The 63,206-nt window shown below is 43.7% G+C and overlaps 1 protein-coding gene and 1 long non-coding RNA gene across 2 annotated transcripts; one reads left to right on the plus strand and one right to left on the minus strand.

Annotated features, from left to right (window-relative positions):
• The first annotated feature begins 1,083 nt into the window (after nucleotides 1-1,083).
• On the plus strand, nucleotides 1,084-34,946 carry LOC138917990 (uncharacterized). Its single transcript, XR_011426708.1, has 8 exons — nucleotides 1,084-1,233; nucleotides 2,321-2,492; nucleotides 2,640-2,844; nucleotides 3,398-3,453; nucleotides 24,500-24,594; nucleotides 24,761-24,943; nucleotides 33,822-34,091; nucleotides 34,798-34,946. It is a non-coding gene; the product is annotated as an uncharacterized lncRNA (long non-coding RNA).
• A 16,903-nt stretch (nucleotides 34,947-51,849) lies between these two features.
• LOC138917978 (spermatogenesis-associated protein 31D4-like) lies at nucleotides 51,850-58,503 on the minus strand. The gene is made up of 4 exons (XM_070237035.1): nucleotides 57,912-58,503; nucleotides 57,120-57,165; nucleotides 56,474-56,534; nucleotides 51,850-56,195 (listed from the first exon to the last, which is right to left on the minus strand). The coding sequence occupies exons 1-4, from the start codon at nucleotides 58,107-58,109 to the stop codon at nucleotides 51,989-51,991; spliced, it is 4,512 nt and encodes a 1,503-aa protein (XP_070093136.1). The 5' UTR covers nucleotides 58,110-58,503; the 3' UTR covers nucleotides 51,850-51,988.
• Between the last annotated feature and the right edge of the window lie 4,703 nt (nucleotides 58,504-63,206).

Genomic DNA, 63,206 nt, shown 5'->3' on the forward strand with positions numbered 1-63,206 from the left:
TACCTACTCTCACTACAGCCCTGGGGGTGATAATAACTCTCTACCAACACTAGTTACAGGATGCTTCACTAACCCTACCCACATTTTTAGAGCCCTATTTATTAGACTCTCCTCAAGTGTCCCATGGTTTCTTGACAACTGACACCTGTTTCTTGAGGGGACCCTGACTAATAGGCCCCACAACAACCCTGATCATAAACTCCATGGGGGTAGGGAATTTACTCTCTTTTATTTGATGTTGCTATCCCAGCACCTAGAATGATGTCGATTGTACAGTCAGTTTTCAATAAATGTTTGTTAAATGACATATGTTGTGACCACTTTCTCTCCTTCGTGATCTTTATGTTAAAGTCTATTATGATTGATTTAATATAGTTTAACCAGCATTCTTGTGCTTTTATCTGGAATTTGCTAAAGAATGACAAAGAATTATAAACGTCAGCAAAAAGCAAGCAAACTTGTCATTATGTGCATGGAAATCCAAGATATTTAACACAAAAATTTATGAAACAATAAGAGAATTCAGCAAGAAGCAATGTTAATGTATAAAACCCAACAGATTTCCTATAAACATCCACCCCTGGAGCACCTGTGCAGACCCTCAGTAGAATCTGCACACTGGGCCCCAGGCGTGCCAGGATGGGGCTCAGGGGTTGGTGGGTCCCGCGGCTGTAAAGGAACAGGGTGGAGGTCCCAGGTTGAAAAATTGTAAAATTATAATTTTACAGCTATATAATTTAACTACTTCAGTCATCATGTCTTTTTCTTTTTACAAAGTCAATTTTCCTACATAACTCCAAATTTTTTTCACACCATCTAAGCAATATTTTAATATTTTCCATATCCAATCCGTATTCAAATTTCCCCAATTACCTCCAAATGACTTATGAAAAAAAAGGCTATTTTAATCGGGAGCCAATAGCGGATTACCCTTTGCATTTGACAGCAGAGTTCAGGCTTAACCCTTAACCTCTTCGGGCTCGGAAGACCCTGGGCAGGAGAGATTTAAGAACACCGTCCTCCCGCTTTCGCGGAAAGGCCAAGAGTGACTTGAAATGTAGACGCGGAGGCCTATGGGAAATGTAGTTTTAAATAGGTGAGGTTCACCGCCTGGACTCTGGGAAGGGGACGCCACGCTCCTTCTGCGCATGTGCAGCCGTAGCCTCCTCGTTTGTCTTCTCAGGACTCCAGAGAACCGTTGGGGAACTTTGGGGTGTGCTCGGAAAATGCAGGGTGCGCACCTAGGGCGAGGGACTAGCTGGGAAGGGTGTGCGTGTGCTTGGGGATGGGAGCAGGAAGTGTCTGGGACCCCGTCGCCCCCCGCGGCGGTGTATAAACCCGGGCGGGCCGTCAGAGTGGGTAAGGCCAATGGGGGAGACCCCGGCCCTCGGGCTCCTGGGGCGCAGGTGTTCGGGGCGGTCCAGGGTGCCCGAGGATCGTGTGACCAGCCCGCCTGCAGGCCGACCGGAGAGAAGCCCGTGTCGGCGGCGGTGGGTGCGGGAGGGAGGAGTGCGTTTATCAGGCGGACGGTGACCGTGGGTCTGCGGTGGAGCCCGAGCTCTGGAGCACTACAGGCCCGGTCAGTGCCAGCTCTGTCACCTGTAAGCAGGGGCGACAGAAGGAACCGGGGCGAGAGTCAGGGTTCTCATCTATAAATATTAATAATGATTGTTTCACGGCGGCGTTTGGAAACATAGATCACTATTTTAGACAAGTGCCAGGTAGGAAGCCTTAAGTAAGTGACATCTGCTGTTATAGTTAGAGGACGCTTTGTTTTTTTTACTGGATAGTTTAATGTACCCTGACAACCACTTCACCAGAAACCGAAGCTCGGGTCGGTGGCCCGATGTGCTCGAGTCAGGAGCTCCCAGCCAGGGAATTTGGATTCTAGGGCAGGTGTGCTTCGCTTCAGTCTCAGGCTTTGTCTGGTGTCACACCTGCCCAAGACTGGCATTACAGCCTTCACAGCACTTAGGAACATGGCCTGTCCCTGCGTCCCCAGGGATGTAAAGGAAAGGATGTGGATGGAATCCCACCGTGTGTCACATGTATCCTGGGATTTCTAGTGTCTCTTCAGGTCCCTTGGGTCAGACAGCGGTGCCTGGCCCCCTCTGCATTGTCAGGCTTTCTGTCCTTGAAGTCTAACGTTATAATGAATTCCAAGAGTCAGGCTTTTTGCCCCTAAAATGAATTTATTTCTCAGATCCATGTCCCAGTTGCCTTGAAACAAACCAGCCCTTGTGGGGCATGAAGCAGGGGGCCTCTGTGAGGGAGTCTTACCTGGAAGAGAGTGCCCCTCTGACCTTAGACCTCTCTCCAGAGCTTCAGAGCAGAGACAAGAGCCCAGAAAGGAGCAGATGCTAGATTTGCAAGATCAGAAGCAGGTCTTGATCCCCCTGCCCAGAATGAACCAGACTTGATGATGATGCCACCTTCAGGAGCCACCACATTGTGTGACAGTGGGGCATTTGGGCCGTCCCTGGGAAGTACAGGTGAGCTGGGGTGGCCCAGGGGCAGGCTGCTCAGGAAAGGCTGCTTTGTTGGAGAGCCGTGAGGGCAAGGTCTGGGGGTAAGGGACAACCAGGCAGAGGAAGGAAGTTCTGTCTCCAGTCCCCTTAAATGGCCCCCGCTATTTACAGATGTGCTGCTGTCACACATGTCCACCACCACATGTGACATTAGTGACGTTATCCTGATGGCACAGGATCCAAGAATGATGATCTGTGAAGAGTTTTCCGAGGTCACCTACTTCTAACTCTTTTGAAAGATTTAAAGACTTTGGGCCTGAAAATTTCAGTGACTTGTCCAGGGAAACGCAGTTTGTGACAGTTCACTCTCTCACAGGTAAGTTACCAAAAGCATCTATCAAAAGGGCCTTTTGAGAAATACTTCCCAGCTGAAATGAACAATTAAAAATTCCTGCCTTAAATCCTCCCATCTCTTTTACTAGGCTTTCCGTGGATTGTGTATACCAGGGGTTAAATAATATTACTGAGAAAAATAGGTAAATGATGCATACTGAGTATTTTTCTGCTAAGTTAACTTTAATGAAGGAATAGTGTCTTGTCATTTGGCGTACTTTAATTCAACTAATCGGTTGTTTTTATTTCTTTCTGTTATTCAGAAGGACGCATGCGTTATTGTTAAATCAATCAAGTAAAGCTTATGTTCACTCAGTAAAAAACTGCAGATTTCAGCTCCGTGGTCATTTCAGAATCACTCAAAGACAGGTGTTGCTGCCTGTCCATGATCCTTCTTGTGCCTTTTCAAGGCCCAGAGGGCCCTGTGCCTATGGGGAGGATGATTCCCAACTGGGGTGCTGAGATTTGAGGAGGTGAATCTAAGAGCTGTAAGACAGCTAAATCTCAGGACCCCTGTCTTCTTTCTGTCCCCTCAGCTGAACCACAGTCCTCTGTACTCGCCCAGGAGCCACAGAAAGTGCACATCCCTCAGGTGAGCTCTTTATTCATTCCCCACTTTATATTGTAATGGATTTATAAGGTTTAGCAGGATCCATGCATTAAAGGAAAAGGAGAAGTAGAAATAGTAGAAATCAAGTCAGTCTTGAGGAAAAATATACCGTGTTTTACTATTAATTGTGATGTTGGCTGTTAGCTTTGAGTGGGTAACCTTGTCAGGGTAAGTAGTTTCCCACTAAGCTACCTGTTTCAATCTCTTTACTTGTGATTGGCCTATTCAGATTCTCTCTTTCTTCTTGATTCAGTTTTGGGAAATTGTATGAGTCTTAGAATTTATCTGTTTCTTCTAGATTGTCCAGTTTGTTGCTATATAGTTTTTGATAGTATTCTCTTATAATCCTTTATATTTCTGTGGTATCTGTTGTAATTTCTCCTCTTTCATTTCTAATTTCATTTATTTGAGCCTTCTCTCTCTTTTTCTTAGAGAGTCAGGCTAAGGGTTTGTCAATTTTGCATATCTTCTCAAAGAACCAGTTCTTTGTTTCACTGATCTTTTCTACTATTCTTTTTTCTTTTTTGGTTTCAATTTCATTTATTTCTGCTCTGATTTTTATTATTTCCCTCCTTCGGCTGACTTTGGGCTTTGTTGGTTCTTCATTTTCTAACTGTATTTTAAGATTGCTTATGTGAGATCTTTCTTGTTTTTTAAGCTGGGCCTGTATTGCTATGAATTTCCCTCATAGGACCACTTTTTCTGCATCCCATATGAGTTGGTGTGGTGTATTTTCATTTTCATTTGTCTCCAGATATTTTTTGATTTCTCTTTTAATTTCTTCAGTGATCCATTGGTTGTTCAGTAGCATGTTGTGTAGTCTCCACATATTTGTCACTTTCCCAGCTTTTTTCCTGTAGCTGATTTCTAGTCTCATAGCATTTTGGTCAGAAAAGATGCTTGATGTGATTTCAATCTTCTTAAATTTATTGAGGCCTGTCTTGTTTCAAAACATATGGTCTGTCCTTAGAATGCTCCATGTGCACTTGAGAAGAATGTGTATTCTGCTATTTTTGGATAGAATGTTCCATATATATCTATTAAGTCCATCTCGTCTAGTTTTTCATTTAATTCCACTATTTCCTTGTTAACTTTCTGTTTGGATGATCTATCCATCGATGTAAGTAGAGTGTTGGGGCCCCCTACTATTACTATGTCGTTGTTAATATCTCTTTTTAGGTCTGTTAATAGTTGCTTTATGTACTTTGGTGCTCCTTTGTTGGGTACACGTATATTTATAAGTGTTATGTCTTCTTGTTGGAGTGTCCCTTTTATCATTATACACTGCCCCTCTTTGTCTCTCATTGCCTTTTTTATCTTGAGGTCTACTGTGTCTGACGTAAGTATTGCAATAACTGCTTTCTTTTGTTTGCCATTGGCTTAGAGTATCATCTTCTGTCCCTTCACTCTGAGCCTGTGTTTGTCTTTAGAGCTAAGAGTGTTTCCTGGAGGCAGCATATTGATGAGTCTTGTTTTTCAATCCATCCCACCACTCTGTCTTTTGATTGGAGAATTCAATCCGTTTACATTTAGAGTGATTATTTATATATAAGGGCTTAATGCTGCCATTTTATCACTTGTTTTCCAGTTCTGTATTTCCCTTGTTTCTCGTCTTGTGTATTTTGGACTGCCAGTTCAGTTTGGTAGTTCTCTATGATGGTTTTCTCAGTTTTCTCTTTTTTGTGTGTGAGGAAGACTGGCCCTGAGCTAACATCTGTAAGCAATCTTCCTCTCTTTTAGCTTGAGGAAGATTGTTGCTGAGCTAACATCTGTGGCAATCTTCCTCTGTTTTTTGTATGTGGGATGCCAGCACAGCAGGGCTTGATGAGAGATGCATAGGTCTGTGCCTGGGACCTGAAGCTGCAAACCCTGGGTGGCTGAAGCAGAGCATGCGAACTTAACCATTATGCCACTGGGACAGCCCCTCAGTTTTCTTTTTTTTGTATCATTTGTGTCTCTGTTCTGATTATTTGTTTAGTGGTTACCATCAGGTTTGTATAAAAAATCTCATAGATGAGATATACCATTTTCTGATAGCCTCTTATTTCCTTGGTCTAAGCCAGTTCCATCCCTTTCCTCTTCCTCTGATTTGTTGGTCATAACATATTCTGTTTTGTGTTGTGATTTTGTGGTTAAAATCACAAGATTATAGTTATTTTTGATGTTTTCCTTCCCTTTATCTTTAATGTCATAATTAAGTTTTTGCTAACCTGTTCTGGTAGAGAGCTGCAATTTTCTGACTTTGGCTGCCTATTTATCTCCTTGCTCAAGGCTTTGTGAACTCTTTTTGTTCTTTTTCAGGTATGAAGGTCTTCTTGAGCATTTCCTGTTTGGGGTGTCTTGTGGCGATGAACTACCTCAGCTTTTGTTTATGTGGGAAAGTTTTTATTTCTCCACCATATAGGTAGGATCTTTTTCCCTGGATAGAGTATTCTCGGCTGAAGGTTTTTGTCTTTCAGAATTTTGAATATCTCATTCTACCTTCTCATATCCTGTAAAGATTCTGCTGAGAAATCTCCTGAAAGTCTGATATGGTCTTTGTAAGTTATTTTCTTCTGCCTTGCTGCCTTTAAAAATATTTCTTCTTTGTCACTGACTTTTGCCAGTTTTACTACTCTATGCCTTGGAGTAGGTCTTTTTACATTGATGTAATCAGAAGTTCTGTTAGCGTCTTTTACTTGTAATTCCAGCTCCTTTCCCAGGTTTGAACAGACTTTCTGCTCCTTTCTCCCTCCCTTCTCCCTCTATAATACCCATAGTTTTTATGTTGCATTTCCTAATTGAATCAGATATTTCTCAGAGAATTTCTTCGTTTCTTTTTAGTCTTAATTCTCTCTCCTCCTCCATCTGAAGCCTTTCTATATTTCGGTCCTCCAGATTGCTAATTCCGTCTTCCATAATGTCAGCTCTGTAATTCAGGGTATCCAGATTTTTCTTTATCTCATTGTGTTTTTCATCTCCAACATTCCTGATTGGTTTCTCTTTATAGGGTCAATCTCTTTTGTGAAGTATTCCCTCTGTTTATTAATTTTATTCCTGATTTAATTGAACTATCTGAATTTTCTTGTAAGTCGTTGAGTTTTTTAATGTTAGCTATTTTGAATTCTCTGTCGTTTACATTGTAAATTTGTGTGCCTTCAGGATTGATTTCTAGGTGCTTTTCATTTTCCTTCTGGTCTGGACTATTAATATATTTCTTCATACTATTTGATGGGGTTGGTTTGTGCCTTCACATAGATGGTATCTGGTTGCAGATTCCACTTGCCACCACTGGAGGAGGTTCAGGAGCTGTGTATTCTGAGCCTGCTGTGATCCCTGGTGTCTGTGCTTGTCCTTTGGAATCTATGCTGACAGGACCCATCTGCAATTGCCTGCTTGTAGCTGCTGCTTTGCTAATGTACGCACGGGCACTCTAGACGGGGTCCCTTGCTCTGGCTGACTGGCTGAGCTTGTGAGCCCAGCAGGGGGAGGGGCACTTCTTTTGCATCTGCCATCCTGTGAGTGTTCTCTCTTTGCCCTCACTGTCTGTCCTCCTGGCGTGCTGGCTTCATGAAGACAACCCCACAATAGCTTAGCCTCCTTTGTGGAGCTTTCCTATGGGATGTGAGGGAACTTGGAGAGTGAAGGCATTCCCACAGAGTCTCCCCCCAGGCCCCTGTTTTCTCAGAGCTGTGCATGGTTCTGTGCCCTAGGTCATTGCTGGGGAGGGAGAGGAAATCCCCTTACTTCCTCCTTCTTCCTCCTGGGGGGTCCAGCACCTCCACCCTCAGACATAAGGCTGCATGGGTCTCTCAGATGTCTTTTGTGTTGTGTGCCTGTCCTCTGTTGGTTTATGAATGTCCTTTTCATTGTTTCTTAGGGAGGAGAGTCTAAGGGAAGGGTCACTCCGCCGTGATGCTGATGTCATGCCTGGTCATTCTATTTTTAAGTTTTTGAGGAATGTCTGTACTGTTTTCCACAGTGGCTGCACCAATTTACATTCCCACCAGCAGTGTATGAGGGCTCCCTTTTCTGCACATCCTCTCCAACACTTCTGTTTTCTTTGTAAAGACTGGCACCTGAGCTAACATCTGTTGTCTATCTTTTTTTCCTTCTTGTTCTCCCAAAACCCTCCCAGTACATAGTTGTATATTCTAGTTGTATGTCCTTCTGTCTGTGCTGTGTGGGATGCCACCTCAGCATGGCTTGATGAGTGGTGCCGTGTCCAGGCCCAGGATCCAAACTGGCAAAACCCTGGGCTGCTGAAGTAGCGCACACGAACTTAACCACTCGGCCATGGCACTGGCCCCTCTCCAACACTTCTTATTTCTTGTCTTTTTAATAATAGCCATTCTGATGGTCATGAGGTGATATCTCATTGTGGTTTTGATTTGTATTTCTCTAATAATTAGTGATGTTGAACATCTTTTCATGTGCCTATTGGCCATCTGTATATCTTTGGGAAAATGTCTGTTGAAATCCTCTGCCCATTTCTTGACTAAGTTTGTTCTTTTGTTGTTTAGTTCTTCATATATTTTGGATAGCAACCGCTTATTGGATAAATGATTTGCAGATATCTTCTTCCTATTGCTAGGTTGTCTTTTCATTTTATTGATGTTTCCTTTGCCATACAGATGCTTTTTAGTTTGATGTAGTCCCATTAGCTTATTTTTTCTTTTGTTTGCCTTTCCTGAGGAGACATATTCAAAAAGATACTGCTAAGAATGATAGCAAAGAGCCTACTGCCTACGTTTTCTTCTTTGGAGTTTTATGGTTTCAGGTCTTACATTCAAGTCTTTAATCCATTTTGAGTTAATTTTTGTGCATGGTGTAAGATAATGGTCTACTTTCATTCTTTTGTGTGCGGCTGTCCTTTTTCCCAAAAGTGTTTATTGAAGAGACTTTCCCTTCTCCATTGTATGTTCTTAGCTCCTTTGTTGAAAATTGGCTGTTCCTAAATGTATGGGTTTATTTCTTGGCTATCAATTCTGTTCCATTGATCTGTGTCTGCTTTTCTGCCAGTATCGTGCTGTTTTGATTAATACAGCTTTGTAGTATACTTTGAAATTAGGGAATGTGATGCCTCCAGCTTTGCTCTTTTTTCTCTGGAGTGCTGTGGCTCTTTGGGGACTTTTGTTGTTTCCAATAAATTTTAGAATTCTTCTTTCTATTTCTGTGAAAAATGTCATTGGGGTTTTGATAGGGATTGCATTGAATCTGTCGATGGCTTTAGGTAATATGGACTTTTTCACTATGTTAATTCTTCTAATCCATGAGCACAGAATATCCTTCTATTTCTTTATGTCTTCTTTAATTTCTTTCAACAATGTCTTATAGTCTTCAGTGTATAGGTCTTTCACCTCATTGGTTAAATTTATTCCTACCCACTTAATTCTTTTTGTTGTGATTGTAAATAGGATTATATTCTTGATTTTTTATTTCTGCTAGTTTGTTTTTAGTGTTTTGATGGGTTCTTTAGCGTTTTCTATATGTAAAATCTCATCATCCACAAGTAGTGACAGTTTTACTTCTTCCTTTCCAGTTTGAATATGTTTTATTTATTTTTCTTACTTGATTGCTCTGGCTAGGACTAAGAAGGGTGAGCGTGGGCATCCTTGTCTTGTTCCTGCTCTTAGAGGGATAGCTATCAGTTTACACCATTGAGTATAATGTTAGCTGTTGGTTTGTCATATATGGCCTTTATTATGTTGAGGTACTTTCCTTCTATAATTATTTTATTGAGAGTTATTATCATAAATATGTGGTGAATCTTGTCAAATGCTTTCTCTGCATCTGTTGAGATGATCATGTGATTTTTATTCTTCATTTTGTTAATGTAGTTTATAACATTGATAAAGAATACTGTTGTAATCCTTTGTATTTCTGTTATATTGTTTGTGATTTCTTCTCTTTCTGATTTTATTTATTTGAGGCTTCTCTCTTTTTGTCTTATTCTACCTAAAGGTTTGTCAATTTTGTTTATATTTTCAAAGAACTAGCTCTTAGTTTCACTGCTCTTTTCTATTTTCTTTTTACTCTCCATGTCATTTATTTCTGCTCTGATTTCTAGTAGTTCCTTTGTTCTCCTGACTTTGGGCACTTCGTTTTTCTTCTTTTCTGATTCTTTTGGATGTATTGTTAGATTGCTTATTTGAGATTTTTCCTGTTTCTCAAGGTAGGCCTGTGTTGCTAGGAACTTCCCTCTTAGTACTGCTTTTGCTGTATCCAATAGATTTTGGTACACTGTATTTTCCTTTTCATTTGTCTCCAGATATTTTTCCATTTCTCCTTTAATTTTGTTGTTGTTCCAATAGTTAATGAATAGCACGTTGTTTAGGCTCCACATATTTGTGACTTTTCCAGCTTTCTCCTTGTGGTTGATTTCTAGTTTCATACCATTGTGGTTGGAAAAGATGCTTGATATCTTTCCAGTCTCAAGTTTATTGGGAGTTGTTTTGTTTCCCAACAAACAGTGTATCTTTGAGAATGTTTCATGTGTACTTGAGAGAAAATGTATATCCTGCTGCTTTTGGATTGAATATTATATATGTATCTATTCAATTCATCCGGTCTAGTGTTTCATTTAAGGTCAACGTTTCTCTGTTGATTTTTCTCTCTAGAAGACCTATCCATTGATGTAAGTGGGGTAGTAAGTTCCCTACTCTTATGGTGTTGCTGTCAGTTTCTCCCTTTAGATCTGTTAATAGTTGTTTTATAGACTTTGGTGCTTCTACGTTAGGTGCATATATATTAATAAATGTTATGTCTTCTTGATGGATCATCCCCTTTATCATTATATAATGCCCATCTCTGTCTCTTGTCTTTTTTGGCTTGAAGTCTATTTTGTCTGATAGAATTATGGCTACATTCACTTTCTTTTGGTTGTCGTTTGGTTGGAGTATCATCTTCCACCCCTTCACTCTGAGCCTATGTTTTTCTTTAGAGCTGAGATGGGTCTCCTGGAGGCAGCACATTTTTGGGTCTTTTTCTTTTTTTGTTTTTGTTTTTGTTTTTTTGTGTGTTTGTCTTCATCTTTATTTTTTATTTTATTTTTTTAAGGTGCCTTCCCCCGTTTTTTTTTTTTTATTGAGTTATTGATTTGTTACTATCTGGTGAAATTTCAATTGTACATTAATGTTTGTCAGTCATGTTGTAGGTGCACCACTTCACCCTTTCTGCCCACCCCCCACCCCACCTTTCCCCTGGCATCCACTAAACTGTTCTTGGTCCATAGTTTTAAATTCCTCATATGAGTGGAGTCATACACAGATTATCTTTCTCTCGCTGGCTTATTTCACTTAACATAATTCTCTCAAGGTCCATCCATGTTATTGCAAATGGAATGATTTTGTTCTGTTTTGCAGCTGAGTAGTCTTCCATTGTAAATATGTACCACATCTTCTTTATCCATTCGTGCGTTGATGGGCACTTAGGTTGCTTCCACGTCTTGACTATTGTAAACAGTGCTGCAATAAACATTGGGGTGCACAGGACTTTTGGGATTGCTGACTTCAGGCTCTTTGGATAAATACCCAGTAGTGGGATGGCTGGATCGTATGGTAGTTCTATTTTTACTTTTTGGGGAATCTCCATACTGTTTTCCATAGTGGCTGCACCAGTTTGCATTCTCACCAGCAGTGTATGAGGGTTCCTTTTTCTCCACAACCTCTCCAACATTTGTTGCTATTAGTTTTAGATATTTTTGTCGTTCTAACGGGTGTAAGGTGATATCTTAGTGTAGTTCTGATTTGCATTTCCCTGATGATCAGCGATGATGAGCATCTTTTCATGTGCCTATTGGCCATCCGTATATCTTCTTTGGAGAAATGTCTGTTCATGTCTCCAGCCCATTTTTTGATTGGGTTGTTTGATGTTTTGTGGTTGAGTTGCGAGAGTTCTTTATATATTAGGGATATTAAGCCTTTGTCAGATATATCACTTGCAGATATTTTTTCCCAGTTAGTGGGTTGTTTTTTTGTTTCAATCCTGTTTTCATTTGCCTTGAAGAAGCTCTTTAATCTGATGAAGTCCCATTTGTTTATTCTTTCTATTGTTTCCCTTCTTTGAGAAGGCATGGTGTCCGAAACTATCCTTTTAATACTGATGTCAAAGAGTGTACTGCCTACGTTTTCTTCCAGAAGCCTTATGGTTTCAGGTCTCACCTTTAGGTCTTTAATCCATTTTGAGTTTATTTTGGTGAATGGTGAAAAAGAGTGGTCAATTTTCATTCTTTTCCATGTGGCTTTCCAGTTTTCCCAGCACCATTTGTTGAAAAGACTTTCTTTTCTCCATTGTATGTCCTCAGCTCCTTTGTCAAAGATAAGCTGTCCATAGATGTGTGGTTTTATTTCTGGGCTTTCAATTCTGTTCCATTGATCTGTGAACCTGTTTTTGTACCAGTACCATGCTGTTTTGATTACTGTAGCTTTGTAGTATGTTTTGAAGTCAGGGATTGTGATGCCTCCCGTTTTGTTCTTTTTTCTCAGGATTGCTTTAGCAATTCGGGGTCTTTTGTTGCCCCCTATGAATTTTAGGATTCTTTGTTCTAATTCTGTAAAGAATGTCATTGGGATTCTGATTGGGATGGCATTGAATCTGTAGATTGCTTTAGGTAGAATGGACATTTTATCTATGTTTATTCTTCCAATCCGTGTACATGGAATGTCTTTCCATCTCCTTATGTCGTCATCCAATTCTCTCAGAAAGGCCTTGTAATTTTCATTATATAGGTCCTTCACTTCCTTAGTTAAATTTACCCCAAGGTATTTTATTCTTTTTGTTGCGATTGTGAATGGTATTGTATTCTTGAGTTCTTTTTCTGTTGGTTCATTACTGGAGTATAGAAATGCTACTGATTTATGCAAATTGATTTTATACCCTGCAACTTTGCTGTAGTTGTTGATTACTTCTAACAGTTTTCCAATGGATTCTTTGGGGTTTTCTATATATAAGATCATGTCGTCTGCAAACAGTGAGAGTTTCACTTCTTCCCTCCCTATTTGGATTCCTTTTATTCCTTTTTCTTGCCTGATTGCTCTGGCCAGGACCTCCAGTACTATGTTAAATAAGAGTGGTGATAGAGGGCATCCTTGTCTCATTCCTGTTTTCAGGGGGATGGGGTTCAGTTTTTGCCCATTGAGTATGATGTTGGCTATGGGTTTGTTGTATATGGCCTTTATTATGTTGAGGTAGTTTCCTTCTATGCCCATTTTGTTCAGAGTTTTTATCATAAATGGCTGTTGGCTCTTGCCAAATGCCTTCTCTGCATCTATTGAGATGATCATGTGGTTTTTATTCCTCAGTTTGTTGATGTGGTGTATCACGTTGATTGATTTGCAGATGTTGAACCATCCCTGTGTCCCTGGTATGAATCCCACCTGATCCTGATGTATGATTCTTTTGATGAATTGCTGAATTCTGGTTGCCAAAATTTTGTTTAGAATTTTTGCATCTATGTTCATCAGTGATATTGGCCTGTAGTTCTCTTTTTTCGTGGTGTCCTTGTCAGGTTTTGGTATCAGCGTGATGTTGGCCTCATAGAATGTGTTAGGAAGTGTTCTATCTTCCCTGATTTTTTGGAATAGCTTGAAAAGGATAGGTATTAAATCCTCTCTGAAAGTTTGGTAGAATTCCCCAGGAAAGCCATCTGGTCCTGGGGTTTTATTCTTTGGGATGTTTTTGATTGCTGTTTCAATCTCTTTCCTTGTGATTGGTCTGTTCAAATTGTCTGCCTCTTCTTGAGTGAGCTTTGGGAGATTGTAGGAGTCCAAGAATTTATCCATTTCCTCTAGGTTATCCATTCTGTTGGCATATAGTTTTTTGTAGTATTCTCTTATAATCTGTTGTATTTCTGCAGAGTCTGTTGTTATTTCTCCTCGCTCATTTCTGATTTTGTTTATTTGAGCTTTCTCCCTTTTTTTCTTTGTAAGTCTGGCTGGTTTTGGGTCTTTTTCTTAACCTGTCCAGCCTCTCTGTCTTTTCATTGGTGCATTCAATCCATTTACATTTAGGATGATTATGGATATATAGGGACTTACTATTGCCATTTTATCTTTTGTTTTATGGTTGCTCTATATTTCCTTTGTTTCTGTTTCCTGGTGTTTCTCACTACAATTTCAGCTTGACGGTTTTTGGTGATGTGTTTTTCAGTTTCCTCTTTTTTTATGTTTCATGACTCTGCCTTAATTTTTGTTTTGTTGTTACCATGAGGTTTGTATAAAAGGTCTCACAGATGAGATAGTTCCTTTTCTGCTGATAGCATTTTTCCTTCATTTGACTAGGCAAGTTCTGTCTTTTTCTTCTTCCCTTGCTATTTTTGTTGTCAAAATTATTTCTTTCTTTATTGTGAATTTGTTACCAAATTGGAATGGTTAATGTTATTTTTAATGCTTTCTTTCCCTTTAACCTTTGCATCACAATTGTTTACTAACATGTTCTGATCAGAGTTGCAGTTTTCTGATTTTATCTATTTATCAACTTGTTTAAAGCTCTGTATCCTTTGCCTTTTCATTTCAGACAGGAGAGCTTTTTGACATTTCTTATAAGGCAGGTCTAGTGGCGATGGACTCCCTCAGTTTTTGTTTCTTCCTCACACTTTATTTCTCAGCTGCAGCAGTGGACCCCCAGCTGTCGCAGCACCCAAGGGCACAGAACTGATTATTACAGTGTTGATCAATACAGTCCCTAAGTAGCTCTCAAATACCTGTACTTTTCTGCATCCTTTCTGAAACCACCCTAGTCGAAGTAAGCAACTAAGTAACTGGATGACTTTAATGACCTCATGTCTGTTCTCCTCAATTTCTTGGTTTGTGAAATGAGGCAGTTAGAAGGAACACCAAGTTTCTTCCTTCTCTATGTTCTGTGATTATCAGAATCTACAACTATGGAGAGACTCAGGGAAAAATCAATTCCAGTGCTTTGGGAAACCATCTCACTTTCTCCATTTAAATTAACTCTTGGGGTGACTGAGATTGTGCCTCATATCCTCTCATAGCACTGCTCTTAAGGACAGTCTCAGAATCTTCAAGACAACTTAAAAGAAGGCCCTTTCTCTTAAATAGGAATCTGCCTTATGCCATGTTTTGAGCTGTAGAAAATATTTTAGAATGAGATTCTAGTGTTGGTAACAAATTTATCTACATTGTTAATTCATCTGAAAGCTCCTATTCTTGAAAATGTCCCATGTGGAGGTAGAGAAGTTCCATGCAAAGGTTTAGTCCATTTTTGTTGACAATCTCTTGAGTGTATGTTAAAAACCTGGATAACAGGATAATGTTAATGGAGATTGGGGGGGAGGGACAGTGATGAATGAGTTTGGTTGATTTTCAGCAGTAATGAGGTCAAAATGAAAGCATTATAAAAGAAGAGTAGAGATTCAGGTCAGGGCTTTCTATGAAAAAAAGTAAAAACCATAAGCAGATGGAAAAAGTTTAAGTGACACAGTATGGCAGATTCCACTGATGAGTTTAATAGGCAGCCATTTTAGTGGCAGAGAGAGTAGACTGAAAAGTGAGGAGAAGTTTGGAAAATTCAAGGGACAAGAACCAGAAAAGCAAGGGGTCCCATCCTGCCCTGAGGATTCTTTTGCTCTGAAGTGTGTTAGCCCAGCTGAGGGAAGACCTGGGGAGGATGTTGTAGATCCTCTAAAAGAGGCATCCATCAGCTGCAGGAAGATGTGCCATCTCTCCCCAAAGCTCATTAGCAGATTGGAAGTGGGATGCTGCATTACTCTGATTAGCATTAATTTTATAATTCTAGGCAGAGAACTTTCCTCCACCTGAGTCAGCCTTCACACAAAAACACAGACTCACATGGTGTGGATAAAACACAAGTAACCTTACTGCTGCTTCCCATCTTCCAAGGACCCAGTGGGAAGGAAAACGTGGTTCCCTAGCAAAGAGGGGAGTTAAAGGCTGGAGTTTTCCAGCTCTCCAAGCTGGGTGCAGGTCCCACAAATCGGGGAGAAGTGCAATGCCATCTTTCTGGCAGACCAAGACTTTGGGAAAACTGGGTCCTTCTGATCTGGTTAGGGAAGACACAGTACTTCCAACAGCCACTGCAGCAGGGCAACAGCAGCATTACAAGTGAGATGAGGAACATTACCTCAGAGCCTCCCAGGGAGAGAGCATTTAGGCCCCTACCATTTATTGGGATAACTGGTTCCTGGCCCTTTGGAAAATACCCAGTCATCCCAGGGCTAGACTTCTCAGGAAAAGTAACTTGCCAGTCCCTTTTAAATTTGCAACTAAAACCTATCTACACTTTTATTTGTTACATATATTGTTGGGGCTTCATTTCAAAACGCTATATTACAAAACTGTTTCAGATAACTTTAAATCCATGGCAGTGACTTTCAAATTCTTTTGATGGCAACTCACAAAATAAATCTATAAATTATTTTTTATCATAAATCAGTATATACGCACACACACCAAAAGAATATAAAAATTTTATGAAACTGTTCTTACCTTTTTACGAGTAATACACTCTAATATCTATTCCATTTTGTTTCATTGTTTTTTAAGTGCTTGTCACACCCTCTAGAATTATTTCATAATCCACTAATGGGTCAGGACCTGCAGTTTGAAAAACACTATTTTAAAATTATTGTTTCCAGGTACTCTAGCCAGTAGTCTGGTATCCAGATTTTTAAAAGGCTTATTAAAATGCATCATCAAAAAGCAATATTTGCTAAAGGACCCTCAGTCTCTATAAAGAGCACTGTCTTGGGGATTCCAACCATAAGTTACCAGATAAATAACCAGCTTTCCTTTGCAGAACTGAGATGTGAGCTCACCAAGTAAAAATGACATAAAATCAGAACAAAGTTGGAAAAGGAGGACCACCTCCAAATGCAATATGTGGTCCTTCTGGGAAACATGCAGCAGCCTAGAGTGAGGTGAGGGGGACAAAACAGAAAAAAAACCATTAATGGAGAAAAAATCAAGCTCGTAACTGCTGTCTCCAGGCTTCACAAGGTGCACTTGTACTTCCAAGCCTAAGAGACAGAGTGATGTTCAGCATGACTCCATAATCCTGTGGCCTTGAGAACTTCAGCAGACATCAGTTAAGTCATTTAAGGATAACTGCAAATTAAATTAGTTCATCCTAATTACGCAAAAGTGATAAATTCAAATAAGCAAGGTAATTCAATTCTGAATTAAAAATTTTTTCAATCACTTGACATCTCAAATCAAAGCAAATGGGTAATGTTACCAATTATATCAATTCGACTCTATATTTCAATACATAAACATATGATGAACAATTAAAATTCTTATGTGATATGCATTTAATTTGTTAACATTTATGCTACAGTAGGGAACCACACTCGAGAAACAGGGTCATGTCCTTGAAAACCAAAGAAGGTTATCACAAAAGAGTCTTTGTAAGAATCCAGCAACAGAATGAGTCCCCAAAATCTATTAAGTAAACTATCCCACAGGAAATGTGAGGCAGATCACACTAGTAAAGGCAACACTATGGAAGCTTATGAAATAGTTATCAAGGGAAATATTTGATACATAATAAAAATATTTAGTTTTAGGAAGCAGTATGATAGGCTCTGATATGGTTGCACTTATGAGTACAGGACTTTCATAGGAAGGAAAGAAATGGAAATTCACTGAATGTCTGTGTTTTGTCATGCATCACTAAATACCTTCGATTACATTATAGCATTGGAAACTAGGAAGCAGAAATGTTAAATAACTTGTTGTAGGCCACACAGTAATAAATGACAGAACTAGGACTTAAACTCCATCTTCTAATTACACATCCATTATTCTTGTCACATCAACACCACTTTATCCTGAGCTAGTACTCAAAATATGATAGTGCTTAAACTATTTGCCTAAGCATTTCTTAGGATTTCTGATCAAGGTCAATTCAAATTCCAATTTCAAGGCTAATGAATAAGAAAGTGACCTTGAAAAGGAAAAAAATACGTAAAAAATATACAAGCATTCCGGGTGGCCTTATGAATCTTCAAACTTTCGATATTCTCTGTGTCTCGTGTAAGGATGAAAAAAGTTATCTATTGCTGTATAACAAACCACAGCAAAGTGGAGTAGCTTGAAACAGTAACTTGTCTCTTATTGTTGTGTGGATTGGCTGGGATTCGCTGGGCAGTTCTTGCTTGGGGTTTCCTAGGAAGTACAGTCAGATGTCATCTTGGGCTGAAATCCTCTTTGCCTCTATTGTGCTGGATGTCAAGATGGTTCATTTCTGTGTTTGCTGAGGATGCTGGCTGTTATCTTATTCGGGGCTGCCAACTGGAGGGCCTGCATGTGGCCTCTTCATGTGACTTGGGCATCTCTCAGAGTGGTGGCTGGGTTCCAAAAGAAAGCATCCCAAGAGGAAATATTCCAAAAGACCAGGCTTCTTACAGCCTAGCCTCAGAAGTCCCAGAAAGTCACCTCCACAGCATCCTATTGGTTGAGCCAGTCACTGAGGCCTAGGCGGAGGGATGTAGACTCCATCTTTTGATATGAGAAGCAGCAGGCAATAAGGGAGGGAGGGAGACTGCCCATGTCACCTTAGTCTTTAGCCTCCCATCTGGCATCTCTACTTTACCCAACTGAGTTAGAAGGGGAAATAGATGATACAACTACAATAACACAAATTATTGTGTGGTGTTTCTCTATCTCTTTGGCACTCTCTCTTTCTCTGGAAACACAGCACTTCTTGAATGAATGGATAAATGAGTCTCTCCCTTTTCCTCTCTACTCTCTTTTTGCCTCCTCACCTTTCTTTTCTTCTTTTTAACTGCAGATGAAAGGTTAAAAAAAATGTTTTAAGCAGCAACATACTCTAATTAGTAAATCTTATAGTTAGTTTCTACTCAGATCTCCCATTTCATGTCTACCTGCCTGATTCAGTCATCGTCCTATCAGGGAAGGTGATAAGAATGCAAGCAAAGGAGAGAAGAGAGGGAAAAATGGGAAAGCAAAAGTAGATTATCAAAGGAAGAAGGAAAATATAAATGGGAATGGAAATAAATCAGGAGCACTGAACACCGTTAAGCCCAAATGGCTGAAAAGACAAAGGGAAAGAAGCAAATTTTTCCCTTATGATGCTGCATCCATCCTTCCTTCCTTTCCAATCCATGGCCGCCATCACCAGCCTTGTCTAACCTTATTTCTTAATGCCTGAATTTTTGCTATATCATCTTACCTAATCTCCCTGCCTAGTTTTTACCCCTTAGAAATCACCAAAAATGGGACCAGCCCGGTGGTGTAGAGGTTAAGTTTGTGTGCTCCTCTTTGGCGGCCTGGGGTGTGTAGGTTCCCATTCTGGCACAGACCTATACACTGCTTATCAGGCCATGCTGTGGCAGGCGAGCCACGGATGAAATGGAGGAAGATGGGCACGGATGTTAGCTCAGGGCCAATCTTCCTCCAAGAAAAGAGAAAGAAATAAAATAAAATAGATCATCAAAAACACTCCTTTCCTCCTGGTGCTCTCAATTACAAAAAAAGAAAAGAGAACACTAAATGACTTCTGAAGGATTAAGTCCAATATAAACATTTTAAGAATTTTCATAATCTGACCTAACTTTCCTTGCCACTCTTGTTTCTCAAGTCTCCCATATGTGAAACTCTTTACTCAGCCAGAGCGCTCTACTCAATGTATCCAAATACACAGAAAAATGAGACTAGATCTCACTATTACATCATGAAAAATACAAAACCTGAATCAAGGAAAATAACAGACAACAAAAATATTACATTACAGAAAGCAGTGTGGTGACATTATAAGCTTATAATTATAGCGGTTATGGTCCAGCTCACTTCTCACGAATACAGCCTTCTCCTTTTGTCTTCTGTCCTTTGCCCTAAGGATCCTATCACCAGGAGCATTCCCTGCCGCTCTCTGCCTTCCTAAATGCTGTCTCGTCAGGACCCACAATATTAACTGACTAATTTGGAAGAAGTGTGATTAACAGAATTATTCTGGACCTGAAGTCCCTTATTAACACTACAGCATCAGATTTGATTCTCGATGGACACCAAGTCACTCAAATTCCATCTCAGTGTTTACTCTGTAGATTTGTTCAGTATACGGTTGATTAAAGGACCATTCACCCCAGTTTGGTAGATAATTCAACCAGCCTCCAATCCAAAGTTTGTATAACTTTGATTTGTAGTAATTACAAACAGTAATTACAGAAACAGTTAAAACATTCATTGCTAATATTGTAACTCTTTGGGAACCTCATATAAATGCAGTTTTAAAAAAACAGGATATTTGAAGATAGTAACATACACCGTGATTAACAAGATTTTGTGGTGAGAGTAGTTTATTGTCAGGTATAATTAAAGCTGTAGATGCTATTCTGAAAGTACAGACTTTAGGGGGCAAGGGAAGAGAGTTTTTGAAGCAAAGTACAAATTAGGAATAATTACAATGATGGTTATGGAATGTCAACATCCATTTCATCATGATGAGCTCAATCTCCTTCAAAATTCACTTGAGTCCGGGAAAGCATTAGTGTAAGACAAAAGGCAGCTTTGGGAAAAATCCCTTTGAAGTATTAAGGAGTAGAGTGATTGGCAGTCAGCAAACATAAAAATGGACGAAAGAGTAAATGTCTTGATCACCTACAGAAAGTGTACACTTCAAGTATCTCATTAAAAAACCAGTTTTCTTTTTCATGTCCAATGTTGAATGCACCTGCAATTGTTGTTTTTTAATCTATTTTGATCCCCAAACTGGATATAACTAAATGTTTTATGGGAGTTTATAAAGGTGATGAAATTATAAAGAAAAGTAAGTGAAAGATTATCAGACAGGAGAGTGGAGGCTTCTGGGGTGATATCAACATTGTATGATTTGACATGAGTGGTGGGTCTGTGGGTGCTCACTTCATTCTCCTTGTTTATGGTTTATGCTTGTTGCTGTTTACAAAGCAGTTATGTAGAAAATCCGCTGACACTAATACCTTCGACAGTTCATTAGCCCGAGGGTGTCTGTTATGCTTTAACCAGGGCTTTGCTCACGTTCCCTTTTGCCCACATGAAGCCAGTTGTGCATTAAGAGATGACACAAACATCTCTTGAAACAAGAGATTTCTTCTTGTTTTCTAGAAGAAATAGCGAAGCTGGTCTAGCGCTTGGTGATATTTCCAAACAGTCCTTTTGTGAATGGCCATGAGATGTCCTTCTTCAGCCAAGGATGAAGTCTTATACTTTGTATTATTTAAAGTACCTGATGCCATGCTACACAACTAGTGTGTGTGCATCCGTTCATCTGACAGATATTTACTGACTCACCTGCCAGCTGACTCCCTGGGAAGCCAGAGCAGTTTGCCAACTAATATGGTTAATTGGGATTTGATAAGTGCTATAAAGACACCAGAGATTCAGCAGTTTCTCCCAGCTATGGAACTTATTTTGGCTAATGGATATCACTCTCACTCCCATTTCAATCTTACAAAGGGATGCTAGAAGAGGATTGACCAGTCAGAAGGTGGAAACTTAATAAAAATTGGAAGTCAGAGACAGGAGGGAATGAAAGCAGCAGAGGAAGAAGGAGGCAGAGACTGGACAGCCAGCAAGGCCTCAGTGCCCTGCACAGTTTAAGCTGAGCCAGATATTCTTCCTGTTTCCTTGCTTGATCTTTGCTTGATCCTCCCTCTTGCCGACGCCCTCACCTGGAGGAGTCAAGCCCAGCACAGATGCCACTTAGGTCAAAGCCAGGGAAAGGTCCTGGGATCAAAACTTGGCTAAGTATGATCCAAACTTCCAAGCAGTCAGAAGTAGAAAGAGCCAGAAGATAAACCTAACCCATTTTTGAAGGGGTGCCAAAGGTGAAAAGCAGGAAAACCAAAATTACTCATCAAGTCTAAAGGGGGAGCACAGAGCCAGAAGCTGAGAGGAGAAGAGGAGTCAAGCAAGTCAGTGCCAGGTAAAAACAGAAATAGAGAGTTGAAAAAAAAAAAACAAAGCAAAGCAAAATGAAGGGTCCAAGACAATAATTGGGAGCATTCCTTGGGGTTTGATAATGGATTTTATGTGTTAGCTTAAGTTAAAAGCAAAAGATGTGAGCGGGTACCTTCCTTCCTTCTGACATTATCTCCCACCTTATCAACAGTCCATTGTTACCAAGGCATTAACAACACTTACCAAACAAAGTCTAGAAGCCCTTTGGGCAGTCTTGCTAAAAACCATCTTAGTCTAGACTGATTTGGCCTTGAGGATGACCACATCTCCTCAGGACAGTTCTCCCTGGATTCCTTCATTGGCTGTTTTGGGAAATGACGCACCTGGACAAATGGTCTACCTAAATGAATGATTCAGGTCTGAGCAGCATGAGACACTGGCAGATAGGAATGCCTCCCTTAGCAGCAGAAAATTCAGCACTTACCACGTCCCATGCGGCATGCTCTCCCAGAATACTTTTAATATGATATCCCAGTGTATTTAACATTTTAAAATTACTCCATTTGGTTAAAATCAATTAGATTTTTTTGAGGATCTTGGTCTTTCTCCAGCCCAGTTTAAACCATAATTTCCTGAAGACTGGGATTATCTCGCCATGTTCTTTTTCACGTCCCCGTCGTTTCTAGTCAAGCCTCAAAACATGAAGTCTGCACTGTGGGTTCATAGCACCTCAGAGATCATCTCGATTCTCCCCATCCCACAGTGGGAAAGTGACCTCAGTCAACGTGGAGTAGAGTGTTTAGTCTCAGCCTTAAAATAAGTGTTTTCTTTTTTATTGTCTTTTCTTCCTGTCTGCTTTTCAGAGTAGAAGCAACAGTAATTTAAACTTTTCTGCTATGTGACCTACACTCCACAGGTACCTTATAATAGCTGAGCCAGGGCTTAACAAAGGAATTGGGTGTGTGTGGTATTTGTGTGAGCATGTGCTTGGGTGTGTGTGGTATTTGTGTGAGCATGTGCTTGTGTGTGTGTGTGTGTGTGTGTGTGTGTCACAATCTGATTGCCGATGTGGGATGGGAGATGGGGAAGAATGTTTAGGCACTTGTGTATTTATATCAAAGAGATGGTAGGACCCACAAAAAAGAATTCATTTTTTGTGATGTTAATGTTATATTTTGGGGGGAGGTTTTGGGGGAGGAAGATTTGCTTCTAAGGGGTGGACTCATATCTCTGTGTGGGGAGGCTCAGTTATAACGACAACTGAAGTCTCTCCTGGCGTTGGGATATTTCATTCTCATAGGGAGAAATGCAATGCTCATCCCTCCTCCCTCACACCCCCCCCACCACTTCCTTGGTGCCCTTCCAAGGTAGGGCCCTTGGTGCTGGCTGCTCAGTCCTCCCCCAGGGGTGGCTTTCCAAGGCCAAGAGGGCCAGAGAGGGCTGCTGCCAGAGATGCTTCTGTTCTGGCTCCTTCTCACTCCCCTTCCTGTCTGCTGGGGCTTTTGGTGGCAGCACCTAGTCCTGATGGGGTTAGAGTACCACCCTGGAGTGGATGGTGTGTGCACCAGCAAGCATCCAGTCAATTAATGAGTTATCCTCTGCGTGAGCTGGGCTGTGATGTGCCGTTATCTTCCTGCTCCCATTGTACACTTCACACACCAGCTTTCTCTCCAGTTGTTTGATCACTAACTACTTCGAATATCATGACCATAGGCTCATTTATTTTTTTCTGTTTTAAAGGATGGTGCTGGTGTGCACAGGGAGCAGCCACGTCAATTCACACATTTGCCAAGGTATCCGATTGTGAGCTGCCTATCAAGGTGCTGACTTTAATAAAAGCTTATTACCATGAGCATTATTTAGCATTTATGTGGCTCCTCACAATTGTTTACCCATTATTTCTCAGCGCTCCCCTGTCCAGGTGATCAGTGTTAGCAACTCACATTGTAGAGGCAATAAATCCGGGGTCCTGGAGAGGTTTTAGTAATATCCCCAAAAGGACACAAAGTGAATAACCACAGAACAGTGACTTTCCTGGAACCCCTTGAAACTGGCCTGGACCCCTCTCCCTCTAGCATACTTGGCGAGTTCACTCATTCCATCATCTGGTTTGCAGACCTGCACAGGGTGGGCTCTTCTCGCAGATTGCAGCTCAGATACCCTGAGGCCTTCCCTGGTGACCTTATCTACAACAGCATCCCCTCCCCAAGGCTCTATCACATTCCTGTGTTTATGGACTCCACAGAGCTTAGTGCCACCTGAAGTTATCTGTTTATGTGAAGTTGTGTGTCTTTGTGTTTGTTGTCTGTCTGCACCATTCAGGAAGGTCATCACTATGAAAATAGCAGTCTTGCCTGGGTTGTTCATTGCTGTGTCCATCCTCTTTGTTGAAAGCACCTGTCATTACAGTAGGCGCTCAATAATGCTTGTTGAGAGAATGACAGAGACAGACCCTGTAAATACTGTTACTCACACGTCATTTTCTTTGCCTTTTCATCTCTTTCTGGATTTTCTGGCCATAGTCACACATACAGTCAGTTATTCTCAATTACGCTGGAGCTAATGATCCAGGCTGTGGATGGCCCAGGTCCTTGGCTTCCTTCCCTCTCTGGCTTCCTCTCCTCTGGAGATTCCTCCAGATCTTTCGGTCTTTTCTGGCCTTAGTTGAGAGGGGTCGAGAGGAGAGTAGGGCAATGAAAGTCCTATTAGACAATTTTGCAAGTTCTAATAGCTTTTGACAGGTACAAAGTTGAAATTATTGATCTTAAGATTTATTTTTTACCTTATTTGTGGATTTAAAAAAATGCCTCTGTTTTATATATGCAGTACAGTGAAAAGTGCTTTGAAGAAGTTAAAAGCACTGTATAAATGTAAGAGAGAATTATGTATGCATGTAGTCCCATTAACCTTGGTAATTGAGACTTGGTTGTAGATTTAAAATATAATTAGTTTTGATAGAACAGTAGCTCACACTTTTCTAATGGGTAGAGCCAGACAAGGCTTAGAAAACGTGCCTTTGGTAGATTTTATTTTTGAGCCATCAAATCAAGACAAAGCTTACAATCCCTTCAGAGGCTAAAAGGGTGGCAGTAGTGGTGATTTCTCATCAACAAGTCAGAATAGGCAAATGGTCTTAAATGATTGCATTTTCTTGCTTCAAATTTCAGGACAATGAGAATACAGTTTCCTCCGAAAAAATCTTAGGCTGATCTTGGAAGAAAGACCCCCTGGATCATCTAAAAATAAAGTTTTCTATTTAAAGGTTGGTTTTAATGCTCGTTATAGCCCTATGTGCTACCAGAAAATGGTTTGCCTTTTTGTTTTAAACATAAGGAATCAATGTAATGCCTTATACCTGATAACCTGTGCTGTTGTATTTGGTCCTCCCTACAACTCTGTCCATAGATATTATTGTTGCCACTTTATAGATGAAAAAACGGAAGCAAAACCATTAAGTGCCTTCCCCAAGGTCTTAAAAGAAGTCACCAAGAAGGTGGTGTGGCTCAAGTCTCCTGACTCCAGTTTACTATTCCCCACAATAATGTTGGAAAACCACATTGGAACGGGAAGACTCATTCCAAGTACTGCTGTCACACCAGCAAGCTTCAAAGGTCAGGCAGATATTTTACTTTATGGTTAAATTGGCCACGTTTGCTCAGTGTGTACTATATCCCAGGCCCTGTGCTTTGCCCTGGGAGGATTCAGAGAAAGTAAAAGACGGATTAGACTTTCCTGGCTCTTACAAGCTGGTGGGAATGGGAGACACATACATACAAACGTGGAAGGGCAAGGGGGACAGTGCACTAAGAGAGATACACAGCTCTATGGGAGCAGGGGAGGAGCAGTCTCTGAACACGTTCCAGGAAAGGGGTCACCTTCCATGCCAAGATGAACTTTGCATGAATAAAGATTTAAGTGAGGACAGATTGAGAAGAGTGAAGAGGGGAATGGGGTGTCGACCAAATTTCATCCACCTGCAATTTTACCTACTCAAATTTTATCTACCACGGCAAGAAGTTAGTGTCTAATATTTTTAAATTACTTTTAAATACAAGTATTTGCGTATTAGTTATATAAATAGAGGTAAACACCAGAACAACTATGATAGAAACGGCTCAAGTGGTTTCCATGAGGAATGGAACTGGGGGGATAGGAAGGATTGGGGTTGTGAGGTGGGGGAGGGCCTGCCATGGTTCTTTATAAAGCCTTCAGTACTATTTGGTTTTAAAGGCACAGGTATGGATTCCTTAGATAAATATTAGTTTTTAAGTGAGCCTTAAAGAATGAGTAAGGTTTCTCCAAGGAGAGGGAGGAGGTGGGTATTTCTAGCAGAGGACCCAACATTAACAGAGAGAGGCGGCAGGAGAGCAGAGGGAAGAGCAGGTAACCCATTAGGATAACTGTGGAACACACCTCCCTGCGTGGGGACACATGAGCTGGTGCTTGATTGCAGAAGGCCTTGGATAGAAGGGCGCGCACAGACACATACACACACTCATGTGGTTGTCGGCAGGAAAGCAATAAAGGGTATTGGGCAAAGGGGTGATATGCTCAGAACTGAGCTTTACGTACAGCAGTGGTTCTCACCTTGGAGATTACCTTGCTTGTTAAAATTGCTGGGCCCCGCATCAAAGTTTCTTCTTGAGTAGGTCCAGAGTGAGGCCCGAGAATCTGCATTTCTAATAAGTTCCCAGGCAATGCTAATGCTGCTGGTCTGGGAACCACAATGTGAGAAGCAATAATAGAGTAATCTAGCAACAAGGAGAAGTCGAGACTAGTGTAGTGGGAGAATGAAGGTCAAGGGACTGTTCCACTAGGACACAGCAGAAGGAATGGGGCCCTGATGGGGAGTGACGGTGAGAAAGTCCAGAACAGCAATCAAGAGAACAGACTGACTGCTTCAAAGGATAGAGGACCACTGGGCCATGTTCTGGGTCACAGCAAATCACAAATCACTGTTAAATCTCCAGTGCTTGGGCCAAGTATGCCAAGAAGCACCTGAAATTCATTTTTAAAGCAGCAATCCTGTCTAGAAATTAAGCTGTGAGTTTTACCTTACTTTCCCTTTCTTCCCCATCTCTAACCTCATTCTAGTGCAATTTAGGTTACAAAAGCATCTTCCAGGGAGAGCATTCATATCTGCACGTGGTCAGAAAGTGTATCTGTCTGTATATATAAAATCGTATTAAAGCTGGTTTCCTTATTGTTTCATTTTAGAACATCCCTGTAGCTAAATGGTGTTCAAAGTAAACATGGAGAACAGAAAGCATCCATCTCTACCTAGTGGGGCAAAAAATGACTGAATTCCCATACCATATAAATACCCCATGAAAACACAGAGGAATCCTTGATCCACCCAGCATTCACTGAGTATCTGCCTCGTGGCAAGCACTGCGGATGTGCTTGGATACAAAGGTAAATAAAACGTGGGCCCACTCCCAGCAGTTCAACATCTAGCAGTCTTTGTCCCATGCTCTTAAATCTTGCTAAGGATTGGGTTTTGTTTGTAATAGAAATTCTAAAGCAGGGACAGAAGAAGTTATCTTTCCTAAATTGCCCACCTCTGTTGTCTAACTATTCCACTGAGGAAAACACTTGGTCCTGGTCTTGGTCCTTCGCTGAGCTCAGATATGTTTTGCTGACACACAGAGTCTGGGCAGCATCCAGCCCCCCGTTTACTCCCTGGTCTTTAAGTCTAGTAAGTATTTTATCATTTACACCTTTCGATGTCCAAAGAGAGTGCCGCTCGGGGTTTAAAACATGCAATTTCCTTTACTACCTCCCCAAATAATGGGGTCATTTCAGGACCAGGACAGTTTGGCACTGGGACGTGTTTCCCAGAAGTACTAATAGTTCGAGAGAGGAGCAAGTGTCTTCACATCTGCAGGTCTGGGTGCCGAACTTTCTACTGTCAGTGAGAATCATGTCCCAGTGAAAATGTAGAAGTGAACCAACCCTCAAAGGGATAAGGTGACAGGGAGTGCTGTTTACTTGAGTCAGAGAGTAACTGAAAATGACTTCTGCAGCTGGAATAAAACAAAGGGTTGAAGGTCAACTTCCTCTTTGATTTTGGCTAGTCAGCAGTTCAAGCAGCCTTTTCAAATGTTTTGTGTCTGCTGACTTGTCCAACTCTATAAAAGACCCCACATCTTGCACCAACCTGTACCTCTTGGGCACTGGAGCGAAACAAAAGGAAAAATGTTCCGACTTATTAGAATTAATGAAGTCATGCCACTCACATCCGTCCACGTTACTCCACTTTGGTCACCACCATTGTGGTCCATGCTGATATCATTTCTCTTGTAGATTACTGCAGTGGCCTTCTCACTGGTCTCTCACATCCTGTTTACCCCATCCAAAGCATTCTTCACATTAAATCACTGTAATTCATTAATTCACAGTATTAATTCACAGTAATCTTTTGGAAACTCAAATAATACAACTAAAATCTGAATACCCTACACATATAAATAAATCCTAACTTAAAAATTTCCCCTGGCTCCCCATTGCTCCAAAGACTTAACTAGTTGATTTGGCCCAGAGAACTCTGCTTAATCTGTGCCTCCCACGCTTTTCCCTCTTCTTGTTGCATCACATTCCTCCCTCCTCACTCTCTCTGCTCTCATCACCCAGATTCCTCTGCCTGGAACACTTCTCCCTCCCTGCTTTGCCAAGTTGTCTCCTACTCACCTGTTACCTCTTAAGCCTTATCAGCTCCTGAGGGGTGGGTGAGGAAGACCCTCTTCTCCTTGGTTAGGCCCAATCCCCATGTTTTAAACTCCCTTGGCACGGACAACCAGCTCATGAACCCTTCATAGAATGTAACATGGGACATTTACACAATCTTGTATGATTAATTTCTTCCTGATCTCCCCTCTAGACTGTAAGATCCATGAAGGCAGAGACTCTACCTTTTTGCTTACCATTGTATTCCAGAGCCTGGCATAGTGTCTGGCACATGTTAGGTACTAAATAAATTCATTCTGAAGGAAGGAAGAATGAATGAGTGGTAAATTGATACTTCTAAAATAATAAAGAGGAGGCCTAGCATTTTAAATGAGTGATAATAATGGGTAGCACATATTAAACTTCTAGTGTTAGGTAAACACTGTTCAAAACTCTTTACTCATTCATTCCAGTTCCGAGGACCAACCCTATCAGTACACATCAGTATCTGCGCATAATAGATGAGATATGAGACTCAGGCTACTTGTGCACGGCCAGGCAGCCAGTGTAAGGTGAAGCCTTAACAGTTGTCAATATTGTTACTCTATTTATTACTATTCTCACCTTGGTGGAGTTCCTAAGAGTGCCATCGTCAAAGGGGGTGGTGTTGGGCAGGCAGAGCCCTGCCCCCAGGCCTCTGAGCGCCTTCTAAGGCTGGGCCTGGAGTGAGAGTTTGGGGGGCCAGGGGCTGTGAGGGCCTGCCCACCGTAATGGAAATGGCACATGGAGGAAAGGATCCTTCAGGCTGGGCAGTGGGGAAGGTCACTCAGGCATCCAGAAACCTTCCTCAGAACCTGTCTTTGAATTAAATCTCAACTCATATCTTCCAGAAGCCTGAGGTGAGATGTCTGGCCATGTTGCTCGTACCGTCGCCCTCAAGAAGCCAAACAGGCTCTCAGAGTCTCTCAGGCCCTGCCCCCAGACGTGGCCCCGCCCCAGAGCATGCTGGGCAGGACCTCCCCATAGATCCCTCCCATTGCCAATGTATTCCTCCAGAGGATTCTGAGCTCTGCTTGGTGTTTCCAGCTGTGATGAGGTAAATGTAGTCTTGGTCCTCTGGAAAAGTAGATAATTGCGGCAGATAGTCCACACATGTGAAAGTGTTATGACTTGGAAAGGGCGGGCAGATCCCAGGTTGGGAGGATTAAGGAAAGCATTGAGGGAAACCTTTCAGTATGGTGGGAAGGAAGGAGGAAAGAAGAGATGGAGGATCTCATTTTGGTTTTGGTTTTGTTTTGTTTTGAAGTTTTTATGAAGAAAAGTTCCCATCTGATGACTTCTCTGTTTCCCTCTGGTGGTCCAGCACATATGATCAATGAGCGGGGAGTGTGGACAAGGTGTAGGAAAGTGGAATTGTTTTGAGAACTTAGGCAAGCGAGTTGACTGAGAAAACAATCACAGAAGCTCCCCCGAGACAGGGCCTCTGTTTGTTGCCTCCACTGGGTGTCCCAAGTGCTTGGAAGAGCGTCTGGCACATGGTAACACAGGAGGAATGACTGGATTCTGAGGCAGTGGTGGAGCTGAGCAACAAATGTAGAACAGAAGTTTATGGGGCACAAACACACTTGTGTGATTTTATCCAAAAGGAAGCAGGCCCTTATTTGAAGGCAGTTCTAAAACAGGCAGAGTTGGATTTTGCTAGACAGGACGAATGAAAGAAGGGGGTAGGCTGTTTAGAGCAGAGCAGTATATTTAGGTTTAGGATTAAGTGATGCCCCATGAAGTTTTGCTTGGAGAGGGAGGAAATGAAGACAAAGGTTGTCAGGTGAGCAGGGGAAAGTATAGAGTGGCTTGTAGTTCCTGAATAGGTTGAGGAATTAGCATGCTGAGGGCATAAGCTGAGTGGATAAAGGGAGGAATGTCAGACTGTATTTTTTCAGAACACACAAGTGTTGCTGGTGATAAGTTCTAGGATATGGCCGTAACTGAACTGGAATGAAGGTAAAGGACTCTAAGATGAGAAGGAGCAGACAGTGAGAGATCAGATCATTGGATGGTCTATCCGGATGGATGTTGGGGCCTCTGATTGATTCCTTCCACTTTGAGTTCCTTTCCTGTCCTCCACAGAATTGGCATTTCCTCTAACTCTAACCTTCAGTCCATGGCATGACTCTGGACAAGAAGGCAGAAATGGGGTGGTGAGAGAGAGGGCTGAAGTAGACATCCGTTTTGTTTTTGTTTTTATTTTGACACTTAGCATTCACTCACCTTCTAAAAATAGTCCTTCTTTTGCCCTCTGGGGATCTAACCCCGTTGTCAGTTTCAGTCCATGTCAAGTGGAGTTGTTTATCACTAACGCTCTTACTTTAAAGGAGGGCATTGAAGTCAGGCTTGGCCAAAAAGATTGGTCCATGCTTTTGGCAACAGCGTTTGGTCAGGGATGTGCATGTGACCCAACTGGAGACAATAAGGCACAGTGGGACTTTTGAAGGGACTAGTGGGAGAAACAACCCATTTTTGGCTGTGCTTTTAGTTTGGAAGATGTAGCTACGAACTTGCCAGACAGACTTACAAGGTAGCCAGTCCAGAATCTAGAGCAGAGAAATGGATAGAAACTGAAACTTGATGACATCAGCTGAGCCCCAATATGAATCCTCCTGCCTGAGGGCAGCCTTACTCCCAGACCTTTTTCAGGTGCCTGAGTCAACAGATCCTGTTTTTAAAGTCAGTTGAATTGTACTTGCCATCATTTACATCCAAAGAATCCCTCACAGCGTAAGGGGGCTCTCCATCCCTGGCTCCCTCTTCTGTGCTAGCACTCTGAATGTATATTACCTTCTCTGTCCTTCAGGTCGTGCCCTTCTATAAAAGAGGGTAAAGAAACCTACTTCAAAGCATTGTAAAGTTTAAATGGGATAATATACATAAAAAGCATAAATTTGTTTCACAACATTGAAGTACAATAAGCAGTACTTAATTTTTCTAAATTAAATTAAATCTGGCTCAAAGACCCCATTTTAAAGGGTAGGAAGATATACAATAGTAGTCATTAATGGGAGCTTTTTGCCTATTTAGTTAAGTATTCACCATCAAATATGTGGGTAAGAGCCTGTGATCTTGAGTCCATCTTGGTTGCCCCTGGGATTTTCATTGCCCAAGCCCTTCAGGCCCATTGAAAGGCCAGTGGCTGCACAGCCTCTGTGCTAAGTGTGAGCAATGCCGTGTCTTGCGACAGCTCTCAAGATGATGGGGCCTGATGATTAGTCATCTCAGCATCATCACTTCATCCCTTAAAACATTGTGCTGTCTCCTAGAGGACTTCCACACAGAACCCGTCCACCTAAGGGACTCGTGTCTACATGCTGATTCTCAGGGTCTTGGAGCCACTGCTACCTTTAGGCAACTCTCCTTCTCTCACCCCAGCACTTGTGTCAACCCCTATCTCCTCTCTCCTTGGAGCAGCCAGCTAAAGTCTCCTCCCACATGAGGGTCTGGACAGGACTGTACAACAGGTATCTCACAACTTCTGCTTGGGTTCAGGAAACATGACAGCCATTAATAACTCCTGAACCCAGAAGCCCAGAACTTCCTGTAAGACAAATGAGGAAAGGTAACTTTTATTCCTTCTGGAGTCCCCTCAGGTGGAGGGTAGAAACAGCATTATCCTGCTTCAAATGAAGGTTGCCTCAAGCTGGGCAAGAATCCCTGCAATGGAAAATTACCTACTCTTGTCAGCCCAACCCCCTCCCACAGTGAAGCATTGCTAAACTTGCATAATACTCAGTTCCTTCTCTACCTCCTGGCCCCCATAGAAGGAAGGAACAGACCCCGAGTCTCCTGGGAGAGATAGGGAGGCAGCCTCCACAAATCTCTGAGCTTCCACTTGGCCTCCCTAAGGAAGACCAAACGTGTCCTTGTGACCCCAGGAAAATAGCCTAATTTAGGCTCTGATCCAGGGCCAGTGGAAGTTCCAGAGGAAAGGCCTCAAGAGGAGCCCCGGGGCCAGCCTCGTAGCCAAGTGGTTAAGTTCGCATGCTCCGCATTGGCGGCCCAGGGTTTCACTGGTTCGGATTCTGGGTGTGGACATGGCACTGCTCATCAGGCCACGTTGAGGCGGCGTCCCACATGCCACAACTAGAGGGACCCACAACTGAAATATACAACTATGTACTGAGGGGATTTGGGGAGAAAAAAAGAAGAAGAAGATTGGCAACAGTTGTTAGCTCAGGTGCCAATCTTTAAAAAAAAAAAGAGAGAGAGAGAGAGAAGAGCCCCTTCTCATAGCCTTGGCCCCTTCATTGTGGCTGCAGATTAGGGCACAGTTCTGAGTGTTAATCCATGTGAAGGCTGCCTCAAGAAAGCTGATTCCCTTAGGCAGCACCTGGTACCAGAGAAATTCACAGTACCTGAAGCTGGGATCTGGGGTTCCCATACCCAAGCCACATCAAGGTACCAGTCAATTCATGCATTTTATTGGCCCTGACATTAGGTTTGGAGTGTGGGCTTGAGGGTGTAAAAATTCAGGTAACCCATTCCCATCACATTCTATGTCACTGAAAATTCTTCAGGCGCCACAGAATATCGTGTAAATGAGACCCCCACCCCCACCCCCACCCCCCACGCCCCCCAAGCTGCTCAGCACTGATCTCTGGGTATAAGCAGCAAGCCCATGAAATCTGTTTGTAGAGAAATTCATCCTCATCTCTCCAGTCACTGTTCAGCTAATAGGTTTTCCTTCTTTTGGTAAGAGTCCTGCTTTCCCATAGGAACTGGAATCTGGGAAAAAGGAAAACAGTACTAGAAGCAGAACAAGAGTGTGGGATCACTCCTGGGTGGTACTGTCACCTCATTTGGACAGTTCACTACCTAGATGTGCTGAGTGTGCAAATTCTGTCTCATTGCCTCATCCAGTGTTTCTCTGAATAGAAGCAAATATCTGGGCACCAGGTATGACTTGTTTTGTGACCCCAGCCAGTAAGTCAGCCCTTATGAGCCACCACCTCTCCCTTGGTTAGAAGCTGTTTGGCAATGGGTTCATGGAAGACATCCCAGAATGGGAGCTACATGCTGAATTCCCTAGTACTGGCTTTGCCATCGATTGTGTGATTCATCCTCTCTGATGTTCAAGCTGTGAGAAGCAAATTTGAAATGATGGATGTGCTATATTAAATATATCAATAAGAGCAGAAGTTAAACCTTGCAAGCTGTAGGGTTTGCTTCCTCTATAAGCCTGGCTATCTCTATGGGAACTGAAGGTTGCTTCTTTAGGCCTGTAGTCGGGGAGCTAGAGCAGAGTGGAGATACGGTGGCGGAGTGAGGATGAGCCGTCTTGCACCTAATTTTTCCTCCCCTCTAAGTCTGAATACTGGCAGTGGCGAGGCAGGTGGTTCTAAGGGCTCCTTTCACTTTACCGTTCATGATGACCCCACACCGCCTTTACCTCCATGCCACCTTTCCCTCCTTCTTTGGATGCTTCAATCTCTTTGATGTTTTTCTTACCAGACGTTACTCCGCTTAGCCATTAAACAGCTTTAACTTTGATGACGTGGATATGGATGAGCACAAGGATCCACTTGGTCCCTTTGGTCACTTCTGCTTCAGTGAACTCAGTGGGATGTCCAAGAAGAAACCCTTGTGTTAGGAAGAGTTCTAAGAAGGTTCCAAAGATCCCTTCTTTTGCTAGTCACACCCTTGTATAAACTGCTCCCCTTGAGTGTAAGCTGGACCTCATGATTTGCTTCTGACTAATAGGATAAGGGAAAGGTGATGGGATATCATTTCCCTCATTAGTTTACAAGATTGTGACTTGTGTCTTGCTAGCAGACTCTCTCCTGGCTTTGATGAAGCAAGCTGCCATGTTGGAGAGGCCTACATGACAAGGAACTGAAGGTTGCCTCCAGCCAACTCCAGCCAACAGCCATCCAGGAATTGAGGCTCTCAGTCCAACAGGCCTTGAGGAACTGCATCCAGCCAGCAGCTATAGAAGTGAGCGAAGAAGTGTGTATTTCCCCAGTCAAGCCTTCAGCTGAGACCCCAGCCCCAGCTGACACCTTAATTGCAGCCTTGTGAGAGACCTTGGAGCAGAGAACCCAGGTAGGCCTTTCCACATTCCTCACCAACAGAAACTATGAATTAATAAATACTCGGTTTTTTAAGCCACTAACTTTTGGGGTATTTGTTATATAGTAAGTAACACACCCCTAAATTACTGTAACCTTGGTGTAAGATGTAGCATGGCTGGGAAGGCAGGCACCAAATGAGAGGACGACCTCCTTGACAACATTCCTGGAGATACTGTCTTCAATCTCGAAGACTATCCCCAATTCTCTTAGCTGCAGTGGTATCATTGTGCTCCCCCCAGCCCTGATTAATCTCCAGGAGGTGAGGCCTAGGTAAGGTAGTGCTGGGTGGAATGGATGGCCAGGATGTGGGGTGTTAATCTGTCTGGAAGGGACATTGTGAGCTCGAAGTGACCCTCAGGGATCATGAGGAGTGATGATAAGGTCATTCTTCCCCTCCTCATTTTTTCCTTCCTTTTCCACTCACTCCACCATTCCTTTTTCCCTACTTGTTTTCTCCTTTTGCCCCAAATTCTGGGTGGCTGCCCGACGACCATTCCTACAAATGATAGCCAGGTGATCTCTTGGTCTTGCAATAATTCTACCAAGCTGGGCCTCCTGAGGAAGTTTCCCTCGGGAGCGGCTCCTCCCATTCCTTGAGGTGTCCTCACATGCAGGGAGACCTCATTGTTGAGCTCAGAATGTGTCTTCCAGACAGATTAACACCCCACATATAACAGATTCTTCAGCGGGACCCACCCAGTTCCTGGACCCTGCCCTGGCCACTCCAGTGTCCACAATCGCAAAACCCATCCATACGCACACCTGCACTGACTGCTCACCTGTGAGATACTCAGGAATCAGCAACTTTTTCTAAATGAAGGTAAGCTACCGTTTTCAGGAAAAGATTCATATCTCTGGTCCTTTTCAGAGCTGCGAGTTCTCTCCTCCCTTCTGCTCCAGGAAGGGTAGAGGAAGGGGAAGGGTGAACTGCTCCCCATTTCCGTTAGGGTCAGCTGAGGCGTGGGGACGTGGCCCACCACCCAGACCTCCTGAGGGAGAGAAAGGCTCTTAGGAGCAGGTGACATTCATTCCTCACCAAGAGATCCAAGAGCAACATTTCCCCCTGCCACTCACCTCAGGGCCTAAACACCCCCACACTTCCAATTCCAAAACTTTCTGAGGCAACAAGGGGAAATTCTGGCTGTATCCTTCCAGAGGAACGCATCCCACCCTGCAGCTGTGTATAGTTCAGGATAGTGAGGGAGCAGATGGAAAGACAAGTTGAGCCAAGTTCTGGACTTGAAGGGTTTTTCTCATTTTGAAAAGGCCCGGAAGTTTTTAGAGTAAACTTTTTGTACTTTTTATGAAAAAGTAAAGTGTTTTAAGTACAGGACATCTGAATAAGGTCAAATACAGGACCCAAGATAAAACTGAGAAAGCCACTGTCAGGCCCCCTACAAGGGACTGGTCATCTTGCAGAAACCGAAAGAGGAAATCAGTCAGAGCTGACTTCCCTCCTTCCTTTCCCTGAGCATAAGCGCTGGGAACCCCAAATCCACTCCCCCAAAGCACCACACAGAGAACACTACTCTCTCCTAGCAGGAACATTTCTTGAGGACGATCAGTATCCTTGGTTGTGTTAACTCTGGTTCTCATCAGAGGATGTGTTCTCGTGAAAATGGCAATGCTTTCTCAACAAGGACTGAATGATTTCTTTGGGGACATTTTTCCTCCCTGGAAGTGTTGGAGAAGCATTTCCTGTTTGAATAGAAGAGTCAGATCTCTGAACACAGTGCTTTCATTAGAGGTGAGGGTGGCCGGAGGGACATGGCATACATCATGCATGCAGGTGGGTCTTGGATAGGGCACAGACTCCCTGTAGGGTGAGGAAGGGGGTTGACTCTGGCATAAATGCTGGTCCTTGAAGGCCACAACTTTCCAGGGCTGTCTGATCCTGTCTCTTTTCTGTCTAACCCTTGTACGAAAACTCTTGTCAGGAGGGACAGCATCTTGGCTGCAGGATGTGGTCCTTGCCCATTCCCCTGGCTGTGGGTCAGAGAGCCCCGTAGTTGGAGGGATGCCCCTCGTCAGGCTCTACCTGGGCCTGCAGTTCCCCCTTCTGCTGACTTAACTCTGCAGCCTCAGGTTCGTATCTCCATGCCAGTTTCTCCTCTAGGATCTTCCCGATGGCTGCCATGAGCTCATGAGCTTCAGGAGGCCCACAGCTCACGAGAGCTTCACTTTGAGCTGGGTCTCAGAGCGCTGCAAAGGTTGACGTGAACTTGGCTTTTTGCTGGGGACTTTCCTGCCCTGTGATTTTTTCCTTGGAATTAATCCACTGAAAAAACTGCCTCATTATTTTTCTGAAGTAACTTTCAGGAGGAAACTGTTCATTCTGTGACAGATACGGGGAAGTGCCCTGTAATTCTCTGTCCTCAATAGAGTGGCTCTTCTTTCTGGCTTTAGACGTCCCAACTCCTGAATCCTCGCTTCCACATTCTCCTGCTCTGGAGTCCAGAGGTCTCACTCTCTTTGCAGCTGGTGGGAAATTCCTATCCTGGCATTTCCATGAGACATGCTTAGAGGCCCAGGGTTCCCGCTAATCTCCATTGTCCTCCAAGTGGACTTGCAGCACCTGGGAAGCTCCCATGTCCCCACTGGAGACGCTCTGGGACTGAGTCAGTGAGGAGTCGAAGGCAAGCTATCTGAAGTAAGGGATATGTCAGCGGGAGAGCCTTTAGGCTGGCTATGTTCCTTGCTCTTCAATTGAAACTTCAACTCGGTCGGGAGCTGTTTTTTAATGTCTGATGGTTTGGAATCTTGGGGAACTGGTATTTTTGGTGAGGAACATTCACTGGTCAGGGTAGTTTCTACTTTGCTCACATTGATATTTACCATTTGGGAGCTTCCCAACTTGTTGGTTGTCAAGATGTCACAAGATTGTGATGTAAGAACGCACAGCTCCTCAGCCTTGAATTTCTCCCTGAAGTTCATGGTGGACGTGGAAAAATGTTTTCAATTCTTCTCCACTATCTTTTGGCCCTGAATCATGTCCTCTCTATCACTGGAACTCACATTCTCATCCCTTGGCACATGTCCAGCCCCAGCTTGCCTTGTGGGCACCTCTCAGCTGCATCTGTTATTGTCTAGTGCAGTCTTACTGTGACTCACTTTGTCTATAAAGCTGTGTGTGAGGATCTCTGAAGTCTGTCTGCCATGCTCGATTGCCTGGATATCCTTGGCAAGCTCCCGGTCGATATCAGAGTCGGATGGTTTTAGGGACCCCTGTCCTTCGTTGCCCACAGATGAGGTAGCAGGGAGTGGAAGATCCAGGATGGGGACTGAATTCGTTGTTTTCACCTTATTTCCCTGAAAACTTTTAGAGCTTCCCTCAGGGGGCTTGGAAACCTCAGCTTTGGAATCCACCCCAGAAATATAGGTGGCTGAGGAGAGAAAGTCAAGTTGGGGAAGAGGCCATGTTTTGGCTTCTCTCAACTTATAGGATTTTATGGATTCAAGAACTTTGAGGGGTAGGCCCCACCTCTGACTCACACGAAACCTTATAATATGGGCTTCTAGCACCTGTCGGGTGTTGGGATCCAGAAAAGAAAGCTCTGGAGTGGTCATCTGGGGGTGGACCCCACCTACTGTTATGTTTTTCAAATTTCTGTTTTCCATATTGTTCTGGGAACTCCCAGAAGGAGGGGATGGGTTGTCCTCAGCCAGCCATGAATGACACACCCCAAGGGGGCTCCTCCCCGCAGTGATCTGCCAAAACTTCTGGCTTAGATGTAATCTAAGAATGGTTTTCATTTCATTCTGGTCTGTGTCCTTCCTTGAGACATTTAAGAGTTCATTCCCTGAGTAATTTCTTGAGTGACACACACAGCTACTTTCTGTCTCTGAGGCAGCCCTCAGACTCTTCAGTAGGTAGCATTCTGAGACCCTTGGAGGACTATCTTCTGGGCTCTTCTCTAGGATATATCCAAGATTCCTCTTCATGTCCTGCCTTAGTTGAAACTTTGTTGAGATCGTCTCATGGAAGCTTCCTGGGAAACTCAATTCAGTCTCTGCTCGATCCTTGCTACTCTGGCCCTGAAGCTGACGGAGCTGTGAGTGAGCATGTCTGCCTTTTTGCTGAGATGTTTCTGTGCATTTACACAGAGACTCTAGATTCCTACTGGCATAGAGGCAGCAGTGTGAGAATAGCCTCCTTGGAATGTGGAGCTCCATTTTATCCTGGGGTTCACTGGTGATATGAAAATGGCCAGGAAGGACAGAGACTGGTACATAGGCATGGGAGGACTGGCTGACCAAAGGAGGGGTGAGAGCTTGAGGACAAGTGGCTTCTTGAGATTTTTGGAATGCAGGGACTAAACCCCACAGACTTTCTTGTTGCTTCTGCAACATGTGCCATTTCAGGTGTTGATTTTCAGTTGAGATATGAGAGTCTGACTCAATCTGGGATCTATGGAAAGACACTCCATGGTCCCTAATCTGGGATGGAGAAGAAGATGGTAGGATTGAGAGTGGGGATTGAAGGTGGGCATGGGGCTGGACCTGAGTGAAAGGTGGGGGCTGGGATTGGGGGTTGGTCTGAGAGAAGGGTTGCGGATGTACATCGGGGAGGGGAGGAGGGTGAGAATGGGGAAGTGGTAGAGATTCTTGATCCCACATCTTGACTGCAGAAGCATTACAGATTCCATTGAATAAGACAAAATGAGACCCTAGTGGGGCACTACTACTAGAAACCAGGAGAGTGGCCAGCAGGGACTCACTGTGCAGAGAGGGAAGACCCCAAAAGAGCTGGGTATATTTGTGCTGCAAGTTTTCTCCCAAAGTCTTGACATACAGTAGCTGTTGACAAATGCTCAGCTGCTCTGGTTTGCCTGTGATGTCCCAGCCAGTTTAGGGGGCTGTGGTGTCTTGTACGTCAAGTGGCTGCAATGAATTCCCTGAAGACATCCGTTGGTTTTCTGAGCACATTTGTTTTGAAAATAGTCCTTCCTCCTTTTCTTTCTTCTCTAATATCTGGAAATCCATTCTCTTTTTTATTTGTCTTGCCAAGAATGCCTGGCCGTTAAGGCCAAGGAAAGAATGGCTGCTGGCCTCCATGTGATTGGTAGCAGAGTCTCCCCAGAGACAGGTCTCTGGTAGACGGAGGGAAACTTGCTCTCGTTGAAAATCAGAGTGTGATAATGTGGGGAGGAACATGTTCTTGGCAGGAGCCTGACAACAAGAGAATTCTGAAATTGACAGACTTGAATGGTCAGTGCCTCTGACTGTTGGGACATAAGTGGACAACCCACCAGGGCTATCTGGAGATGAGTTCTCTGGAACAGACTTCAATAAGATGGAAACCGATTTAGATTGAGTCACAGTTAAAGGGTGGTCTGTCGGTGGTGAGACAGACAGGCTTGGTGCTGCGTGATGACAAACCAGTGAATCATTGGGATTCATTATCTGGGACAAATTTGGTAAGGCGTTAATATCTTGGGAAAGGGTGCGGTCAAGAGAGAAGATCATATTCAGAGACAGAGTGGCCTCTGGTTGGAGAATAGGCCCTGTTGCCTGGGTGTCATGTGGTGGGAGAGGGGGAAGGGCAAGGGGTTGGGGTGGGGAATGGTCTGCTGGGAAGTTGGACTCCAAGGGAGGAAAAGGCTCTGGTGGCATAGAGTGACCCGGTGGTGAGGGTGAAAGAAAGTCAGCTAAGGGTGTCGTTGGGTTAGGTGAGAGGACGGAGGGGTGCGGTGGGGAAGGGTCAGGTGGAGGGGATGGTGTTAGGTCTCCTGGAGGGACTTCTGAGAAGGCGGAGGACAGAGTGAATGATGACTCAGTCCCAGAAGCTGTGGAAGCCAGAGAGGACACAGAGGCAGTATCATCTTCCAGGTCCTCCAGGAACAGCAGCCGATTGACCTCCATGGTTGTGTTATTACACACCTCACAGGAGGGGTCTGGACATAGCAGTTGACGAAAGCAGGTGGTATCGTGATACTGGCCCCGGGGACTGAAGGAGACAGGATATACATAGCTGCAGCCAGGACCAGAACAAATATATGGGGCCCTGGCAGGTCTGACAGAGTTAGGGGCACCCATTGCATACTGTCCTTTCACATCCCCCCACTTCCTTGAGCTCACAATCTATGTTGTTTCCTTCTCCCTAAGACTTTCACAATCTGGATTTCAAAATCTGAGGATTTTCCCTCCCTTATCAATCTCACGTTTCACTGAGGCCCTAGAAATTCTTAGACCCTGCTAAGAAGCGGGATGCAGGAAAGAAGGATTGTATTTAGTCACCTTTGCAGCAGAGAAAGCACCTTCCTTGCCTCCTCTGCTTCGCTCTGGCAAGCTCTCCAACCTGGGAAACCAGGAAAGTGATGAAGGCAGAAGCAAAGAGATATTTTAGGAGGCAGAGTAGAATGTCCTGTATGGTACCCTTGGTAGATTGGACTTGGAGAGCTCCAAGAATTGGGATTCAAGATCACACGGTTAATGATAATAATAAAGCTCACGTATGTATGTTGCTTTATCATTCACAAAGGGCTTTCATTCATATATGTATGTCATCCTATGTGAGGCTCAAAAACACCATGTGAGGAACATAGGTCACTGGTTACTTCAAGGAAGAATCTGATCATCCAGGAAGTCAAAGTACTTTCACAAGGTCAGGAGACAGAAGTTCTGACTCTTGACATCTCATACGGCCACTTATTGGGAAACGCCCATTGCCCAGGTCCATCACTGCTTCATGCCCAGATGTGGGCAGAGCAGGAATCTGAGAAGTGTTTCAGATTCTGACTGCTTTCCCATGATCCTCTTCTCTGAGGGCTCTGTTTTCTGAGAGGGACTGTATCTAGTGACTGACATCCTCAGAGACCATGGACCTGGGACCTTATGGAGAGGACAGGAAGGGTCACCCTTGGAGAGCTCAGGTGGGATAGGTAGAACCTTACCACTTGGTGTTCCACCTTTTCTTCTCCTCTTGGCTCTGCCCTGACACTGAGAACGAAAAGAAAAGAAGGAAGGGCTGGGACTCATTGGTCTCACTTCTCTGTTTAGGAAAGTCAGATATTTGTTATCCAAGAATAATATGACTCTCTATTTTAATTCCTATAATTTTGCATTCCTTCCTTTTATTAATTTTTAAAGGTGATAAAATACTTTCAGTTTTTCCTGCTTTGAAAACCTTGAAGGAGGATTTTTGGCTAGAGTCCACACTTGATGTTCTCAGTCACAAGTCCTCTGCTCAAGGAGGGCATAGACTCTGAGGCCCACAGTCACATCTGTGCTTCCTCAGATAGGCCCCTGTATCCTGGAACAGAGCTCACACTCCAGTGTCTGCTCAGAGACTCAGCTCTGTTCTCCTGATCTGCCCAACACGAAGGAAGGCTTGGCAAGTGGCACCTGACATGGCAAGATGACTCATGATCAAGTGCTGGGAACGGTGTTCGCCTACACAGATCTGAAACGCTAAATAACTGAATCAAGGACTACAGAATCACTGTTTGGGATTTTATTTGGGAACCTACCAGCACACCCAGATGGTCTGTGAGCTTTAAATGGAATCCTTAGTCCTCCCTGAAGCCCTAGTTCTGCCTGTTCTCTTCCCCTAAAAGAGCAATGGTCTGTCCTCTCCTCAGACTTCCCATTTTAGGTGTCTCTCTGGCCCAGCCAAAGTCATTTAAAAATGTGAGAAAGGGAACAGGAAAATAAAGAATTATCCTTTGAGGAGTGCCTTTTGGTTCCAGCTCCAACACTTAAAGATCTTGGGAGTCTTTACTACGGTCCTTAGGAGAAGCAAAAGCTGAGCAAACTGAAAATCAATGGCTTTTCTTGAAGTCACCAGAGAATTGAGGTTGCAGGGCAAACTACTACCCAAAATCTTCAGAGAGGGTGAATGCAGAGAATCACAGTTAAGATCAGCTTACCTGGAGCAGAAGCCGCTAGAGCCATAAACTGGTAGAAACACGTAAAAGACACTGACAAACTGCTGAGGATGCATGTGGGCTAGCATGAAAGTGAGAAACTCCTGGAGGACCATTTAAGGGGAGGCCCCACCTACTCGTGAGTTTTACTTCCAGGAACCCTACTAAGTTTTCACAGTGAAGAACCATGAAGAAACTCTGATGTTTCTGGCAGGGGAGGGTGGGGGAGAAAGGTTACCATTTTGAAAGGACTTTGAAATATCCCCTGAGTGTGCTCCCTAATAGAAGCCTCCTCAGCAGGGGAAAAGAGTACCAAGCCTTATCCCACGTGGGTGAAGGGCAATTACCCAACTGCAGCCCTCTGTAGCCTTCCTGTCTCATCTAAAGAGTTCAAAGAAAAGAAAAAAAAGCTTAGAAACACTTGTGAAGGTCACAACCCAGGGACACAGGCCCACTAAAAGATTTAATTATATCCCCTCCCTTAACACCTTCCCACCGCGTCCCCAGGGCTGCAGTATAGTGATGGCATCATAGCTGAAAGAGTTGCAAGGCATAGGCTCTGTTTAAGGAGGAGATTTAGGGGAACCTAAAGACACAAGAAACACAAAAACAAGGACACTAGAGGAAATTGAAGCCTCTGACATGCACAGCTACGGTAAATATTAAACACAGCCCAACACCTAGCCAGATGAGCATAAAACTTCACACTAAAGGTTTATTTATTTCAGTTCCTATTTCCTAATACAGCATGTCTGGCTTTCAACCAAAAATTACAAGGCATGCTAAAAGGCAAGAAAAAACAGTCTAAACAGGCAAAGCAAGTATCAGATCCACATTCACATTGACACAGGTTTTGGAAGTATCACACATAGAATCCAAAATAACCATGATTAGTATGTTAAGGGCTCTGATGGAAAAAATAGATGGCACACAAGAACAGATGAGGAATGTCAACAGACAGAGGGAAATTCTAAGAAAGAATCAAAAAGGAATGTTAGAAACCAAAAACACTACAAGAAATGGAGAAGGCCTGTGATTGGCTCATCTGTAGATTGCATACGGCCAAGGAAGGAATATGTGAGTTCGAATATATGTCAATAGAAACTTTGCAAACTGAAATGCACAGAGAAAAAGAAAAAAAATTTTAAAGCCCGGACTATCCAAGAACTGTGAGACAGTTTCAAAATATGTAGCATGTGTAATTGGCATACCAGAAGGAGAAAAGAGAAAGAACAGAGTAGAAAAATATTTGAAGTAATAATGGCCAAGGATGTTCCAAAATTAATGACAGGTTAACGATAGATTGTAGAAGCTCAGAAAAGACCCCAACAAGATAAATACTAAAAAAGTCTATACTTGGACATATCGTCTTCAAACTGTAGGAAACCAAAAGATAAATCTTGAAAGAATCCAGAGGAAAATAAACACCCTACATCTAGAAGAACAAGGATGAGAATTGTGGGATTCTCATCATAAACCATGCAAGCAAGAAGAGAGTGAAATATTTAAAGTGTTGAAAGAAGAAAAAACACCACCCACCTAGAATTTTATATCTAGTGAGATTATCATTCAAAAGTGAAGGAGAAATAAAACCTTTCTCAGACAAACAAAAACTGAGGGAATTCATCAGCAGCAGACCTGCTCTGCAATAAATATCTTTTAAAAGTTCCTCAGGGAGAAGGAAAATGATAACTTGGATCTTGATTAAAAAGAGGAAGAGAAGGAATAAGTTAAGGTAAAATGAAACTTTTATTTTTCTTATTCTCAATTGAGCTAATAATAATAGTGACAATGTATTGGGTGATTATAGTATATGGATAAGTGAAAGGAATGAAAACAATGTTACAGAGGACTTACATTACTTATAAACGTATATTACAAACTCTACAGCAACCGCTGAAATTTTTTTAAAGAACAATTGATATAGTAAGAGATGAGAGAAAATGGAATCATAGAAAATGCTTGCCTAAAACCAGAAAACGCAGAAAAAGAGAAGAAAAAAGAATAGATATAATGAATAGTAAACAGTTATAGACATTGTAGGTATGAGTCCTACCGTATTTTAAAAAAATCGCTAAATATAAATCGTGTAAATTCACCAATTAAAAAACAGAGACTGTCAGTGGATAAAAAACAAGACCCAATTAAATGTTGTATACAAAATGCCCACTTTAAAAATAAAGATACAGATAGATTACAAATAAAGACAGAGAAAAATGTACCCTGCTAACACTAACCAAAAGAAAACAGGAGTAACTATATTAATTTCAGACAAAGCAGACTTCAGAACAAGGAAAACTATCAGGGATAAAGAGGGGTATTACATAACCATAAAGGGTCCATGCTCCAACAAGACACACAGTCCTCAACATGTATACATCGAACAACATAGTGTCAAAATATGAGGCAAAAACTGGTAGAACTGCAAAGAGAAATAGTTGAATCCATTGTTATGTTTGGAGATTTCACCCTCTCTCTCAGAAATGGACAGATTCAGCAGGCAGAAAATCAGTATAGATGCAGTCGACCTGAACAGCACCATCAGTCAACGTGATCTAATTGACATTTTGTAGAGTACTTCATCCGATAATACACATTCTTCTCAAACTCTCATGGAACATTCACCAAGATAGACCACGTTCTTGGCCACAAAACACACTTTAATAATAAATAAAATAATAATAATAATAAAATAAATAGAGATTGGACAAAGTACGTTTTCAGACCATAATGGAATTAAACTAGGAATCAATTACAGAAGGATAGCTGGAAATCCTAAAATGTCTGGAGATTAAACAACATGCTACTAAACACATTGGTCAAGGAAGAAGTCTCAAAGTATTTTAAGCTAAATGAAAATTAAAATAGAACATATTAAAATTTATAAGGTATAGCAAAAGCAGTACTTAGGGAGAAACTGATAGCATTGAATGCATCTATTTGAAAAGAAAGATTTGATATTTCTGAGGGACCTGATTTACTTACCTGATTGATGTCTCTCTCTTTCCGAAATTTTGGGAAACATGGACTCCTCTTTAGGTAGCAGAGTGACAGAAGAAGGAGCCCCACCCCACACAGGAAGGCAGGGATGGGAATACCTAGGAACTCAAGCTGGAGCTCAGCCGTGGTGCATTAATATTCCTCACACAAAGAGGGTGATCTGCGTCACCAGAAGTGCACTGCCACCTCAGGCAGCTGGGCGTTAAGAGTGCACATTCTAGACTAGAGTTCCAGGCCCGCATCACAGAGCTTTAGCATAGACACCAAAGGTTCTTGATGGTCGGGGAGGGGAAAACACAGAAGTGATGAACCCACAACCCTTCCCCCACCATCCAGGCCAGCAAATCAGTCCACCCCTGAGGCCCTTTAGATCCTTCCAACTTACCTTCCAACTCCACATATTCACCCTAGCATATATTTCACCTTGGTGAAATTTTCTATTTATTCTGTTACCCAGCTATTACCTAAGAGCCTTTTATTGCTTGGTGATCTCCTTTTGGACCCCCACGTCATCTTTGAAAGTCGGTCCTGTGCCCAGGGATTTACATCCCCAAGATCTACTCGGCCTTCAACTAAAACTTCCCCTCATACATAATGTGTTTTTACCTGTATGAAACCAGAAATACACTCAGCAGCAGCCCCACCTCCCGTTATCTCCTCAAAAGAATCCACTATCACCAAAAAGCATGAGAGAACAGAGTAGCCTGTATCAACCAACAGAAAGCATGAGAAAGAGGGCCACAAGGGTGTGGCACATCCATGGACCCAGGGCAAACAACTTGAAAATGTTTGGTAGTTCTTCTTTTCCCCGAATCCCTCTTAGGCTAGTCAGCCTCTAAAGGTTCTCAAATCTGGCCCCCTCCACCCATACGGTGTCTCACCCTGCTGCTCCCTCTTTTTCTCTGCCAAATCCCCTCCTCCCAGCAAAATTTTAAACTTTTCCATTATTTTACAGAGCAATTGTGCTGGACCATGACCTGCAGGGTCAAACTCATCTTGATTTAGGGACTAGGCTTCTCTTTAGCATAACTTCTAGTGAGCACAGTTGTAATCATATTTGACAGTACCTTTAGATTTTTTTTGAATCACACCTATGGTTACTTCTTCCATGAAAGGTTTTATGATTTTTTTCCCCATCTACTTTCTATCTTTTCCCCAAAATTCCCATTGACATCTCTGTACCTTTTTAAACAATAATGTCATTTTTGTTGATGGTGTGTATATATTTATTTCATCTCTCCCCACGCTAGCTAGTCATTTAATAGGTATAACTTTTACAGCTTCATTGTTTAGTGCTAAACTGCTGTAATGAAGCCCTGTGTCATGTCCTCCCTTTGCCTGCCCGCATTCCCTCGCTGAGTCTGATGAATCTATCTTGGCCGCAGACACCCAATCCTTTCCCTCCCATGTGAGAGGGTTTACCAGTAATGACAGCTCCTTTCTTTCCCTGTCTTCTCCCTCATCCACAGCTTCACCATCGTCTCTACCCAAAAGGAAGGTACACTTCAGGCCCACCCCTCTCATGTACCCTCCCTCGACTGCAGGAGGTCTCTGTTCAGACAAATCCCTCTATGTATGTTTGCTTCTCTGGCATTGTTTTTTTTATAGCAAATCTGGTCCTGACTGCCCCTAAGGTCCCCAGGACTCATGATTGTAAAGTCATCCTTTAAAGTCTGAGCAAGATAAGCTCCACCAACAATAGTTTCAGGTGGGGCCGGCCCCGTGGTCGAGTGGTTAAGTTTGCACACTCCGCTTTGGTGGCCCAGCGTTTCGCCAGTTTGGATCCCGGGCGCGAACATGGCACATTCATGGACATCCATGTGTGTGTGTGTGTGTGTGTGTGTGTGTGTGCTGATATAGAGAGAAAGGGGAGGGAGGGAGCGGAGACAGAGACAAAATGGAGAGATATCGAAAATGGGTCAAAATACTAATGGGTACACCTGGATAAGGGGGGGGAAGGTTGTTTACCATCCATCCAACTTTTCCACAAGTTTATCTTTAAATAAATACATTTTAAAAATGGACTGTTGGCTGTTGTCCCAAATTTTGCCTAACCTTTGAAATTTCTGGCTTTTATTCCCGCACCTGCCATCGCTAGCCTACCCAGACCCCAGAAGTGTGCAATGGTGACTTTAAAACAGTTGTCGCAGGTTCTGTCCCAGGCAAGAAACCCTGGATCCTCTTTGCACATTTAAAGTGTGCTAACATTTCAACAGGGTTTCGCAAAATACTGGAAAAGAGCATCCCCCCAAAATTTTTTTTAAAAAAATTATACATAATATAAAACAAGAACCAAAGGAAAGAACAAAATATTCAACATGTGTACAGCATGAAACCCTTAATTTCTTCCTTATCTGGTGCCACCGGGTCGTCCGTCTTCTGGGGTTTTGTGGTGTGAGTTGGTTTGCCGGCACTTCCTCTGCTCTGCTAGTCAGTTACCACTCCTGCACCGGATTTCCGTCTTCAAAAAATGTGTTGACATCTTTTGTCATATCTTCTCCCCTTCTTGTCATCCTCAAGGGCCTTATTCTTTTTAAATCCTTTACTTGTTTTAGCAGCTTTATTGAAATATAGTTCACATACTATACAACTTACCCATTTAAAGTGTATAATTCCATGATTTTTAGTATATTCACAGATGGGTGACCATCACCACAGTCAATTTTAAAGCATTTTCATGACTTCAAAAAGAAACTTCATAACCTTTAGCTGTCATGCCCCTGTCCTCTCATCCCCCCAGCCCTAAGCAACCACTAGTCTTCCTCTCTCTCTAGATTTCCCTGTTCTGGACATTTCGTATGAATGGAATCATATGAGGTTATTTGTGACTGGCCTCTTTCACTTCTGCATAATGTTGTCAGGGTTTGTGCATATTGTAGCATGTATCAGTACTTTTTATTGCCAAAAAATATTACGTTGTGTGGATATACCATAATTTATTTACCCATTCGTCAGTTGATGGACGTTTAGGTTATTTCCGTCTTTTGACCGTTATGAATAATACTGCTATGGACATTTGTGTACAAGTTCTTGTGTGGACATATGTTTTCATTTCTCTTGAGTGTATAGCTAGAAGTGGAGTTTCTAGGTAATATGGTAATTCTGTGTTTAACTTTTGAGGAACTGCCAGACGGTTTTCCAAAACAGCTGCCCCATTTTTCATACCCACCAGCAGCATAGAAGGGTTTCAGTTTCTCGGCCTTCTAACACTTGCTATTATCTAACTTTTTGATTCTAGCCATCCTGTGTGTGAAGTGCTATCTCACAGTGGTTTTGATTTGCATTTCCCTGGTGATTAATGATGTGAAGCATCTTTTCATGTAATATTTTACTTTTGGGGAAGGAGAGGAGATAGAAAAGTGTTTGATCTCCTGTGTTTAACTCATCATACAGTAGCTCGTTTTAAATGTATTACAGGAAAGAAACTTTCTTCTAAATCTTTGAAAACACTTGCATGGTGATGTGAAGTCCTTATCACATGTACAGTTTTCTCCTTCTGTGCTCTCTACATGCTGCAGTCACTGTGTGACTGAGGGACTGCAACACCGTGCACTGCATTTGCTTAGGAAGATTCCTTTCTGCGTGGGGTGGAGGGAGGAGTTAACTCAGTGACTTCTCAGGCTTGACTACAGGGCTGAGCAGAACTGATGGCCAGAGCATCTGAAGCTCAGTGCATTTCCTCCCCATGGCTCTGTCCATCTGTTTTGGGTCAGTGAGCTCCACAGGTAGTAAATGTCAAAGAAACGTGAGAGCTGTGACATGGGCACAAAGCATACACCTGAGAGATGGATGTCAGGATGTTCCCATGGGCTTTTGCCCCTTAACCGTAGTGTAGGAGACGGGCCGTATCACACGTGCCAGATGATGACTGTGAAAGTGGGGTAGGGGTACATGGGAAGTTCCACTGCTCTCGTGCTTGTTTAAACATTTCTGTAATAGAAGCTTAAAATAATGAAAGAAGCTGGGTGCCTCCTAAAGAGAGGGAGGGGACGAGAGGATACCTGGCAAGGGGGCTCAGCCCGTCAAGACGAGGGTTTAGCTCTCTCAATAAGGACATTTCAGGAAGTGTAATCATTGAGGTTAGGAAGGAAACCTCTTTTCATATAACAGGAAAGAAGGAAAGGAGGAACGGGAAAAGGTTTTTGTGAAGGTTTATTGACGCAAAGTTCCTGTCTCATGACTTCTAGTTCCTCTGTGATCAGTGGTCCAGCACATCTACTGAGCAAATGGAGACAGCCTAAATTTGAGGAAAGTGGAGGAGATTTGAAATACATTTGAGTGTCCCTGGAGAGAGAATGGAATAAGGAAACAGCGACCTAAGCTCCATTTGTCTTGTTCTCATGTTAGTAAGCATGGGATAATTCTTTGTGGAATGAGTGAGTGATTTCCAGCTAGTGCTGGGGCTGAATTTACTGTGGCATCGGTAGACTCCATTGTGAGATTTAATCCAATAGTGATCAATTAGTTATAGGAAGGCATTTCTGGGAAAGGCAGAGAGATGGGATTTTGCCAGACAGGCAGGATTAAAAGGGATTGGATGGGGCCCATTAGTAGCGGAGCTTTTTAAATGTTGGTTAGCTGACAGACCATCGAGTCTACCCCGGAGAGGGAGGAAATGTAAACAAGAGCTTGACCGACAGACAAGGAGTAAGTGGAAAAATGAAGGGCCTGGAGTTGAAAAGTTAACAAGGGGCATATGAATCAGAAGAATGAGAGACGAGGCCAAGGGGTGGAATGTCCGACTGTAATAATCTGGATGGCTGAAGTGTTCCTGGTGATAAGCTCTGGAGTGTGGCAGTAACTACACTGGAATGGAAGTAAAGGACCCTAAGATGAGATGATGTAGAAACTGAGAGGCTGGTCTTTGGCTGGTCTATCCACATCGATGGTAGAGCCCTCCATGGCCTCCTCACCTCTTCAAGTCTCCCGCCCTGGGCCCCATCCCCCTCCCAGGACCTCCACAGAATCTGCATTCTTTCTTTGACCTCAAGTTTCAGACATTGTGGGTTCAATGGCATAACTCTGGACAAGAAGATACAAGTGTGGAGTGAGAGAGGCTGTAGTGGACACCGGTTTTGTTTTTGGTTTTTGTTTTAACACCTAGCATTCACAAGCCTTTCTGGGAAAACTACCTCCAGTGCCCTCTGGGATACTCACCCCATTTGTGTAGTGTGTGTGTGTGTGCGCGCGCGTGCGTGTTTGGTTTTGTTACAATAGTTACCATTATACTTGTATCTTTTCTAATGTCCTCAAATTCCTTTCCCTTACTCGGAGTCTTATTTCGTTTGTCACCTATATCTTGACCCCCTCTTATTACTTATAGAACAATCATTTTATTCTATTTTTCCCTTTTTCTCCTCCCTTCCATTTTTAAAATCATGTTGTTTTTAGAAAACAAAATTGGTATTTTATTTTTCCACCCTTGTAGCCATCTTTATTTTACTTAGACGTCTACAACTTAATGTATTTAATGCTCACCATCATAATGCTTTTTGAATTTTGCCCCAGTTGACACTCAGCCAATTTTTGAGTCCCAGTCTGTCTAAGTGGAGTTGCCTTTCCTCCAAACCCCTATTGTAAGGGTGGGTATGTGTGCAGTCCATGGTGAGACCCCCATATATCTGTAACCTGGTGCATAGTCTGGGACTCACCTCTGGTTCATGAGCTGCAGGTGTTCTGGGGGAGACCAACCATGGCTCCACCAAGGCCGTGAATATCAGAGGCGGCACTTCCATCCCGATAGGTGAACTGTACACACTAAGGGCAAGATCTTGTATATTCCTATTAAGCATAGATGGAAGGAAGGCAGCAAGATCACCTTCCCCAAAGAGGGGGATGCCATGCCTGATGACCTCCCTGCAGATATTGTTTAGTATTCAAAGAACAGCCCAGTGCCTTTTTGGAATAAGGCATCAGTGTGCTGTGCAGTGCCTGGATCAGCCTCAAGGTGGTGATGCCTGGATCAGATTGAGGAGGGGGCGGGGGGGGGAACAGGACAGGGTCACCATATGGATGATGAGGCATAAAGCTTTGTTCTACCAGCAAGGTCCTTCTTTCCCCTCTTCATTTTTTCTTCCCTCCTCGCTTACTCCAAGTCATCTTTTCCTTACTCTCAGCTTTATTTTATCCTGGGAGGTAGGTGGCTACCTGGTCAACATTGTTACTACTGGCAGCTGAGTGATGCTTTTGCTCTGCAACAAAATATCATTTGGCAGTCTGAAGAAATACCTAGAGGGGAACCACTTCCCCCAGGTGCCTTTCCAGTAGGGAAACCTCAATGTAAAGTTTAAAGTATTCTTCCCTAACACATTAATATGACTCGCATGACAGATTCTTAAGGCGCGTCTGTGCTGTTCCTAGCCCCTCCCCCACCAGCCCAGGATCCACTGCAGCAATACCCTCCCCCACCCCCCAAATCCCATTCAGGGTTCACCCACCTGTGGGGTCCTCTGGTCACTGACCTCTAAATCATGATGAAGCCACTGTTTTTTCTTCATTGTTGTTTTATGAATTGCATACCTATTCTTGACCCTCTTCGGATAGAGAACACCTGTCTTCCCTACTCTCTGAAGGATGTAAAACATTCAGTGAGCGGAAGGTGTGGGCTGCTCTACACTTTCGTTAAGGCTAAGCGAAGAGGCAGGAGGCAGAGCCCACCTCCTCAAACTTCATCAGGGAGGAAATGGGCTTTTGGGGGCACGTGATATCTCTTTGTCAACAAGAGCTCCAGAGCACTGGTGACCTTTTAGAAGCCAGAGGAAGCAATCAGTAAGAGCTGAACTCACTCCTCCTTTTCCCTAAGCACAAGCCCTGAGTTACCTGAAACCCATGCCCCCAACACAGGACACAGAAAAGACATCACTATTATTAGAGAATCATTTATTGGGGAGAATTAATATTCTCCACAAGAAGGAATTATTTTGTGGTGGGAAATTTTCCGCTCTCGAAACGCTGGAAAAGCGTTTTCTGTTGACATAGAGACAGATCCCTAAACATAGTGCCTTTAGCAGTGGTGAGAACAGCTGGAGGCCCCTGGGCCGGCTTGATGCCTGCAGGTGGAGCTCGGATGGGGCACATGCTCCCTGCGGGGCACAGATAAGGGACGCTTCTGATCCAATAGCTGATCTTTAAACGCCATGACTTTCTGAGGGTGTCTGTTCTGGTCTCTGATCCGTCTAGAACATGTAGGATAATTCTGGCCAGCAAAGACAACTTCTTGGTGGCAGGACTTGGTGCTTGGCACTTTACAGGAGGGAGCCCTGTAGTTGGAAGGATGCCCCTGGACGGGCTCTGCCTGGGCCTGCTCTTCTGCCTTCTGGTCAGTTTTCACAAACTTCCTCAGGGAAGGAAGGGGCTCTTGAGGGCGGGTGACCTCTGCTGCACACTGCTGCCCCAGTTTCTCCACTGGGAACTTCCCAGGGACCCTCCTGGTCTTCTGAGCCGTGGTGGTCCCAGTAACGGCAGCTCTCCCTTTAACCAGGCCTCTGCTCTGTGCAGATGATATGGGGCTGCCCTTTTCCTGGGGATGTTCTTGGTTTTTGCCTTTTGTCCCAGGACGAAGCCATTGAAAAATGTGGTTCATCTTTTTTCTGAACAGACTTTCAGGAGGAGGCTGTGCCTTCTGTGATGAGGTCTGGGAAGACTTGCTCCCACGCGTCTCCTCTGATGCTGTGATCTGAGTAGGGAAACTCTTTCTTGTAGGTTGGGATGTCCCCAACCCTGCATCCCCTCCACCAAGCTCTTCTTTGTTGGTGCCCGGAGGGCTCACTCTCATTGTAGCTGGTGGGAATTTCTTATCCTCGTACCTCTTTCGGTCTTTCTTAGGGACCCAAGGCTCCTGCCGCTGCTTCCTGCTGATCCCAGTGTCCTCCAGATGGACATGCAGCACCTGGGAAGCTCCCATGTCCCCACTGGAGACACCGCGGGCATGAGTCAGTGAGGCCTTGTACGTCAAGCTCTCTGAGGCAGGGGACCTGTCAGTGTGTTGGCCTTGGACCTGGCTCTGATTCCTCTTCTCTAGTTTCGACTTTAATTCCCTAAACAGATGTTCCTTAAGATCCGATGACTTCGGGTCTTGGGGAACTTGTCTTTTTGGTGCAGGGCTTTCAATGGTCCCAATAATTTCTATTTTACTGTGATTCTCACGTATCCTTTGGGAGCTTCCTGGCTTGCTGGTTGTCAACACATTACCAGTTTTTGACTGCAGAGCGTTGAGCTCCTTGGCCCTGAATATGTCCCTGGCCGTGCTGTGCACGGAAAAGGGTTCCGACTTCATCTTTTTGTCCTGTCGCCCTTCTCTTCTATCACTGGGACTCACTCTCTCATCCTTTGTCTCATGTTTGGCACCAGCTTGCCTTGCAGGCAGCTCTGGGGGGCATCTGTTGCCTAGCTGAGTAAATTTCTGACTCGCTTTGCCTGTGATGCCACATGTGACAGGCAGATGAGTCTGCCTGGCACCCTTACTCCTCTGAACAACCTCTGCAATCTCTTGGTTGATACCAGAGGGTGATTGTCTCGGCACCCCTTGTCCTTGCCTGCCCATAGGTGAAGTAGCAGGGCAAAGACGATCCAGGACCAGGGCTGAATTTGTTGTTTCCGCTTTTTCTTGAAGAACAGATTTAGAGCTTCCTCTATGGGGCTCGAAGCCCTCGGATTTGGAGTCCACTTCCAAAGTTGGGTTATTTGAGGGGGGACAGTAGAAATAGGTCAAGGACTGGGATGCAGCATCTTCCAATTTAAACGCCTGTATGGATTCAAGGACCCTGCAGGGAAGGCCCCACTCCATTCTCATACGAAAGCTTTTAATATGGGTTTCCATCATCTGTTGTGTGCTGGAATCAATGAAGCAAAGCTCCTGGAAGGTATTCAGGGAGGAGTCCCCACCCACTGAAGGTGGCAAACTCCTCTGTGTTATTTGGGTGCGGGATTTGTCAGAAAGCAGCAATGTCTGCTTGCTGGCATGCCATGAACTGCGCACCGTCCCAGGGAGCCGAGCCTCACTGATTTCCTCAAACTTCTTGCTCAAATGTGCTTTCAGGACATTTTCAAGTTGTTTCTGATCTAGACTTTCCTCCAAGGCCCTTGAATTTTTCCCTGACAGACTTGCCACGTGACTATTTAGGTCTTTCTCAGAGTCATATGCCGGATCCTTATCTGAAGAGCTCTCTGGGTCACTCAACAGATGAGCTTTGGGGCCGTTCTCTGGGCTATGCCCCTGATCCTTCCCCATCTCCTTCTCTACCTCAAGCAGTTCTGAACCCCTCTCATGGAAGCTTTTGGATTGGCTCAATCCAACATTTAGATCTTTGTTCACCGAGATCCGTGAGAGTCCACGATTGCTCTCTGACTTAGCTATCTCTGAGAAATCTCTTGGAGGCATCATCAGTGACAGACACTCACAGATCCTGCGGGGCAGGCCCCACCGGTGTTGGATGAGCCTCTTTCGAAGGTGATGTTCCAGTTTCTTCCTCAGCTCATCACTGAGAGGAAACTCTACGGGAAGGGTGGAGATGGAGGCATGGGCCTGGGAGGCCTGATGGTAAGGAAAGTTGGGAGCTGAAGAACAAAATTCTTCCTGAGATCTTTGGACTACAGAGGGGGAACCCCACAAACTTTCCTGTTGCTTCTGCAACACTTTCCATTCCAGTTGTTGAATTTCAGATGAGGTGAGAGACTCTGATTCATCCTGGGGTCTATGGTGACACACTCCACAGATCCTTATCTGGGGTAGAGGACCAGATGGTAGGATTGGGAGTGGGGATTTAAGGTGGGCCTGGGACTTGACCTGAGTGAGAGGTAGGGGCTGGGATTGGGGCAGGGTTTGAGGCAAGGGTTGGGGCTGGATCTCAGGCAAGGATGGAGGTGGGCGATGGAGAGGTACTGGGGATTCTTGGCCCGTGGAGGCATTTGAGATGGTATTGAAAAGGAAGATTGTGGTGCAGTCACTTGAGTCACGGATAGCAGAGGGCAAGGACTCGCTGTGCAGAGATGGGAGACCCCAGAAGAGCTGCATACATTTTTCTTGTAAATGGTCCTCCAAGATTTTAGGATATGGGGGCTGCTCATGCATGTGCAGCTCCTTTGGTTTCCCTGCACTGCTCCAAAAAGGAAGGGAGAATGCTGAGTCACACTCATCAGCATTTGACTCTGACATTTTCCCCGAAGGATTTAGTTGGTGGCCTGGCCTAAGTTTTTTTGGAAAAGAACCCTTCTCCTTCTCCTTTTCCTTCCACATCAGGAAATCACTCCTCTTTCGGACTTGTCTCTCCAGGAGTGCCAGGACATGAGGGCTGAGAAATGAGAGGTTACCAGGCTCTATAAGGTTAGCTGTAGGGTGTCTCTCCAGAGAGGACTCTGAAGAATGGAGGGCAAGAAACTCTCGATTAAAATCACATGGTGCCAAGGTGGAAGGTGCTAAGAACAAGCCTTTGGCACAAGCTTGCCACCAGGATAATTCTGAAATTGACAGGCTTGAATGGTCAGTGCCTCTGATTGTTGGGACATAAGTGGACAACCCACCAGGGCTATCTGGAGATGAGTTCTCTGGAACAGACTTCAATAAGATGGAAACCGATTTAGATTGAGTCACAGTTAAAGGGTGGTCTGTCGGTGGTGAGACAGACAGGCTTGGTGGTGTGTGATGACAAGCCAGTGAATCAGTGGGATTGATTATCTGGGACAAATTTGGTAAGGCGTTAATATCTTGGGAAAGGGTGCGGTCAAGAGAGAAGATCGTATTCAGAGACAGAGTGGCCTCTGGTTGGAGAATAGGCCCCGTTGCCTGGGTGTCATGTGGTGGGAGAGGGGGAAGGGCAAGGGGTTGGGGTGGGGGACGGTCTGCTGGGAATTTGGACTCCAAGGGAGGAAAAGGCTCTGGTGGCATAGAGTGACCCGGTGGTGAGGGTGAAAGAAAGTCAGCTAAGGGTGTCATTGGGTTAGGTGAGAGGACGGAGGGGTGCGGTGGGGAAGGGTCAGGTGGAGGGGATGGTGTTAGGTCTCCTGGAGGGACTTCTGAGAAGGCGGAGGACAGAGTGAATGATGACTCAGTCCCAGAAGCTGTGGAAGCCATAGAGGACACAGAGGCGGTATCATCTTCCAGGTCCTCCAGGAGCCGATTGATCTCAGCAGTTGTGCTATTACACACCTCACAGGAGGGGTCTGGGCATAATAGTTGACGAAAGCGGGTGGTATCGAGAGGCCGGCCTAGGGGCCTGCGGGAGACAGGAAGTAGAAAACTGTAGCCAGGACCAGAACAAGGAAAGGAGGACCTGCTGGCCTGTCAGGGGAGGGGCCACCTGAAGCCTGCTGCCCCTTCACAATGCCCCACGTCTATGACTTCACCATACACTCAGCAGCCCTCACCCCAAGGCCTTCATTCACATACCCGTTCCTATGGCAAACCCCTCCCATGACTACTGCAGGCTGTACTGAATCCCTGGAATTGCAGAGAACATGTTAAAGAGCGATCAGGAAAGAAAAGACTAGTCACCTTTTCAGAATAGAAATTAGCCTCCTTTTCTCCTCTGTTTCCCTCTGGTAATTTCTCCAACCTGGGAAACCAGAAGAGTGAATTACATGTAATAAAGGTAGAAGTGTAGGTGTTACACAGGAGTCCCTTTATGGGAGACCCTTGGGATATTAACTCTGAAAGCCCCAAGAATCAGTAGATGTGGTCAAACGGTCAATGATAATATTAATAAGGTTCACATGTGTTTGTTGCTTCATTTATAAAGTACTGTCACATACGTTATCCCATGGGATTTTCAAAACCCCCATGTGAGGAACATAGGTCAATGGTTACCTCGAGGAGTCTGATCATCCAGGAAGTCAACATAGTTTCTACAAGGTCAGGAGACAGAAGTTCTGACTCTTGACATCTCCCACGGCCACCCACTGGGCAACACCCATTGTCCAGGCCCATCACTGCTTCATGCCCAGAGCTGGGCAGAGCAGGAATCTGAGAAATGTCTCGGGTTCTGACTACCTTCCCATGAGCCTTTCCTCTGAGGCCTCTATCTTCTGAGAGGGACTCTATCTAGCGACTGACATCCTCAGAGACCATGGACCTGGGACCTCATGGAGAGGACAGGAAGGGTCACCCTTGGAGAGCTCAGGTGGGATAGGTGGAACCTTACCACTTGATGTTCCACCTCTTCTTCTCCTCTTGGCTCTGCCCTGACGCTGAGAACAAAAAGAAAAGAATGAGGAGCGAGGACTTAGTTGGCTTGCTCCTCTCTCTAGGAAACTCAGATATTCATCCAAGATTAATGTCACTCTCCATTTTTATTACTAGCACTTTGTGTTCTTTCCCTTTCTGAATTTCTAAAGGTGATAAGATACTTTCAATTTTTCCTTCTTTGAAAAACTCGAAGGAGGATTTTTGGCTAGAGTCCACACTTGATCTTCTCAGTCAGAAGTCCTCTGCTCAAGGAGGGCATAGACTCTGAGGCCCACAGTCACATCTGTGCTTCCTCAGATGGGACCCTGTATCCTGGGACAGAGCTCACACTCCAGTGTCTGCTCAGAGGCTCAGCCCTGCTCTCCTGATCTGCCCAATACAAAGGACGGTTTGGTCGAATGACGCCCGACATGGGAATGTGACTCATGATCCAGTGTTGGGAACAGTGTTCTCCTACACAGATCCCAAACTCTCTAAATAACCTAATGCAGGGCCGTGAAATCAGTCATGGGATTTTATCCAGGAATCCTCCACCACACCCAGATGGTCTGTGAGTTTTAAATGGGAAACAGTCCCAGCTGAACCCCTAGTCCTGCCTCTCCTATTCCCCTAGAAGGATGATGTTCTATCCTCTATTCAGACTTGCCATCTTAGGAGTCTCTCTGGACCAACTCATTTAAAAATGTGGGACTAGAAATGGAAACAACAATAAAAAATCCCTGTTGGTGGCTTGCCCAGGGATCCTTACCTTTTGGTAGATTTTGGTTTTCCAGAAGGTTGGTAAAGATGGAATCCCCACCAGGAAGCACAGGAACAGAAGAAGCAACCACAACCCACACACGATGGTGAGGTTGTGGTCACTATCTAAGAATGTTGAGCAGATGCTCAAAAACAACTCAATATGGCTATTCAGAAATGAGAGAACATTCCATTGACTGAACTCCATTTTCTGAATCGCAAGGCTGCCTGAGGCAACTGAGCTCTGAGAGTGTCCACACTTGCCTATAATCCCAGGCCTGCATCACAGAGCACTGAAGAGTCACAAAGGGTTTCAGAGGGTGGGGGAGGGGACATGAAGAGGGTGTGCCCATGGCCCCTTCCCCCCACCAGCCCAGCTGATCTCTCCATCCATCCTGGGCCCTCCAGGTCCCTCTGCCCTACCCTGCCATCCTATTTTCCAACTCTGTCCGTTCATCATATCATACAATTACATTAATGGAATTTTCTGCCTGTTCCACCTGTACTCCAGATATTACCTGGGCCCCCTTTACTGTTTGGAGAGCTTGACTTTGGTTTCACCAATTCCACTGCCTCGAAAGTCTGAAATGCTCCCTGGAATTTTTGCTAGTACCCAGACATTTACACTCAGAATCATATATGTCCTCAAATCCATCTTTCCTTTAGAATGTTTTTGCCTTACATGAACCCTGATATAGAACTTAAAGTTCTTTACTCATTTGGTTTTGTGAATGTTGAATAACAAATTTTAGTTTTTTGCTTCAGTCAGCCTTTACCGTCTTCAGCCAGTGGGGCTGACTCAAATAATTGAAATGAATAATTCATTATTGAACATTCACAAGACTAAAATCAGTACGGGCATACCTCACTTAATGAAAGGGACATGTTTTGAGAAATGCATCATTAGGCACTTTCACTGTTGTGTGAACATCACACTGTACTTACACAAACCTAAGTGGTAGAGCCTACTACACACCCAGGCTATGTGGTGCTACCCGTATGGGACCACTGTCATATATGTGGTCCATTAGTGACCGAAACATCGTTAATATTGTTACATGGTGCGTGACTGTGGTGGATGACAATGACAAAATGGAGTACCATTTTCAAGGCTTCTAAAATGGAGCTGGGAGGCCATTAAGGAAGTGGGGCTTATGCTTGTACACCACATCCACCACCAGATGTTAACTGAACTTTTGAGCTTTACCTGACAGCAGAGGTCACATCTTGAAGTGTTTCCTCATTCCAAGAAGGGGCAGTCTGCCTAGGACCAACTATGTTCTGGCAAGTCAGCTCACCCCATGCCAGAACCAGTCATTAACTGTTCACTGTAGACCTTTGTAAGCCTGTGTCCTTTCCTTTTATCTACCCCTGCCTCCTTTGTCTTCCTAGGAGCGCATTTGAGCTTCTACTCGAATCTACATCTCCTGAATTGCAATTCTTGAGACCCCAAATAAACTTTTTGGTTCTTTTGCAGTTTATGCCTCTTATTTGCCGACTTTACATGGTGACAGAAGTGGGATCCCTAGCTACTGACCTTCAATTCTGGTGCCACTTCACAGACACAAGCAAGGTGCCTGCAAAGAATCTTTTGTGCTCTGTCGTCTCCTCCTGGTGGCTCTGGTTCCTGGTGGTAAGTCCTCCTGGGCCTGGACCTCCCATTTTTGGTAGAGGTCCAGACTCTTTATGTAGGCGTCCTTTGATAGTGGTTCTGGCCATCCTTCCATGGTCAGCTTTGTTAGAAGCTTCTGTTTCTTTCACTCCTTTTTTGGGCCTTTGATCCTTTGGTAAGTTCATACAAATGAGAAATCCATTTTCTAAGACGACCACCAAAGAACAGCCCACTCTGGGACTCCTGCTGGTTTTGTCTTTAAAGAATACAGACCTTCTACATGTAGATTTTTGTCCCACTGGGCTCAGATTACTCAGGGTGATTTAAAGCTTCACTGGCCTAAATGGGGCTCCTTTGAAATTCCTAAATTGGTTTATCTGTGCACTCAATTGGAAAAAGCCTATCAACCCAAACAAATAAAATGGGAAACTTTTTAAAATTGGTATCTTGAGGCCTCTAAATGAAACACTGGAAAGGACACTTCCTTGCAAGCCATAACAATGTCATAACTAAGAATTTCAAATGATTAAATGTAAATGCCATCGATAAAAGAATATTAACTCCTCCTGTATTTGTCAGGGTTCTCTGGAGAACCAAGGAGATTATCTATATATATATAATATATATTAATATTGATATATAATAGAATATATAATCCATTGTATCTATATTTAAATTCATTTATTTAGTTCTATAAATTACATATATACACATAAAATTTATATATAAAAGAAACTTTGGCCTCGCCCCTAACTGCCTAAAAGAATTTAAGACAGAAGGCCTGTTCCAGGAAGGAGCTGTCAACGTAGGGAACTCTAGATGTGGTAGAGAAGAAGGTACCTAGCCGGGCCCATTTTACACAAGTTCTCTCTCATTTGTTTAGAGATGGCCCAGCAAACATTTGGTTTTCTCTCTCCTTGTGAATTGGCTTCCTCCTCTTTGAAGTCCCAAACCATGACCCCCAACCCCGCGCCTTTGTAAAATATCTAAACCCTAACCATAGACCTGGCAGACACGCTGTAGACTGAGCAGCAGCATGAAGACCAGGGTCAACCTGATGACATTGTGGGTGGGACTACTGGCTGTTTGTCCACATCCTTGTCCTGGGTGCCCAGGAAGGCAGTCACCCAGCAACTTGCAGTGAGGTGTGGCGTGTGACTATGTTTCAGCCAATGCAATGGGAGTGGAAGTGGTGTGTGCCATTTCCAGGTTGGAACTTTTGAAAGCAGGTGTGTCTTCTCCGTGTTCCTTCTTTCTCCTTGTGCAGATTGGTTGCAGACAATGATACGGGCATCAGGAATGGCAGAGCCAAGAGACGGGAATTCATGGGTGACTGACACACCCTGTGGAAGAGAACCACCTGCCCAACACGAAACCCACCTTGGCCTGTAAGGCAATCACACATAAATTTCTACTCTCTGGTTATTCTTTTTCGGGATCTGCTTGTTATTTTCTTAACTATTATGGAAATATTTCAAATATGCAGAAGAGTACATAGTATGACCTCTATCTCCGGCCCCAATACCCAGAAAGAACAGACGTTCAATTCTGCCCTATTTGCTTCCGATGTTGCATTCATTTGCTGGGGCTGCCATGACAAAATACCACACGTAGAGTGGCTTAAACAATAGAAATTTATTTTCTCACGGTTCTGGAGGCTGAAGTTCAAGATCAAGGCGTTGGCCGGTATAGTCTCTTCTGAGGCCTCTCTCCCCGGCCGCTTCTCCCTGTGTCCTCACACGGTCTTCCCTCTGTGTGTGTCTGAGTTCTAATCTTCTCTTCTTACGTGACTATCAGTCACATTGGATTGGAGCCTACCCATGTGACCTCACTTTACCTTAATTACCTCTTTAGAGGCCCTCTCTCCAAATACAGCCCTATTTTGAGGTCCTGGAGTTAGGACTTCAACATATGAATTTTCAGGGACATGATTCAGCCCACAACGATATCTCTGTTTTTAAGAAGCAAAATGTTGCCGTCACACCTAAAATTCACATTTCCATCCCGTTCTCCTCCCTCCCTCATCATAGGTATCAATATCCTAAAATTAATTACATTCTTTATGATTCCAAGAATATCCATGTGCATGGCTCCATTAACAAAAGATTACATTTTTATGCATAGTCAAGACATACATGTGTATGTCTCCGTTAACAAATTCTTACATTGTTATGCACTTAAAAAATGTACAGGAACAGCATCACACTGCACATGTCCTTCTTTGATTGGCTTTGGGCTATAAATGGGGAAGGAAAAACAGCAGCTGAGGGTAAGAGAATAAATAAACGGCTTATGCATAAAAACCCAAAAGGACAGATTTCCAAGAGCATCCAGGTTGGTGACCATGTGCAGGTTCTGGGAGAGTGGTTACCTGGAGAGGGCGTGGAAGCTCAGTGCCCTTTCCCCATGTCTTGCCCTGTGCGTCTGTTCCATTGAGGTATTCCCAAGTCATATCCTTTCCTAATAAACAGGTAATCTAGTAAGTAAGAGGTTTCTCTGAGTTCTGTGAGCCGCCCTAGCAAATTCATCGAACCGGAGTAGAGAGTCTTGGGAACCTCCTACTGACAGCCAGTTGCTCAGAAGCATAGGTGACAACCTAGACTTGCTCTTGGCACCTGCAGTGGGGGCAGTCTTGTGGGGCTGAACCCTTAACCTGTGGGATGTGATGCTGTCTCTGGGTACATAGTGTCAGAATCGAGTTGAATTGTAGGACACCCAGCTGGTGTCCCAAGAATTGCTTGTTGGTGGGGGGGACTCCCCTGACCGACAACCCCACACACATTGGAATTGGTACCAGAACCTAGGAACAAACTGTGAAAGATAAGCATCTTAGCTTGGGTTCCTATAACAAAATGCCATAGCGTGGGTGACTTAAACAACAGAAATTTATTTTCTCACCATTCTGGGGGCTGGAAGCCTGAGATCAGGATGCCAGCATGGTCAGGTTCTGGAGAGGGCTCTCTCCTCAGCTTGCATAAGGTCCCCTTCTCACTGAGTCCTCAGATGGCGGGGTGTGTGTATGCATGTGAAGAAACAGAAAGAGAGATCTCTTCCACTTTTGATGAGGCCACAGTCCTATCTGATTTAGGTTCCACCATTATGACTTCATTTTCACCATAATTACTTCCTAAAGACCTTGTGTCTGCACATTGTCACAAGGGGGTGTCAGGGCTTCCATATATGAATGGTGGGGAGAGAGAATTCAGTCCATAGCAATAAATAAAGAGCAAATAAATAGAAACAAAGGTTTGGCATTTCTCTTTCTCATTTCCTTTCTTCCTGACTTTACTGTCTTGCTCTTTGTCTAGCTTCTTGAACAAGCAGCTCATTGGTTTCTAATTTTTCTTTTTAGATATGTATGTTGAAGGTATCTTTCTTCTAAGTATTGTTTAATTCCATCCACCAGATTTTGCCATGTAGTGCTTTCAGCTATAAATATTTCCTGAGTTCCATATGAGATCCCTTTCAATGCAAGGTTCTATAAGTTCCCAGCCATTATTATTATTTTCTCATCTGTCGCTCCTTTTACAAGTATGTAATGTTCCTCCTTGTCACCATGTTGGTTTTGTCTGGAGCTTTACCTCCAGATTTCTATAGATATACTTTTTTATTGAGAGGTAAAGGACAAAATGAGGAAATATTTTTGCTATATATAAGCATGGTATCTGTCTACACTCCTGGGACAGTGTAGAC

This window comes from Equus caballus, chromosome 16 (assembly GCF_041296265.1).
Source record: "Equus caballus isolate H_3958 breed thoroughbred chromosome 16, TB-T2T, whole genome shotgun sequence".
In the NCBI taxonomy this organism is placed as follows: Eukaryota; Metazoa; Chordata; class Mammalia; order Perissodactyla; family Equidae; genus Equus; species Equus caballus.

What these genes read in the sequence shown, in the direction of transcription:
- LOC138917978 (XM_070237035.1), bottom strand. Translation starts at nt 58,109, where the DNA reads ATGGAGTTCAGTCAATGGAATGTTCTCTCATTTCTGAATAGCCATATT. An exon ending in AAACCAAAATCTACCAAAAG is followed by an intron (nt 57,166 to 57,911) that starts GTAAGGATCCCT and finishes TTTTGTTCTCAG; the next exon opens with CGTCAGGGCAGAGCCAAGAG. An exon ending in CTAATTTCTATTCTGAAAAG is followed by an intron (nt 56,196 to 56,473) that starts GTGACTAGTCTT and finishes TGTCTCCCGCAG; the next exon opens with GCCCCTAGGCCGGCCTCTCG.